The sequence below is a fragment of the Ailuropoda melanoleuca genome, chromosome 10 (genome assembly GCF_002007445.2).
Source record: "Ailuropoda melanoleuca isolate Jingjing chromosome 10, ASM200744v2, whole genome shotgun sequence".
In the NCBI taxonomy this organism is placed as follows: Eukaryota; Metazoa; Chordata; class Mammalia; order Carnivora; family Ursidae; genus Ailuropoda; species Ailuropoda melanoleuca.
In genome coordinates, this window is record NC_048227.1 from 60,992,462 (window position 1) to 61,064,276 (window position 71,815).

Consider the following 71,815-nt stretch of genomic DNA (forward strand, 5'->3'; position numbering starts at 1 on the left):
TATCCCTGTTAAGAAAATGTAATTTTATCTTCTGGACAGCATAATTATGAAAACTCAGTCATTCCTCAAGAGTATTTAGAACTTAGGTCCCAGACCTTAAACCACTTAGGGCCCCAGAGATACTTTTGTCCACATCATTTTAGAAGCGAGTCCTTGGGGGTTTCAGGCAAGTGAAAGGACCTGCTTAAGGTCACACAGCTGACTAGAGCACAAACCACTGTTCCAGCCCGCCTTCTACCACCGCTGTCGCTGCCTCCCGCACACGGATGTTCTTATGTGAAGAGCCAGGCCCTATTTAGAATCTATTTAGAATCATGGCTGTGTTGTACAGAGTGGTTTTGTTAAAAAGTTCTACTGCAAGAACAAAGCTCTGAAGATTATGTTAAAAGGGACTGTTTAACTATCTGGCTCTAATCCGTTCATACAGCCCAGTCTGTTACATTTATTTAATATTATATCTAAGGAGCTTTCCTGAAGCAACTGCCCCTATCATTAGGAATTAACACACATCTATCTCCTTAGAGATAAGTAAAATACAATCTTACAAAAGAGTAAACATTTTATTATTTGTACACGAATCGGAATGGTCTGAGGACACAGGAGCATCTGGCTAACTCATAAAAGTAGCTGGAAGCAACGGGAGGGTGTTTGTGGTGGTTACTGCAACGTCACCGATATTATCTACTTGCCAGGCAGGGAGAGGCCCAGAACAGACACGTCAGACTGTTATGAGCAACATGCTGGGGGCGTCAGAATTAGGGAATACAGAGCAGCCACAGCCGCTTTTTTGAAAGGCAGGGTCTGTGGAGGTGTCCGCAGGAAGAACGGTCTGCAGGACAGGTCCTCTGGGGTGGGGAGGAACCCTCTGAGAGGGACTGCGAACAGACAGCCTCTGCCAGAAGAGTCTTGTCGGGACAGTACCCTCCCCCCCACGCTACATGCGCGCGCACACGTGGCATGACCCCAGGGGTCTGGGGATGGAGGGTGTCACAGGGGCACCACCTGAAGCGTGGGCAGGGGCCCCCGGGGAGGGGCTATGTACTCTTCCTCCCTGAGCAGCCGCAGCAGGATGTTTTTCTTATTCTTGGGCCAGCTGTAGATGTGAGTGTTCTGAAGCCAGGTGGGCACGTGCTCCTATGGGAGACAGAAGGGGAGCAGTGGAGGCCTTTAGAGAGAAACCTGGATTCCAGACCCCCAGGCTCAGTTCCCAAACCTCTATGGCGTCCCTTCGTGGGCGTGCCCTACTGAAGTCTCCCGGGAGTTGTGCTGTTTGGCTTTTGGAAGGGGTTAGCATGCGAAACGCTCCTGGCTTCGGGTGTAAGCTGTAGATCTCATTATGGAAACCACATGTGTGCAGCGTTTTCTGTCAGCCTCCCAGGCTACCTGCCCTTTGCATTTCAACGTGCTTTTCACCACCCTCACATAAAAGGGGTAGGACGGAGGTCACGCAGAGTGATGTGAATTCCTTTGTGGCTTCAGAAGGAGTATGCCAAGGCTGTGGGCTTAATCTAATTCATTATCCTTTCATTCCAGCCACACAGATCTGGCCTACAGTGGAAGGAGCCCACCAGATCTATGATCAGGCAAAAAGCAGAAACTGTAAGCCAGGAATCGTGAGGGTACAGTTTCGGACTGCCCTCACGGAGTGGACATTCTGTTGGGGAGACAGACAATGAATAAGTAAAATATATGGTGTGTTTGATGCTGATACATAATGTGGAGAAAAATAAGAGAAAGGCGAGAGGGCGTGCTGGGCTGAAGGTTTGCAGCTTTGAGTGGAGTGTATTTAGGAAAGGTCTCACTAAGAAAATAAGCAAAGACCTAAGAGTAGAGGGGGCCAACTTTGTGGATGTCTGGGTCCAGGCAGTGCAAAGGCCCTGTGGTGGGTGCATGCCTGGCCTGTTCAAGGAGCAATAGGCTGGTTGGCCAGAGAAGAGTGAATGAGATAGTAGGAGAAGAGGTCTGGAAGTACAGGGGCCTGAGTCAGACAGGGCCTTGTAGGCTTTTCTCTGAGTGGACGGGATCCCTCGGAGATTGCAGAATAAGCTTAGAAGCAGCACCTGCTACATGTCAGGCATCATGCTGGGTGTGGATGACACCCAAATGAAAAGACACAGTTACTGCCTTGAGGAGTTCACGGCCTAATGATGGAATGTAAATGAAAATGTACAGAAACTATTTTCTAGGCAGTGGTGTACCAAAGGGGCAGGAGGTGGGAGCAGTCTACCTTGAGCACAGGCAAAAGGGGGTTGTCTGAAGAAGTTTTAGAAACATTAATAAAATCAACTAAAAGTCGGTTTCCTTTTCCGTCACCATGTTTCCGCCAGCCCTTCCACCCCCAACCATGTCCCATTGACTCAAGGCACTATAGCTAAGAGCACTCAAAAGAGGAACAAGTCAGCATACTGGCAAGGGGCACGAGAGGTCAGCGGAATCTAGAGCGATTGGGTGATAAAAGGCTAAGCAAGAGTAGACTACACAAAGTCAGGGAAGGGCAGGGGAACAGAAAGTGTGAAGGCCCAGAAACATGAAAGAACATGGCAGGTGTGAGGGCGTGCTGAGGTAGTCCAGTATGACCAGAGCATAGAGTCACTGTGCACACCGTGGGGAGATAAGACTGAGCAAGTGGCACAGCCCTCCTCTAAGGGGCCTCATCTGTCACGCAAAGAAAGGTGGATACGATCCTTTAGTCAGGTGGAGTCTACCACACAGTTTCTAAGCTGGAGAGCGACAGATCAAATCTACATTTTGGATGTTCCTCTTTGATGGCAGAGCAGAGGATGGCTAGTGGGGGGTCAAAGTAGACAGGGAGACCACTAAGGAGATCCTACAGCGGGAGCAACGAGAGCTTGGGCAAGGGATGGAAATGCACACTATTGCACGGGGTGTGAGCTTCGGAACCCTAGGTCGTCTCAGCGGGCCTCTGCCTCCCGCAGCTCAGAAGTCTCAGTGCAGTCCTGACATTTAGGGATCCTCGCGGGTGCCGCTGGGCCCGAGCTCAGGGGGCTGTGGTCTGACTCTCAAGACATTCATCACGCCTCTGCCTTCCCCTTGCCAAGCCTGGAACATGGCTTCAGATGGTTTTTGTCCCCATGCCCCCAAACCTGCTGGCATGTTCTTTTGGTGTAAAAACCCTCATATGAACCACAGCAAAGCTCACTTTGGTAACTGTGTAGATTTAATTCATGTCATCTACAGATTTGAGAGTTGAACTCTGTGCACCAAAATCCATCTGTGGACAGTCAGCAAAAAATGTACATATCTTGACTTTTATGTATGAGAGATAAGAAGTATCAGATGAACAATCTTTTTTTTCTCTCATGAGTTGAAACACAAACTACTTCTCTGTGTGTAATGGTTGTTTGAACAATTAGGACAGCGATGGTCCATCAGATAACACCTTAAAACCTTCCTGATTCATGCTGCTGGGCTGAGTGCTACAACTTGTGGATCTTTCTGCTAACGCTGTTATCTCTAAGGACTGATAAAGAGTTTGCAAGCTTTTCCACTTAAAATCCCAGATAGCAAGCACACCAAAGCTTGAATTGTAAGGTTTTTTGCCTGCTTATTTCTTTGTTTACCTTCTTAGCATTCGGGAAGAGCACAGGGATGAATCTGAAATTCATGCTTCCTTGTTTTATGAACTCAATCTGCATCTGGAACAGAAAGAATTTGAAGGTTTGATTTCAGGAATGAGGAGGAGTTAATGGCACCCACAACCATGCAAGCCCCCACAGTATTTTTATTCTGATTTCCTTGAGTGCCACACACCGAGACTTTTAAGATCTCCCTGTTACACATGCATGCCATTCACTCGTTCATTAATCATTTACTGAAGGCCTATTAAAAGTCACACTCTGTGCTAGACTTTGGGTTTCAAGGATTAGGAAGATACCTTCCAGGGTGTGCTGAGCTGCCTTGTATTGGCTCACGAAAGCCAGTTGTATGCATCCCTTCCTAATTCTGTGTTCAGTGATTTTACACTGGTAGCTTGAAATTGGCCATAATGAGAGTATTTATACCATGGAAATGGGGAAATGCTACAAATCTGGGTTTTTGCTTTTTGTTTTTGTTTTTTTGAGAACCAGTTTACCAGAACACGCTCACACGATTCCTATCCTCCCAAAGCCAGCAGATTGGTGAGCAGGAAGAAGGGTAAGCTGCCAACCACTATGAAAAGTAGAAACAAAATGGGGGCCATCCATTCTGCATCAGTGATTTGAAGGATAGTTACAAGGGAGGTGTCACTTAGATACTGAAAGACAAGAAGAATTTGGTCAGGCAGAGGAAGTAAGGGGAAGGACATTCTCAGTAGAGGAAACAGCATGAGCAAATGTATGGAGGTCCGAAAGAACACTGGTGGGGTTGGGACCAGCTAGCATGCTTTGTGGCCAGAGCATAGGATGGGCTAGGGAGGGAGTGAGAGATGAGGCTGGGGGTCCACTGTGAGGAGCTCTGCCTGCCACACTGTAGGTTCCCCACACAGTTCCAGTTTGCTCTGACACTGCGGTGGCCCCCAAAGACTTAGCTGCCAAGAACTCTATCAAACCCAGAATTTTCAAGGTGAGGGGAGCTGCAGTCTTCCCAATGCTGTGACCAGCACAATGCTCTCAGTCATCTGATGACAGGGAGATGAGGAATTACGTGTTCCCAAGTATTTCATCTTCCAATTGATTTTTATCACTGAGAAGTCTTCATTGTGCAGGGGAATAAAAACAGGACAGAGAAGAAAGTGACAGTGGTGACAGCTGGTTATTGAAGTCACCATAGAAACCCCCTCATAAACACATGCACACACTCACACACACACGCGAATGCTCCATGAGGTTTTTTTTTTTTTTCCCTCAGAACCACGTCTTTTAAAATTCAGAGGACCAAAAGCATATTTTTAAATGATCCATGTACTGTGCACCATGAAAACACCAATCACCAGGACAAACACGTGAAAAGAAGGGCACAGGGTTTCTAAGTTACAAGTGAAGAACTGGATTTAGTCTGACTTCCACCCAGGACACTGAACGCATACAGTTTTGCTCATCCACTAGGCTGCCCAATCTGCTGGCGGGCCAGACAGCAGCAGCCTCTGCTAATTTCCTCTCCTGTTTCCAGATACTGGCTTTTTGTGAAGTCGTTGGCCCTATGATGCAGTAACTCGTGGCTACCTCTTCATTCCCTCTGTCCTAGAGGCTTCTGCTGCCTGAAGGGGACCGGGAGGGAGGTCTTCTTATGTGGCCTCTTCAACCCCTCCAGTGATAAGGCAGGGCCCAAGGCATCATTGTCCCCAGAAGACTGAGTCTGGACTGTCCCCAGAACTGAGTTTGGTTCCTGGCGGGGCACCGTCAGCCAAGCTCTGAGGTTGAGCATTGCCACACACCAGCAGAGCCTGACAGGCTTCCTCAGGAACTGGCAGGGACCTGGAGCCCTTCCCACACACCAGCTGTCAGCTCCCAGGACTGGCAGGTTCCTAGAGATGCAGACAGGACATGGAGTGCTTTGGGGCTGTGCAGACATGCAGCAGCCAGCCGTGACCATTTGCTGGGCCCTGCCCATGGGCTGTCAGGCTGGGAGAGGATGGACTGAGGGGATGCTTAGGTTCTGATTCCTTGGCCTTACTCTCTGACCTCACCACCTTGCCTTGGCCTTTACTTTGGGTTGGTTCTAATCTCAAATAAGTGGTCAGCAATTGGTAGAAGAGGAGACAGATGGGGAAGCCCCCCCCCCCCTTTTTCCTGTGCTCCTGATCCACAGGACAGACCTGGACTTAAGTCAGCTTCCCCTGAGGTAAAGCTGCCGGTCTCATGCCTGCCTGTATCCTGCCTTGTGCCGCTCACTTATTCTGTCTGGGCCACTTCAGCGTCCCACCCCACATTCCTGTCTTAGTCTGTGATCCTTTCTGTCCATTCCAGCTGCCTGTGGAATGTTCCAGTTGGAATGGAGCTTACAAGTTCTAGTCCAGTGGATGTCAAGCCTTTTTAAATCTTAGAACCCCTGGTAAACAAACAAGCCTGAGAAAGGCAAACCAGCTCTGGCTGAGGTGGGGTGGGAGCCCCAGAGCCGCCCTGACCTCCAGCACTTATGGGCACCCAGTAGGGACTCCATAGGACATTTTGAAAGTCACAAGTCTAGTCCAGTGTCCTACTCAAGCAGGAATGGTCTCCACAGCATCTCTGTCATCCTGGAAAGCAGGAGATCGCTAGTTCACAAAACAGCCGATTTCAAAGCTGGGTGATAATTTCGGTCAGAATATCGTATCAGATGCTGAGCAAGCTTAGCTTCCTATAAATTTCTCCCACTGGCTTTAGCTTGGCCAGGCCCCATGGTTCACGTGTGGCAGTGGACTGTTGCTCATCTCTCACGAGCCCAGAACGATCCCTTCCCTTGATCTGAGCATGGCGATGTACCACACACTTCACAGACGTAATTTCATTGGATCTTCACCACACTGTCAGGCATTAGTGACCGGCTGTATGGTCAGGGACGCAGAGGTACAGAGGGGTCTAGGCAGCTGGCCTGTGGTCCCCCGGCTGTACACGGGGAGGCGGAACTTGAACCGCGTCTGACACAGCAGCACACGTCCTCTGCACGACGCTGCTCTGCGACTCTGGGTAAGTCAGGGGACAGAACAGGACACAGATGCAGGGGCCCCCTCTCCTCAGAGCCCTGTCCCAGGCCCTCTTGGGACTTCCCTTTGTTGGTAAACAACCAAGCCAGCAGAGCACTGTTTTCCAGAGCCCTGGAAGATCGAGGTCACAGAGGACTCTCCCCTGCTCCTGACAGGAACTGAGTCCCAGAAACGTGGTCACTTGACCACAGTCCCGAAGGTCGACGGGGCCAGAACCAACATCCCCCACTCCTGCCTGGGGCTCCTCACCCCTCACCGTGCCACCTTCAGTCGGTGTCTGGCGGAGGACAGGCCTTGGCACAAGCCACTCGGCCCCCCTCACCACTCACCATCCGATGAATGTACTTAGTATGTAAGCCGTGCTCGTCCTCGTCCAGCTGCGACTCAGCTCCTTCCACATCCTGTTTGTATTTGGGGCTGATTGCCACAATTATCATCACTGTCTTCTGTTAATGAGACAGAAAGCATGTTTGTGGAAGTGGGAAGTGTGGTCCACTCGGGGAAGGCAGGCTGGACCCCGGCCAGCGGGAGCGTCGGCGTTCTCACAGACCCCGACGCAGGGCCCGGCTCCCCTCGGGCGGACTCGCGTTGCCCCCTCTCCCCTCACACGCAGCGCAAACGGTGGTGGGCGGCGCGCTGCGGGAGGGAGGCGGCGGGGCCCACCGTCTCGCACGGTCCCTGACAGACGCCTCCCGCCAGCCCGCGCCAGCCCGCGCACGCCGCGGCTCCACCGTGACCCACGGCCCTGCGCCCGCGTGAGCCCCTCCCCCGCGGCTGGCTGGAAGCCGGTCACAGCGCTCCCGGGGCCCTGCGCGCGGCCGGGAGCAGCCCCTGCGGCACAAAGCAAGCGTCAGGCTGCAGACAAAAGGGAAAGCCACAAAACCCCGGCCCGCCGAGCCTCTGTCCCCCACCGCCCCCTCCGAAGGCAGCAGCTGAAGCCGCCAGCACGGACACACTGGCAGCAATCAATTTCTATCTTGTTAAAGCACAGAGTGTCCCGGTGGTCAGTATAGATTCTGTCAGTGGAAAACAAATCACAGGGCGGCGAGTGGGCGCCTGGGGGGCGGCGGTGCACGGCACGGGCAGCCCCCACCCCCCGCAGCTCTGCAGCCCAATCCTGCAAAACACTTGGGGTGGCCTCGGATTAAATTGAATTCTGCCGCTCCCTCCCCACTCCCTGCCTTCATTTCCTCTTTTCCTATTCTGGTCAAAAAATTGTTTGCTCTGATTGTTATCAACCACCTGTGTCTGGTTTGACCGTTATTTCCTGCCTGTGCGTGTCCACGAGGGTGACCCCATCCTTCCTTTCCAGGTCTTTGCACGGCTGCCAACAAGGGAGGCTTTGTTGGGACTTTCTCAGCTTTGGACTTGGTGGGTTTGCCAGCGCTTCTTTTATAAAATAACTCCACAAGCGAATTGTCTTTTTCACCAGAAAACGAGCTCAGAATTTGGGAATGTACTTACGTCTCTAAGGTAGCGTTCCATCCACTTAATGATATCAATGCCTCGGATTCTATCCTCAAATATGTCAATCTACAAGAAAAAGATGTGGGAGGTGGCTCTTAATGAGAAGCTTTCTTTAGATGCAGAGCAAGAGAAAACACAAGAGACTATATGCATTTAAGATGGGAAAAATTACAAATGCTTTTTGCAGGAAGGAACATGTAAGTCTAAAAAACAAAATACAATTTTCTTCAAGTGTTCCCTACTTCAACATTAGTAGGCATTTTAAGTATTTAATATCCATAATTAGGATATAGTGGTACACATCAAAATGTATCTTTGGCTACACGATAATTGTGTTTTAAAAATCTGAGAGACATAGTAGACCAAGCTGGATATAAGCCAGCAATATATAGACATCTGTAATTTGAAAGGCTAACATGATATCATCCGGGAACATTTTAATGAATGTGTCGGTGTGCAAGTACCGAGATACAATTCTGGTGCTTTTCTTGCATTAGCCAGGTCATTATTATGGTATTATGTCCAGTTTCGATCTATACGGTTAAAAAGGATTGTATGAAACTTGGAGCAAATCCACGGAACAGTCACAGAAACAATTACTGAGATGGTGGGAAAAGGTTTATGATGAAAGTCAAGAAGCAGAACTCTTGGGCCTTGAAAAGGCTGATATTAAATATCAAGTCTCTGAAGGAATATTTGAAGGGGAGAAAAACCAGTTATTTTCTATTTTTTTCAGAAGACCAAATAAGGCGGCCTTTCTGGGGCTCTGGCTTGTCCTGCAGCCAGAGTCATGTACGTGTGTACAAGGTGCTCTTGCTTAGAAGACAGATTATGTACTAGAATGGGTGAGTTGGGGAGAGTGTCCTCGAGGAGGGGTTACTTGATCCAGCCACACTGCTCCCAAATCAGTTGTCCTAAATGTCACTCTGCCATTTAAGAAGGTTCAAGTCCTTGCCATTCAGCAAGCTTGCCGTGCCATCTACGACCCAGTCTTACCTTTCTTCCTCATGTGCCCTGTCTACTTTACTCCCTGGCACCCTGAAAGCATAGCACAAGCCTCCCTGCTCTGTGAATCCTCCCCACATGCTGACTTCCTCGTCCTCTCCTCACCCGCCTCTGCTCCATTGTGACCAGTGGTACCGGACAGTTAACACATTATTGTAACATCCTTTCGTTTACTAAGTGTCTCGTTTATGTCTGCCTTATCTCTTCAACCTGCCTCTACTCTTCCTGTGGAACCAGAAAGTGCCTGGAGTACACCAAACTGTCAGACACTACAGTACATAATGCAAGTTCAGAATATGTTCCTTTACTGATGGAACATCAAAGATGGAATGCCTTTCCTTTTGGGTTGGATGATTCCTGCTTTAAAATGTTGGATGGCCAATGACCACATGAGGTAATCTTGAGAAAGCTTGTGTAGCTTTCTGTGACTGGATCAGTACCCACTTCTATTATATGAGACGGAAGCAATATAATGTCGGGGTTGAGACGAAATGGACAGCTTGTCTCTACTCTTGGCTTCTGCACTTCCCAATTATATAACTTTAAAAACATCACTGAAATTCTCTAAGTCTTATTATCTTTATTTGTAGTATGTGGTTAATAAACCTACTTCCCAGGATGGTTGTGAGGATTAAAACAATTGGACATGGGAAAGGTATATCTAAATGCCAGGCTTGAAGTAAGTACTCAGTAAATGGTTATTTTAATTGTTAGCCCAGTACCTAAATCATTCCTTGCTACTGAGGTGGGCTTTCTGGGAGGCACAGTGTGCTGGATTGTCTCTCCAGATCTCCACCAAAGTCCACAGCTTCTGTCAGGCGAACTTCTCCACACAGCCACTGTTACAGGCCAAATTGTGTCTCCCCTAAATTCATTATTTGAAGTCTTAACCACCCAGTGCCTCAATGTGACTGTATTTTGAGACAGAACCTTTAAAGAGGTAATTAAGGTGAAACGGGGTCCTCTGGGTGGGCCCTGATCCAACATGGCTGGTGTCTTAGAAGAGGAGATTAAGACACACAGAGCAAAGACCCCATGAAGACACAGGAAGAAGACAGCCATCTACAAGCCAAGGAAGAGGCCCAGAATGAAACCAATCCTGCCGACACCTTAATCTTGGACATGTCCAGCCTCCAGAACTATAAGAAAATAAATTTCTATGGTCTTTATAGCAGCGCTAGCAAACTAATACAGCCTCTATCTTCAGGTTGTTGTAACTACTGTTCTCTTGTCTCTTTAGACCTTGGGGTGGTAGCAACTCCCTGCTTTTGCTAGTCCCAGGATATCACTCTGTTCCCTGTGGATTTCTTAAAATTTACCTAGAGCTTTGAAAATAGTCCTTTCATTAAACTTCCCTTAGATTACCCATTAAGTGGGTTTTTTCCCCCACTTACGGGCTCTTGATGTATCAATATAGTAACTTAGCTGTCCAGGGTGGGGCTCTGTGATTCTACTACAAGGCTTCATAGTGATCAGGATCAAGGACAGACTTAAATTCTAAGTAGCCCCTGATTGGTAGGTCATAAAAACCTGTCCTCTTTCCCAAGGGCAATCAGTATGCTTATTTGAAAATGACCAAAAGTAAGATCTTTTCTGAAATGTTGGCCTTATGACCCGTAATTTGATTTTATGTTGTGGTTGCCACAGTGCTTTCTTAATTCAGAAATGACAAATTGAAATGTTGGTTTCTATATAGTCACTAAGTTGGAATGTATAAATTGTATGCATCTTAAACTTGCGGACACTCCCATTAAAAAAAATTATAAAGAAAAAATTCAATAAAAACTGTTAAATAATGCTAAGCAATCATTAAAATGGACATTCAGTTACTAAGTGTTTCCTTTTTATCCTTCAACATTGCTATTCATAGATATTTTCCTCAATTTTTCACCACTCTCTAGAATTCACTGTCACTAAATACCTCAAGGGGGCCTCTGGGAAGGAAAAGACGTGATCTCAGTGTTTTAGGAAAGCCAGCCCTTTCAGGGGCCTCCTGTGGTATTTTATTTATCCTACAGAAGAACGTACATGACTTTAAGCTGTGCTGCTGGAAAGCACTGCAGGGAAACTTGGAGAGTGTGTGCTTCCTGAAAGTCCTTGAGCCAAGATCACAGTGCCCTGCAGGGCTGGGCTGTCACCTCCCCTAGAACTAGACTAGACCAGCTGAGAACCTGGCCATGGATTTCTCGCCCAGAGCGTCATGGCCACATAAAGGTGTGTGGAAGGCAGCTGGGCACAGTGAGCCTTGTGCTTCAGGCCTCACAGCCCAGTGCCCAGCAGAAAGACCTGGTACAATAAGCAGGTGGCCTGGGGAAGCCTGCAGCCTCCTTCACCACGCGAATCACAGCCAAAGCAGGCGTGCTCAGTGAAAAAGGGCAAAGGTCCAAAGTGCAGCAAGAGCCCGGCATTTCCTTCAGGCCAGGGGCCAGGCTGCATTTGCGGTCAGCATTAACTCACACCGTTCTAGCAGCTCCGAGGTACTCAGGGTCCCTCAAAAAGCATGCAAGAAATAAGTGCGGAGACTCTGGATAGCTTAACAGCTAGAAAATAATTACCTACCTCCATAGCATTTAGTTCATCATCACATAACTCAAATAATATAGTTTAAAACCTCAACAGTTATTTATATATTTTTTCTCCCTTTGTTTTTCTTCTCACTGTACTCACTTTAATTGTTCAGCTTTCTCTTGGGATAAAATACTTACTGCAGTTTGGAAGCCATTTACCAACAAGAAGTTCACGAATTTCACCACCTCCATGGCTGTGTCCATAGAATAAGTGATAAAGACTTTGCCTAAAAGAGATTTTTCACATTTATTAGAAACTAGTCAGATTATTCTATTCCGAACACTTCTAAATTGCGTGCAATGTCTTTTGTCTTTCTAGAATAATAAAGTGAAACTTTGGGATGGAAGTGGTCGGAGGGCTTAGGCCTGCAGCTGTGTGAACTGCTGTCCTCAGGACATAGATGCACAGGCCCCAAGAGGCCAAGAGGCAGGGGGTCTGTCTGAGGGGGCGCAAACTGCCGTGTGTGCAGGGAAAGAAGAATGCTGGCAGCCTGAGACAAACCAAGGAGGTCTGCTGAAAAACCACGTGATGCATTAACAAAATCCATCACCCAGAACGCGCAGGTCCTTGAGATCAGACCACCTCCTGGTTTCTTAGAGACACTTGGCACAGTGCCTAAGGAATACTCTCACAGCAGACCAAGAAGCCGAACCTTGCTAAAGGGCTGCCCAGCAGTGTCCTCTTTTGATCTCATGATGCTCTCTGCTGCCCTGAACTCTTGCTTGACAAGAGCAATTAGGGGAGAGGGAGGAAGGGGTTCCTTACCTCCTCCTGCCCCTTATCCACTCACTGGTGGGAGAAAGGCCAGGAAGTTGGGGTCCACTAAAGCAGAAATGTTAGTAGGAACATCAGCGGCAAGAAGGACAGATGTCATCTCTGGGCATCCCGCGTCACTGCCTCCCTGCCTCCTCCCTAGGTCAGCCTGTAGCCACAGATGGCATTGTGCCCACAAGCCTGACCGAGTCAGGACGCAAACCAATGTTTTCTCAGGCTAAAACCTTGTGGGAAATTATCTGGCCAGCATGTTAATGTGACAGATGAATAATCTCTGCGTGTTGGCTTTTAGTCTGGAACGGACGGGCTCAATCTCAGGAAGTCCCTGGGGCAGAGAGTGGAGAAGAAAGGAAGGCTAGAGAGAAAATAGAAGTGTGCCTGTATTCATCAATGCTTGGGCTCTGGTCTTTTGGAACAAATATCTCAAAAAGAAGTGTGTACAATGGTCATATTGACTCATTTAAGCAGCCAGGCATATTGATAGCACCCAATGTATCCTTAACACCTGATATTCAACCAACTCCTATGTAAGAATTTTAGGGCTCCTTTATAGACTATAGTAAGATGAATATGATCTATAGACTGACATTGGGGTTATATCCTATGCAAGGCAGCATCCATTCTCCAGAAATACTCAGGATTAAAATGTGTAAGATTTTAAGATTAAAAAATTTTTTTGAATGATAAACAACAGTGGATCTTTGGCATAAAAATCTTCTGGAGTTCTGAATGACTAGTGAGCACAGATTTCCCAGATGGGAGTTAGCAAATGCAAAAGGCTTAATTTTCATGTTTGGTTCAAAGAGGCACCCAGATTTGTAAAGGGTTTCTTAGAGTTACCTGAACTTCTCTAGCAAGCACAACAGAATGTAACAATTTTACAAGTAGCGGCTGTTTTCATAAGATTTCTGGAACTTACTGTCCTGTCTGACCTTAATATGAAAGTGTTTTGGTGATATTTCAACATTTCTGGTTCTGGCTGCAAAATATGGAAAAAGAATCATCACCTGACACTTAGTCGAATGTTTCTTTAAATAAAAGGCTTAGTTTGCATTTGGTTGTAAAGCAGTATGGAGAATGTGAGACCGCTTTTTCCAAACAAGATTGCTCATTCCTACAGGAAATGACCTCGTTCTTGATGGCTGCTGCTAATTTATGGCGAAATGCTAGGTCCCTGGCCAATACCACATGGACACCCAATCAATTTACCCAGGGACAAGTCCACTCATGAGCATCATTTAGAAGAAAGAAGCATTGGGGTTACTTGTCATTGGAGTATATGTTTAAGAAAATCTTGTGGTAAGCATTTTGTAAGTATTGCTGGTAGTATCAGAATCACTAAAAACATTCACACAAGATGCCAGTTATTTTTTTTTAGCGAAGAGTAAAGAAGTAAAATTATTTCACTGTGTATATGAGAAATATCCAAGATTATGGGTGAATAATCATCAAGTACTCTGAAAATATAAGACCTGACAAAAAGAAGGAAAAACAACATTGCAAACAACTTACGTAATTCTTCTGGCAAATTGCTTGTTTTCAGAGTTCCTCTGGCTGGAAGGTTACTAAGGGGTCTAGGGACAGCGGCTGGGGATGGAGCCTGGGGACCTAGTGGTCTCAGCTCTGCAGGACACTCCAAGGACTCCTCGGGAACTCCAGCTCGATGAGGTGGCTGGTTATACAGTTGGTCCCTGGAAAAGAATACGTTTAGAGTAAAATTTTTGTTTTTTACAAAGACAAACCCAGAGGGACAGAAAGCCTTTAAGATACCAGTGAGCTAGCTCTCCCCTCTGCCTCCGTTTCTTTTCTGAGCCAGAGGGACGAGGGTTGCTTCATTGAATTTGAGTCAATAAGTAATTCAGCTGGCTGCCACATGGAAGGACCCGTGTTAGGGGTTGAAAGAGGGAGCTTGATTTGATTTGTCCATTCAAGGACTGTCTAATTGGGAAGATAAGTGGTATATACAAGGCAGACATGGTCACCAATAAAAGAAAGTAGTATAATGGGTGATATACAAGGTTGGTGATATAGGCATTCAGATAAAAAGACAGGACTTTTAACTCACAATAGATAATATTTAATTATGTATCAAAAGGTAGAAAAGGCCTTGCAGGTTTAAAGTATTTATGTTGTTGCTAAAATATGGATGAAAAATCTGATTTTGAAGACTCTTTAGAGAAGTTTCTACCACACTGTTATATGGCATCTTTATTATTGTTTTGGTTGCCAGTATTTCCCTGCATGTCGTGTTGAGAACCACCAGATATACTCATGGAGATCTGGAAAGCGGAAGGAAATGGAAGCCATGCTTCGCCACTTCTGAGGTTCCTGTGGGGAAGTGCTGCCGTGAGGTGCGGAGTTCCTCAGGAAGCATCCCAGTGCCCTATTACCAGCCTCCTGTCAGTGTGAGGGCACCGGCGTCCATTTTGGGCCAGTGCAGATCTAGCAGGCACAGAATGGATCCAATCGTTGCAGCGGTGGCGGCTTCCTGATTCTGGATTGTACTCTGGAGGCAGCATGGCCTCCAACGGAGAGTTCTCTGGTGGCTTTCTATCTTAGGCCTCTCTCCCTGTGACGGAGGAAGCAGCTTCTTCGGCACCCTCTTCTGTGGTGCTGCTCTGGGATCTTTCCTGGAAGCCTGGCCGAAAGCTTGCTCCTCCAACCTCCAACAATTCTGTAAGCGCCCGCTTCTCTATGTTAAATCCCTTCTGCTGAAGATAACTAGAGTTGTTTCTGGGTTTCTGTCACTGAATTCTGACTGACAGGGGGACTAAAACTGCATCTGTAATGTTTCATTTCCTTAAAAAAAGTCTGAAGGTCATGTGGCAATATGTTAACATTTTAAAAATCTAGGGAGTTGGGAACATGGATGTTTGTTATTTGTTGTGGGTTTGAGATTGTTTTAGAGTCTAAATTTTAGAAATGGTTTTGATTTCAAAATCGATGTGTATCTGCCCAGTTTTTATAGATTGTTGCATATGCTTATATTTTTATCCAAAAGAGTAATAAAAATTTTGAAAGTCTTATGCAACGGGATTTAAAATAAAATTACACAGAATCTCAAGTGTACTATATTTCTGAAGTGTGAATGTTTGAGGAAATTAATTTTATTTTAGATTTTTACTAATATATATATTTTAAAAATCCCTATACGATAGGCCTTCATCTAATGGGGATCCAGTTCCATATCCTTTTTGCATTAAGTTCCTTTATACTGAAAGCTGCTTGGTTGTTATAGAAGACAATTATTCATTTGTTAAATATTAAATTTAAAGCTTTGGTCATGTTTAAAAACTTCCATGTAAAAACATGGATATTAATGACAGAATAAAGTTTCTGTGTCAAGGTTCCCTTTCAAATTTATCACTAAGAGGAGGACTGGCTTCATTACCTGAACTTATTTTTCATTATCCTAAAATGATAAAATAAATCCAAGGAGACCATAGCAGGCTTAAATTGAAGTTACAAAAGCAATTACTCTGTGCTAACTTCCCAATTCTTCTGGTAAATCTAAAAATATTTCAAAATAAATGTTTGTTTAAAAAATTACTATCGCCTCCCTATTCCATGCCGGTGGACGTGTTTCATAAAGATGCTTAAGTTTTGTTTGTTTTCTTGGACTTGCACACATGTCTTATGCAAGAGTACTTATCTGGTTGTAAAACCACATTTTCTTAATTTCATTATTTAAACTCCATGCAATTTTTAAAAGTTTACTTATTTAAGTAATCTCTACACCCAACATGGGGCTTGAAGTCCCAACCCTGAAATCAAGAGTTGCATGATTCTCTGACAGAGCCGGCCACGTACCCCAAACTCCGTGCAATTTTGTTCTTAAGAAATAAGGGGTCTGGAAAGAAAATGTGAGAATGTACGGGCTTTTGAGGAAGAGGGAAAGCAGGCATGTGCCTTGTCTGCCATTGTAAATAGAATGGGCTTTTCTTCTTTTAATAAACTTCCTGAGCTAATTACCAACTTCTGCATTTCTGAAAAATCTGCTTTAAAAGGACCTTTGTATCTCATTCTGTTCTAAAACAGAATATAAGTTTACTTTGAGTGGTATGTAAAAATCGTGCTTGAGCAAGAGCACACGTTTCATCTACTCTTCAATTTTGTCTTAAATTAAGAAGTTCCATTTCTAGGAGTTCTTCCCCTGTATTTTAGATCTATAAATTAAGAGAAGAGGAAAATGTGAAGAAGAGCCAAAGGAGAACAATGAGGAGAGACATGACTGAAGGTTACACAACTGGTCTGGTCAAGCAAAACCAGAAATGGTTTTCTGGAAGAAGTATCGGAAAGACCTAATAATGGCACTCCATATGTGTGGGTGCTTATATTACAAAAGAAAACAACGGGCTTTTTAAAATTGCTACTGAGAGCTAACTGAATTTAAAATTTCAAAGACATGGGTTTAAACAGGTATAGAAACTAGGGATATAAGCAAGAATTTCCAAATGGTGGAAGTCAGTCGCAGTAAAAATAAAAATCTATTTCTGGGCTAAAAGGGCAGGTGACTTGACAGTAAAAAGAGGGGGTGTCACTTGGCATCTTAAGGGCATTTCCTTTAAGAGAATTTTGACAAGTCACCAGTGGCTTTAATATGTCTGGTGAAGAGATTCTTGTCTACCAGCTGCCATTTCGTCCAGACTGGAAGAGTCTATTCCCCGTGGGGCTCGGTTACTAGCCTGGGTGGCACACCAACGGAGAGTTTTGATTCATCTTGATCCCATTGGCGTCATTTTTTTCCCACTAAAAAATGTCTGAAAGTTGGCCCTGTCATAGTGATACCTTGGGAGCCCTGGGGAGGAGTGGTCTCTTTGTGCGGGCCTCTGGTCTTGGTCCCAGGGGCCGGGGTAGTTCAGGACAACCTTCTGCACAGGATGCGGGCCCCTCACGCTGGCTCCAGGGACGGGCTGCCCGCACACAGCCGGCTGGACCACTTGCTGGTAGGCTGCTCGAGGGTGGTCGTGGCCACCTGTAGGTGAAGACAGCAAAGTGAACAGGACAGAATGACTCTAGCACCTTCGTGTGGAAGAGGCTCAGTGCCAATTTTCGTCTCAATACCGTGGGTTCCAGATATCAGTTACCACCTCTGTAATGCTTGCCATATTTCTGTACTATTATTTACTTGATCGTTTTCATTAAATTGAGTCATTTTTTTCCCTAAATAAAAACATCTGTGAAATCACGAGTTTGGTGTTCTAACTGGAAGGCACAGAGTGCCACACAGGCCTCTGTTCTAATAAGATATTAGGATAATCCAACCACGAAAAACTCACACCACCATTCCGACCATAATTTTCCAAGTTTCTAGAACCCAAGTCTAGGAGAAATTATCTCCATGAGAGATACAGAATTGATACTCTCTTCTTTCCTTCCCCCAAGGGGATATAACACACACACATACACACACACACACACACATGCTCACACACACATATACCGTTCCCTTAGGAAGCAGTAAATGAATGATGAAAACTTGGCTCATACCTCTGGGAAGTAGCTGACTGGCTGGCAACACCTCTCAACTTTCTTGGTCTTCTCTCATTAAAGCCTACAAGCACTTGGGGCCACGGTAGTTAGAAAAGGGCAGGCCCCGGGGCACAGCCAGGGCTGGCGGTGACTTACGTGCATGTGTAACCTAGGAGAAAGTAGGTCCCAGCCAGGCCCAGGAGCAGCAGGGTCCCCAGAGAAGAGGGGCAGTCTGCCTGAAAGAAGAGAGCTGAAGGCCAGAGGAGGGATGCAGGGAAAGCAGGCAGTCAGAGAGGAAGCCCCTGAGGGAACTAACTGCCCAGGCTCTAAGGGGCTCAAGTGGGAAATCTAAGCCGTAAGGGTGGGGGTGCCCCTTAGGGATGGGTCTAGTCTACAGCGGGGTTGGAGAGGACCGAGTGGATAACCCTGCGAAATAAACCACGAGTACCTCCTCGTGATCCACGCCCCGCCACCTCTGCCCAAGAAGCTGGGTGATCCGGGAGGCAGAGCTGCTTACAAGAAGGAACACTGTTTTTCAAAACAACATTTATTGGTCTTTATTCTTTCCTTGATAATAATAATAATAATAATAATAATAATAGTAATAATAATAATGTTTGCTAGCTATGAAGGTAGGATACATGCAGGAAGGTAAAGTGAAATAAAACTAGCAAGCAAGCAAGTCACAGACAAGGTAGGCTGCAACCAGAATGTCGGGGGTGAGAACATGGCTGGGAATTTTATTCTTGGTTTGGCAGTCAGCAGCCATGGACGTTTTCAGGGGAACAGTCAGGGGAACGATAGCCTCCAGTATAGACAGAGAACAAATAATGTGCATGTTCACTGACTCCAGGTCTCTACTGTCTGAGTCAGGCAACTTGGCTGGGTGACCCTGGAAATGTGGCCAAGCCAGTCTCTCAAGCATGGTCAGGTTCCCTGGGTTCAATCTATTGTCTGCTTTGACACAGGACACCAGCCAGGTCCTTCCTGTCACCTCTCCAACCCAGGCTGTCTCCGGGCCCTGCCCCTGATGCCTCCCTGCAATTGCTTAGGGCTGGTCTTGATGTCGGGGGCTTAAGGAAGGGGAGAGGGATGAAGGGATGTTCCTGGATCCATCTCAGTTCCCTGGCTGTAAAAGGAGACCAGGACTTGGAGAGCACCTCCAAGAGTGGGGACACGGGACCGCACGACAAGCTATACCCCACAGATTTTGCTCTTACAACCATTCTGGGGCAGGTCACATACATTCCAATGGGTCCAGATGGCCAGGTGGAATTTCAGGGCAATAGGGCAGGTTGCTACTGCTGCTCCTCTTCCCTAGAAAAGGGAAAAAAGTGCCACAGCCATCAGGTCCCCAGGTGGGGGCCAGCCCTGCTTTTAGATAAGGCTTGTATGAGTGGACCATTTATAAAACAAGCTGGAGCTACAACCCTCCGGAGATCTCCCCTTGCGCTTAAAATCCTCCCTGCACGATCGCATCCCTGTCCTTGACCTTAGCCCCTCCTATGCTCTCCCAAGCTCACCAAGCCCCAGCTACCCTAGTCATCTTTCTTCTTGAACACCCCAAGCGTGTTCCTACCTCTGAGTAGGCCATGAGATGGCCATCCTCTCTGCCTAGCGTGCTGTTGCACTCTATCTTTACAGACCAACTTCTTGTCGTTCTGGGCTCAGCTCCCATACTGCCTGTTCAGAGGGGCCCACCTTCTCACCCAGTTGGCTTCATCCTATCCCCCCTATTTTGTTTTCTTCACAGCGCTTATCCTGCGTTCGAGTAAGCATGACTCTTGTCAACTTTTTGCCTGCCCTCCCTATTAGCATCTAAGGTCCATGAGAACACAGACTGTGTCTATTGGCTGCCATGCCTCCAAGCACAGTGCTGACATGCTGGGACGCTCAACACACGAACGAACGGAGACTTGCGCGCTTACAAAACCAGCTTCCCACACACAGAAGCCACCAGACTTGCTACGTATCTGCAGTCCACTTCGGTATTTTTTCCCCACTGTCTCCCTCTGCAAGTAGGAAGGAGAAAGACAAGGTAAAAGAGGAGAAACTTTGCCAGTGACCTTGAAAGTTTTTAATGTTTGCAGCCATTTTTTGCTTCCCATATCCATTAATAAGTGGCTAATAAGGTTTTATTTGCTTTGAAAGGACTACCAGGCTCTAATCATAGGGTTTGTTTCTTTTCCAGAGAGCGGATGTTAGTGCTCTTAATCAAAAGCCTTTGAATCAAGGTCATATGATTTCTAACAGATTATTTCCCGCACAACATGTTTTTGTCTCATAGCAACAAATCGTGTCATTAAAATCACTAAGGCATGTGGGCTAAGGTTTGATCAGCTGTAACTTTCATTTCTGAAATGGCCACCTGCAGTAAAAACTTATACCAGTTTATGCGAGCAGATGAAAATGATCCACCTTACCAATTTTTAAAAATTGACAATAGAATCCTCTATGCTGTGGTTTGATTGGTTAAAACAAAGAAACATTGAACGCCATAGGGTCAATCAAAAACAAGCTTTCCCTTTTGTGAGTGAAACTTGGTTGTGTGGAGAAATGGCCAAATGAAAATATTTATCAGGTAAGCGAGTTATCTTTTCATTGCTCACATTTTAATCATCTGTTCCACGATTTTGACCAAACTTTGTTTAGTTGGGTGCTCTCTATAGAATCGTGGCTAGCATTTATTGAACACTCGCTACATGCCAGATACTGTACTAAGTTCCTTATTTGGGATTATAGAGTTCAATTTTCTATTTTCCTAAAGAAGTTTAACTTAGAATAAAATCCAATTCCCGACCCTGGTCCTTGCAGCCTCCACCTTCTGGCGTAGTTCACCTTGCTCTAGCCCCACTGGCTTGCTTTTGGTGCCTTCACTACACCAAGCCCCTTGCTTCCTTCGCTTTCTTATCCTTCAGATTTCAGCTCAAGTGTGTCCTCTTAAAGAGGACATCCTATTAATGCTAACACCGTTTTTTCCTGCATAGCACTTAGACTTTGTTGTTGTTGTTGTTTTTAAAAGATTTTATTTATTGGACAGAGAGACAGCCAGCAAGAGAGGGAACACAAGCAGGGGGAGTGGGAGAGGAAGAAGCAGGCTCATAGCGGAGGAGCCTAATGTGGGGCTCAATACCATAACGCCGGGATCACGCCCTGAGCTGAAGGCAGACGCTTAACCGCTGTGCCACCCAGGCGCCCCTAGACTTTGTTGTTTTGTTTGCTGATTTCTACTATCTGGCTCTCTAGGAGACTGTAAATGCCATGAGGACAGGACCACATGTGTTTTGTTGCTGTATACCCAGTGCCTACCACAGGACTGGGGAAACATTTGTTGAATAAATTGATAAACGAATGGACAAGTTCCATTGCCAAGTCCCATTGACCTCCCTCCTTTCCTCCCCTCCCCTCTTCCATAAGACCATTAAAGATGGCCTTTCCAAGGCTTGCTATCACAAAGGCTGTACTCATGATGAGGGATGACTCCTTTCCCCCAGAGGCGGGGAACAGAACTTCTTTTTATTCATTCAACAAGTATTTGTTGAACCTCTATTGCTAGCCATGCAGTGAACGTAGATAAATAGGATACAGTTTCTTTGAGTAGCTCAAAATAGAGACAGAGAAAAATCTGTGTGGCTGTGGGTGTCTGTTTTGAAACACAAACCCACACTCGTTAGTATGTGAGAAGGGGAGGCGTGCAAGTCGGCAGCCACCTACTTGGTAGACTTAAGAGTTACTGCCCAAAAATATCTCCCCCACTGACTCGTCCTCAGTGCCTAAAATTCCATCAAGAGAATTTATTCTGCAGGAGCTGGAGGATAGAAGGTGGTGGATGATGGGACAGACAAGTGATTTGTGAACACGGTAACTCCTCAATTCTGAGGCAGGGTTACTCACAGAACAAAAATACAAACCTTGCACACTCATAAATGGGTGCCCAGGACTGTACGTTATTTATCAATCTTATGATCCTCTTGGCCTGGGTACACCCGGTCTTCATGTGACTAGCCTTTTACCACTTGGAATTTGTAAACCAAATCCTAAACGAGGTTTTCCACTTATCAGTCAAAACATTCAACATTTTTCTTCCTTATTAAGCATGGTATTACAAGAGTATGAGAGAGGAAATAAAATCTGATTTTCAAGTTGTCAAAAAGCATGATGATATAACGCAATCAGTTTGGCCAGGAAACAAAATGGCCAACATAAACTGTTACTGGAACCCCCACAGCTGTAAGCAGCTGTGGTTCCTGAAAGGCAGCTCCTTTCTTTATCATTTCTTCCATCTGGGTTATTCTTGCCTTACTTTTAATTGTGCATGCACTCCAGCATACAAATAATCACTTTTTCAGGTTCCTATAAGCAATAGTAGGCATATGCCCACAGTTTTCTTTTATTTGGTCTTCTTGGTAGAGAAAGCAATCATTTTTATGGTAAAATAAAGGCTTTTTAGACTTCATACATTTTTTTTCCCAAGTGATTTGCATCATGGGTTTTATTTGATTGCACAGGCATGATCTCCATTCTGGTGACCTTCAGCGGAAGGATCTGGAGACAGTAAGAGGCCGGCTTCTCTGGGGGACTGGTCGGGGGTTGGGGAGAAAACTGGGCTTATTCGACTTCTATTTACTCTCATTTTCACCTGCTTTGCACTTTTTTTTTTTTTTACATAAAAGGGGTGACCAGTAACCATTTCTCCTTTAACTTGCGAAGACAAAGGTACACCATTTGCATGGCGATCATTATTTATTTATATTTTCATTAACGGATGAGGAAGTAATGCTCTTGTAAAGCCAAGGAGAACCACGTAGCCATGGTTTCCAAGTGCGCGAGGATCCCTTAGGTGAACAGCTCTTTTGAAGTGGTTTTGTTGGCAATTAAGTGCAGTTATAGTCCTGACATGAAACTAAGCATTAGTACACCTGCTCTGAATGCTTAAAATCTGTACCAGCAGGAGGGATTTGGAAGGGGAGGGACGCTCTACAGGACACGGCTGCAGGATCCATGGAAGTAATAACAATAATAACTAAGAACTGCTAGTTGGGGAGGGCTTCCGTTCCTGGTGCCTTCTGTATATTATCTCATTCAATCTTCAGAGTGACCTTCCTGGGAGCCATTGGTGCCAGAGGCCTCATAAAGCTTCCAGGCTTGCAGTGCCCTGAGAGAAGACTTCAGCCCTGGGCTCCCCGGACCAAGCCAGCCCAATCCGGACCCTCTCCCCGGTGATTAGATGCTTAGGGAGTCAAGGCCAGGGCCAAGAGAGGTGTGGGAAGGAGGCTGCTGTACGCTCTCATTTCTCTGTATTCTTCTTTCTTCAATGTTTATTTATTTTTAATTATAAAAATAATGTTTGCTGTCACAAATTCAAGTGTATTACGTTAGAAGGAAAAGTCTCTCTCTTCTGAATTCCCTGCCCCCTCTGCCCCCCCATGTCATGATCACTGGGAACAGTTCAGGCAATCCCTATAGACTTTTCGATGTTTGGTTTTTAAACACATAGCTTTTAAAACTAACACATACGGAATCAGCACTGCATCTTACTTATCCACTTAATCTTTTTTTAATGTCAAAATGTGTATTCTATTCTACGTAACAACATCCTTGTTCATGTGTTTTTATAGGCTTGTTTAGTGTTTCTATTGGATAGATCCTAAAAGTGTGACTGCTGGGCCAAGGAAGCACATTTAAAATTTTGATAAATAGTGAGATTGCCTTCCATAAGATTGTACCAATTGCCACTCCTGCCAAGGGCAGAGGGGAGCGTTCATTTTCCTGTAACCCTATAACAATGGATGGTGGCTGAGGGTTTTTTCCTTTTTGCACACCTAATGAGGAAAAGGGTAGCTTAAACAATTTTGCATATATACATTTTTCTTAAATTTAGTAACATTAAGGTTGGTTTCAAATGCGTACTGTTTGAATGTCTTCTGTGAGCTAGCCCCTTCTCTTGTCCAAATTCTCTCCTGTCTTTCATCACCTCTCTCCCTCCCAGGACCCCCAGTGGCCTTCTCCTTTGCTTCAGGGGAAGGAAACAGTGTACTGAGGGAGGGCAAGACAGCTGAGGAGAGAAATCTCATCAGCAGGTATTAGAGACTAAAAGAGTCCCCAGTCAGAGGTGTTTGCATTTTAAAAGAGTCTGTCCAGAGGGGGCAATTTGCACTCCTCTCCAAAGACTGGACTGATTGTGGTGTCATTGCAGGCTTCAACACAAAAAAATATTTGCAAGTGGGAAGATCTTTCTGAGATCCTCAAATCATACTGAGTTAATGCTTTCTTTGTCTATCACAATGAGGCTTTCTCCAGTTAGTTGATAAAGGCAACTGCCTGGGACTTAGGATCACAAAGCCCTTACTAAGTATTCACACTTTTACACATTAATCTAAGGAATTAATCAGAAATGCAGATAAAAACTTACCTACGTGATGTTTATCCTAGCATTGCTTATTGGATCAGAAACTGGAAACTCTTTACATTGCCCAGTAACAGAGACGAGCATAAAAACAGTTTGGTAGATCCATCTGATTAAATACTATGCAGCATTTTTAAATGATGCTGGAAGAAGAGTTACACTGAATGTAACTGGGAATTCTTTTAACTTTACATTAAATATATATGTAAATATAAATATATATATTATAAGTCAAAACCCCAATAAGGAATGATATTTAGGAGATGGAAATATGAATGGGACTTTTAGGCATATTTCAATTTTGTAAGCAAACATATATTGCTGTTATGATCAGAAAAATTATCTTTAAATGCAGATAGTAGAATGTTAAAAAGTAGTTGATCCTCACAGAATCATTCCCTTTTAACCTGGAAATCATCGAGAAATAAATGCAACCCCAAGGCTGCCAACGTTCACTCCTCAGTGATTCATACTTAAGGAACTCTGCCACCACACCCGTCCTATTGCTAGGCGGTTAGAGCGGGCAGCAGTCCACAACTCCAATCAGTGACTTCCCAACCTCCAAAACTCAAGGTCCCAGGTTCAGGCCTCAGAGGCTCCTTCTGCCCGAGCCCTGCTGCTTCCATAGCTCCTGGCCTCACTCTTAACCTCACATTCATTCCTGTTTTTCTTCCAAACATCTTCCAAGCTCCTCTACGACTTAGCTCAAGTGTCCTTCTGGAAACCTCCCCAGATCAATGCGTCCTTCAGGCTCTGTTTCCTTGTGCTCTGCCTGTCAGAACACTTAATGTCAGTATGGCATCAACGCATGGACTCCTCGTGTCTACCTCTCCCTCCAGAATGTAAGCTTCCCTACATCGGGACAAAAATTTCTCTCCCTCCTTTTTTTAAAAAAAAATTAGAAATTACTCTTGCTCCATTCACTTTAGGAAGCTTTATACGAGGTGCACATGTACAAATACATAAATTGTGATTGGTTACAACATTTTGGTTATTTCTAGAATTTATTTTGAAGCTAGGCATCAGGCCTTTGGTCAGACTCTGGTCTGACCATTTGAACTGCTTTTTGTTCCAGCATTTATTTGCTAAGAGAAATATTGTATCTCACAGCCCTGTTATTTCCCAGCCGCCTCAGCTGAGACTTAACATCAAGAATTGTAATGGACCTTTTATCTCAATCTAAGACTTTAACACTTTCAGAAATGCTTACTGCACAGATACACAGTGTTCACCTAGCCACTCCTTCAGAAATAATTACTGGGAGTCTAGTACATGCTGGTCACTGTGCTAAATGCTGGAGAATTATGGATTATATTTTGATACATTTTTATGGATTATATTTATATATATATATATTTATAATCCACCCCCTTTGCTGGGGCACCTGGGTGGCTCAGTCAGTTAAGCGCCTGAGTCTTGATATTGGCTCAGAGTCATGAGTTCGAGCCCTGTGTCGGGCTCTGCACTAGGTGTGGATCCTGCTTAGATTCTCTCTCTTCCTCTGCCTCTGCCCCTCTCCCACCTTCGTGCACAGGCACACGTACTCTCTCTCTCTCTCTCTCTCTCTAAAAAAACCAAAATAAAATAAAAATGATATGCTTTTGCTGATGTGCTGGAGGAAGAGGTAGACAAGTCCATGAGTAAATGCCATACTGATATTTGGTGCTCCGACAGGCAGAGCACAAGGAAACTGAGAGCGTGAAGGAAGGACTGATCTGAGGAGCTCTCCAGAGGGACCCTTGAGCTAAGTCTTACAAGGTGTATACGGTGATGATTACATAAGTCTGCAAACACTACGATTCATTGAATTGTACACCTAAATGGGTAAAAGGCGAACTTCACAGTATGTAAATTAGATCGCAATAAAGCTGTTAAAAAAAGAGATATAGAGCTTGGTTAAACGTGCAAGGAGGGGAAGAACATCCTGGAGAGAGAAGAGCAGGGCAGGCACTTGCAGGTGTGAAGCAGTTAGCCAGGTTTGGGGGACTGCAGTCCTGGGGGGTGGCTCAAGTCTCCAAAGGGGTTTAAGCAACAGCATCACTGGAGCAACTCAATCTTCAGGTAATGGCCTGAACCCAGAGTTTTAAGAACATTCCAGGATTTCTGACTGAAGGCCCCCTTTCTTTGCCAAATCTAAGATGGGGAAGAAGCATGCAGAGAAGGAAGAACCCAGATGCCCAAGAATTAAGACAAAAAATATACCCTAGAAGTCATCTGGGTCATCTCCCTGCCTGTAGGCAGGTTTCAGTTAAACTAACCGAGACAGAAGAATCTGTTTTCTCTTAAAGTTTTATAGAGAAGAAGGTTCCAAGTGGGACTGGCTTTGGGCTAAGAAGCGGCACTCTTCTAGAGCTCCTGAGAAACCCAACCACACACGGAAAGCCCCTGTACTGGGAAGCAGAATGCCCTCCCTGCATTCTGACCAGTCTGTGCTGGTCTAGTGATGCCTGACACGAGGCCCTTGTTTACTTAGTTACCCAGCCCAGAAGTTCACTTACATGGTACCTGGTGATAGGGACCTCCAGGACAATGGTAATGACAGTTCCACTGAGCATGTGGGGGCGGGTTGGGAGGCGGCATCTGTGCGCACACTGGGTACCTCTGAGGTTCAAACTGAGGGAACTCCCTGGACCTGAGCGGTCTGGGGAGGTCCTGGGGGTAACACACAGAGGTGAGGGGCAGGGGCCTTTCCAGCTGCCTGATGCCCAGGACGTCCTGGGGCTGGGAATCATAGCCCGTGTCTATTGTAGGCAGATCTGGAGCTGCTCGGTTCCTGTGGGGCCGGGGCTGTTGCACCGTCTCTTGGCTACTGCCCGAGGAGTCTGCTGAGGCATTAGGTAAACTTTGGTCTGATTTGTCTGAGTCATGGCCAGTGTCAGGAGAAGCTGCTGAAAGCTGAGATCCTAGCCATTGATTCCGTTTTTCCATAAACGAAAACCGATGCTCCGGAGGGAGGCCTCCAACCACAGACTCGGGCTCATGCTCGCTGGCTGTGGAGGACCCCGAGGGAAAATCTTTGCCCGGGTCTGGGTGTCTCCTCCAGAAGCTGTCTTCACTCTCCTCCAGGATTTTAGTGCGCAGGCAGGTGACCTGCTGGGACACGGGCCGTAGGTGATGTGAAAGTTTCAGGGGTGGCTGAGCCTGAGAGAATTCTCCTGAGGAACAGTGAGGGGTTCTGGGCGCAGACAAGCTGTTGGGTGCCATGTTCCCTAGATTTGGAGCAGGTGGTTCCGATTCCTCCTCCAGGGAATAGTCTGGGACTGGTTTCAGCAACTGACTTGGGTATGGTTCTGATTCATCAACCTCCACAGGAATGCTTCGGTTCATTCTAGTTTCTGGAACAAGAGAAAACATGCCACAGCCTGAGAAGGCAGATCATTTCTTGGAGTCCCTGCTTTATGACCTTAAGGGACCTCGTTCAAGATGTGGTTTCAATTAACAGCAGTGTGACACCAACGTGCTTCAAAGCACCAGTCCCATAAAGTTGTTCACTTATTCTCTAGGCAAAGGCTCTAATGCATATTAAGGTATTTTTATATGGAAGGCGATTCAAAGGATGTGACTGGACGGTCATGTGGTAGACGGCACAACGGGAGAGCAGACGAAAACCAACAGCTAAGTACTGAGGAAAGAGAAACTATCACGTGGGCCGCTTCGTGTGTGCGTGCAAATGTGTAAGACACGTGTTCAGGATGCACAAGACTTCGGCATATTGGCTGCCTTTGAGGATGGTTTTAAGTAGGGAGAGAGTTTTCACCTTTTAAACTTTAAAAACTTTGCTGTGTGGCTATTGCCTAATCTCACACACACACGCACACACACGTAAGATTTTTAAAAAAAGAAAAAGAAGAAATCCTGAGTTTTTAAAAAGCACTGAAAAAAGGTCATAGTGACATTTCCCACTTAACAGCTATAGATTGTTTGCAGGACTGAATTCCGTCTGGCACTATGCCTGCAGTTAAGGTAGCCCTGACCAGCTGGTTTGTGACGTACTAGCGAACTAGAAAGGCTGGCGAAAGTCGCCTTTAGCCCACAGTCCGGGTGATCCTGGTTCTACCTATAAAAACAGAACTCTTAATCAACAGGACAAACTGAGAGAGAAAATAGCCTCCCCTTACCATGAGTTTGGTTGAGATGATCCCCCAGGATACCTAAGCTCCAGGGGAAGTCAGGAGGCAGGCAGGGAGCAAAGAGCAGAGGAGTGACTGAAGGCCTGTGGAAAGCCCCAGAGCAGGTGGAGCGGGAGGGAGACAGTGAACATGACACCCCGGAGGTCTGTTCCATGCGGGCCTTGTCCATAAATACCAGAGAACACAGGTGGAGCTGCTGGTGGGGGATTTTTAAATGCATATTCTGGGTCCATGTAGAATTTCAACCATAAACCTTTACCGAGGGCTTGCTGCGCCTAAAATCCTGATGTACATCCATTATTGCTTTAGGACAAGTTTTGAAAAATAGGAACTCATCTTCTCTTGAGCCCTTCACCCAACCCAATGGCAACCTGACAGCATGCATTTTAAGATGCTCCCCTCTGAGCAGAGGTGAGACCAGCAATTTCCTACCAAATTTATTTTCATGGCCTATAGACAGAGACCTCCAACAGCCGCCCCCCCCCCCAATTGAACACTAACCGCTTCTCTCCCCCTCGCTTGGTGACAAGCTTATCCATCTGCTGCAAACAACCTTTGTACTTTTTTCTGGCACAAAAGATAACTCTTTTAGTTTCTAATTCCTGGCTGGCCCTCCCTCCCTGCCTCAGGCTCCCCCCTCTCCTGGCTGTCTCCCTTCTAAGCAGCTGTCTAGGTGGTGGGTGCCCCTGGCTCCTGGACTCTGCAAAAAAGAGACCTCATCACCTACATTGATCAGACTTTGTAAAAATGAACAGGAACCTACTGCAAACACAAATATTTCAGCAAATAGCTGAAATAATAAATAATTATTTTTGAATGCTTACCATTGTTTTCCTCCCTTTTTTACAATGTGTCTATAGCTATGAAACTGGACATGCCATACAACATGCTCTTCAGCTGGTCAGGAAACAGAAGTATTTTCTGGAAGGGCTGGCCGAGTGTTGTGTAATCTCCTGTGAGCATCTGCGGGCCCACAGCTGAACGGGAGAGCAAAGAGATGGACCAAGCGAGTCACCCAGCGAAAGGACTGAATCCTGTTGACTATTTCTTGTTCTGTGACTCATGTTCATTGCCCACAACTCAGGTGCCCCTGTTAACATTCTCCCCGGGGTTTTAAATACCTCACAAGTATTTCCCTAAAAACTTGCAAATTCTCTTCTAGCTGAGGAGCCTTCAGGGGCTTGGTGTAAGCTCAAGTGGGGTCATCTCACATTACTGAAAACCTAAGGTCCATCTTGCAGCGGGAATTCTACAGTGAAAACTGCAGTGAAAACGAACAAATGGCCCCTGGGATAGTAGGAAGGATGCCGTGGTAATGAACAGCCACTAAGGAAAGCTGTGGGATTAGTAATCCGTAAAAGACAAAACAGACCCCGATGTTTTATACGTGTCACTATCAAATATTCAAACAGCAAATAACTACTGAACCCTACTATGTGTCCAACTCTGTGCTGTGTATCCTCCTTCTGAGGCATGAGCTGAATCAACATTTTTTTAATAACAGGTAATACCTACAAGTGATAGAAAATTCAGGTGTTCAAAAAGATATACAGGAAAGGTAATCAAAAGTATTTCTAAAGACTTAAAAAGCATTATTCCTACCCATATGTTGCTTGTGGTCCAAATCAAGAGAGAAAACTAACGTAGGAAATCAAAGGCCCTACCTCAGGGCCTTTGCACTTGTTGTTCCTTCTCTGAACACTCTTCCCCCCATATCTGCATGGCTTGCTTCCTTTCTCCTTTAGGTCTTTACTCAGCTGCCACCTTCTCAGTGAGGTTGCCCCGGTCGTCCTCTCTAAAATGGTTACATGCCCTTCTCACTCCCTGTCTCTCTTCCCTGCTTTACCATCCTCTCCAGCAATTATCACCATCTTATATACTACAAAATATATATTATAAATACAAATATCTAATACATCCTTTATTTGTTTATTGTTTCTCTCTTCCCCCAGAATTTAAACTTCATGAGGGTCTGATTTTTGTCTGTTGGTCTCATGGCTATATTCTCATCACCTAGAGCTGTACCTGGCACATAAATATTGTTGAATAAATAAATGATCGATGCCTGTTTTGGAGAGGGTACAGATCTGTGTAGCTGGAAGGATCACTGACAGTTAGAATGTCAAGCTCCAAGGTGGGTAGCAAGGAGCATTTGGTGGGCCCAAGTACTCAGAGTTCTTAAAATTATACCACATGGAGGGGTGCCCAGATGGCTCAGTCAGTTAAGCATCTGACTCTTGATTTTAGCTCAGTTCATGAGATCGAGCTCCATATAGGGCTCCACACTGCATGTGGAGCCTGCTTAGGATTCTCTCTTCATTTCCCTCTGCACCCCTCCACACCTCTCTATCTCTTAAAACAAAACAAAACAAAACTAGGGGTGCCTGGGTGGCTCAGTCAGTTAACCATCTGCCTTCAGCTCAGGTCACAATCCCAGGGTCCTGGGATCAAGCCCCTTGTTGTCCCGCTCCTTGCTCAGCAGGGAGTCTGATTCTCCCTCTCCCTCTGCCCCTCCACCTGTTCATGCTCTCTCTCTCTCTCCCAGATAAATAAATAAAATCTTTAAAAAAAATTATATGGGGACCCTTCCCCCTTCCTTCCTTGCTTCTTCTCAAATATTTATTAAATGCTCACTGAGTGTCAGGTGCCAAGGTGAGCCTGGGCCATGCCTTAGAAGTCCCGGCCATGGGCAGAGTTGACCACGACCCTCACTTGCAGAATAAAGGTGATTCTACCATGCAGTGTAATAGGAACATCTGCTATTCTGTTCCAGACAGGGATCTGGTCTGTTCATGCGTCCTGAGGGCTTCACCCAAAACAGTACAGGGTAGGCATGCCTATGCTACCATGTGAGCCCCTCTGAGTCCTAGACCCTTACTGGAACTGGCAGAACAAACCCTGCCTTCCTCCCCCAACCCCACGGTGTCACAGAGAACAACTACACACAAATGACACATCAGAGGGCCATGGGCAGATGAGTGGGTTGTGTTGGAAATGGCACTTTTATTTTTGGTCTTTAATGTCAATATTGTAAAAATATTACACATTTTAAAAAAATCACTCAATATCTCACCACTCCTAATATTTCCATTTTTCCCTGTTTTATTGCAGGGCTTCTCCACATGATGCCCACATGGTCATAATGCTGGCATGGCCTGGGCTCTAGTCCCTAACAGGGGGTGGCACCTGCATCGAAGTGGAAAAACCCTGTTTCCTACTGTTGCCCTAGAGGAGAAGGCTCTGGGTCCACAGGGGGCCAGAAGGGCTGCCATCCGGGACCCCGTGAGGCCCAGTGCTGGCAGTGTCCTGGACAGTCTGTGGCTCCCCAGCAGCATCCTGCCCCGCTCAGGAAGCCGGGGGGAAGCTGGGGCCTGTCAGGCCTGACAGGCAGCGGCCCTGTCTACCTCATCTCAGGGTGAATTCCTGGGGGAAGGGAGAGGAGGAGACTGAGGGAACTCACCTCAAGGGAGTCTCTGGCTCAGAATCTCTTTTTGGGGCTCACGATACAGGTGCTCAGGCCCCCCTACCTAGAGATTCTGAGGTGAGGTCAGGGCTTCTCTGTACCTTTGTTTAAGTCCCACAGGCAGAAAGGTTCTCTCATTCTTTACCAAGAGAATGTAATCTGTGCAATTTGGCAGGAACTGTCAGAATTGTTAAAGCTCATGCCCTTTGACCTGGTCGTTCCACTTCCAAGAATCTCCTCTACAGGGGTATGTGCCTACCGTGTGGAACGAAGAGGCTCTGAAGATGGGCAGTGAAGCCTTGTTCGTATGGCAAAGACCAGAAACAGCCCACATGTCCAGAAAGTTCTGATTTTTAAAACTGTAGTCCAGCCACACGATGCCTTTTCTGTGACTTTTTAGAAACGACTGAGGAAGTGCTGTGTGAACTGATGAGAAACTACCTCCAAGACTTATCTGTGAAGTTAGAAAAAGGGAAGAGCAGACAGCGAGCGGAGTATGCCACCCCTTGTACAACCTAAGATTGCGTATGCGCGTGCCGTCTCGGCGGAAACCTGGAAGAGTGGTCACCTCTGGAAAGGAAACCGGATGGCTGAGAGAAGAGCGGCAGGAGGGAGACTTGCTTTTTGGAGCATTTTATACCTTCTCTATCTACTTAATTCTAAAAAAAAGAAAAGGAACAGCTCCAGAGTGCTTCTGCTGTTCACCAAGATTAAGAACCAATGCGAAGGAAGGAGGCATTCCTGAAACCACTCCAGGGAAAGAACATGTCCCTTAAAATACAAAAGGACATTCAGCAGAGGGTGAGAACATTTGCCTGGGGTGGGAATGCGTTGGCACAAGCCGAAGCAGAGGGCTAGTCTGGAGCTATCATGACTAGGCTGAAGCCGTTGTGCGTGCTGGGGAGTCTGGTTCTTACTCACTCTGAGTTGACCCAAGAGACACTAACTTTCCTTCTCTTGAATCTCATTGCCCTTTGGACGGTGAGCAGTGGTTCTAGCTCTTGGATTCTGACCACACCTTGCTTCAAATCTGTTGGTGTTTCTCTGTCCCAGTTTCTTGTTTGGGGCTGCCTTTCTGTCTCCTCCAGCCTGAAATGTTTCTCTGAGTATATCCACTCTACCTTGAGCAGCCTGATTTGGTAGATCAGATCTTACCCAGACGGCAGGAGTTCTGACATCCTATGTGACGATGCTCCCTGGTGTCCCATTCACAGAATTCCCCAGCCCCTCCCCCATCTTCCTGGACACAGCTCTCAGTCAATCCCCCTGAGCCGCCTCCAACTCTTTGCTCATATCTGTTCCCAGCAACCTTTTTCTCCCCCAGCACATCCTGCCTTGAATTCTTTGTTTTCTTGAAACAGAGCTATGAAGCCTTCCCGACACTATCTTTCTGATCTCATAGTTCCTCAAAAAGCTTCTTTTCCTTCCATCGTTCCCACCTCCCTTTCTGCATGTCCTTTACACCCCGCCCTGACCTGTGTGGCAAACAAGTCTCTGTCAGGGCACACATGAAGAGATCTAATGTCCACATTCACAGTGAACTACGGCTTCTGCTTTCCAGATGGGCTTCCCCTGAATCAACACACAGTTCTAGGATGTAGGAAAATATGCAGTATTTAAATGCACCAGCTCTAGGTTCAAACTCCCTACATTTTAATTCTTTCTCTGCCAGCTACATGATTAATGTGTGACCTTGAGAAAATTACTTTACTTCTCGGGTGCTCATTTTTCTAATACGTAAAATGGGGGAAATAACATTTGCTTTACAGGTATATTGTGGGGATAAAAGAAGATATAAATAAAATGCTGATTGTAGGGGTGCCTGGGTGGCTCAGTCAGTTGAGCATCCAACTCTTGGTTTTGGCTCCAGTCATGATCTTGGGGTCATGAGATTGAGCCCCGCAACGGGCTCCGTGCTTGGAGGGGAGTCAGCTTGAGAGTCTCTCCCTCTGTCCCTCCCCCCACTCATGCTTGCTCTCTCTCTTTCATAAATAAATAAATAAATCTTTTAAAAAAATGTTGACTATAGGGCCTGGCCCATATCAAGCTCTCAAAAAACAAAACCCATCTTGTTGTTATTAGTTTTTTAAAGATTTAATTTATTTATTTGAGAGAGAGAGAGAGCATGAGTGGAGGGGAGGGAAGGGAGAGGGAGAAGCGGACTCCCAGCTGAGCAAGGAGCCCAACATGGGGCTTGATCCCAGGACCCTGAGATCATGACCTGAGCTGAAGGCAGACACTTAACTGACTGAGCCACCCAGACACCCCATCATCTTGTTATTATTTTTACAGTGACTTGGCTTTAGAACTTTCTTCTACTCTATGTTCACTGGTTTTATACCTGAATGTTAATGCTATTATATGAACCTAATGAACGGAGACTATATCTTCTTAACCAACATGTGTGTTTCTGGACACACTGTCTCTTGTCTTAAAACAAGCTGGGCCACAGACTGGTATGTGCTCTCACTTTCCCATTCCTCTTTCACAGAGGCTTGGATACATTAAGTAGCTTTTCCAAAGTCACAGCCGAGTCTAGCCTATAGATCTTCCATTAAACCACAAAGATCAGAGGCTTGGCAAACTTTCTCTGTAAAGGTCCAGATAGTAAATAGTTCATGTGTTATGGACCACATATGGTCTCTGTCTCACACTGTTTTTTAAAATGTTTTTAAACAACACTTTAAAAATATAAGAACCATTCTTAGCAGTATGCTGTAGTAAAACCAGACCATGGGCCACATTTGGTCCAAGGATTATACTTTACCAACCGCTGATACAGGCCATACTGACAAATCGAAATATAAAGGAACCTTCCCCTTAGGGCGCCTGGGTGGCTCAGTCGGTTAAACGTCTGACTCTTGGCTCAGGTCATGATCTCAGGGTCGTGAGATTGAGCCCCACATTTGGGCTCAGCGCTGGCATGGAGCCTGCTTAAGATTCTCTTCCTCAGCTCCCCCCCCCCCCCTTGCATGTTCTCTTTCTGTCTCTAAAAAAAAAAAAAAAAAAAGAAAGAAAAGAAAACTTCCCCTTTATTAGTAATTGTTAATGTTTATTGAATGTTTCATATGTGTCAAATATTGCTCCAAGTGCTTTACATAGATTAACTTATTTCATCCTCACGGCTACCCTATTTGGTAAATACTATTGTCAATCTCATCTAAGAGATTGGGAAACTGAGGCACAGGGAGGTTAAGGAACTTTCCCAAGATCACATGGTCAGTAAGTAGCATAGACAGGATTCAAATCCAAGCAGTTCAGCACCAGAACCTGCTCACTTAACAATCTGTTTGTTGGCTGGGAGCCCTGACTTGTACAGCTACTTGAAGGGAGGAGGGAGGAAGGGACCTGGAGGAGCTGAGTAACCCCTAGAAGCTTCTGGAATGAATATGTTTCGGAACCATTCACCTTGAAGCTAAGGAGGCGTGGATACAGGCCACCTGTGTTTTATAAAGGATTACCAGGCGGGAAAACTGGTGGCTTTCCCTCATGCCGTTACAACAGAGGACACGGAGGAGACTGCAGAGGCATCTTGATTTGAGAAAAGCACTTGATTGGATCTCATTAAATTTTAATCGTAAACTGAATTCAAAATAAATTGAAAACTGGTTGACAGAGCACAAACAAAGGGTGATGATAAATGGTGATGCATCTAGAGAGGGGATATCTTCCAGGGGACGCCTCTGAGGCAAGAACGGATGGGATTTAATGAAGGTGTTATGTCCCTGGAAGAAGACAAATAGCATAGCAAGAAACACAGGAAGGGCAGAAGTGAGCAGCCTGAGTAATTAACAAACCACATTACCAGCTCCTAAATAATCAAGGCTTGTTCTTCACCAACTGCTTGGATTTTTTTTTAAAAGAATTCTTTGGGGGCGCCTGGGTGGCACAGCGGTTAAGCGTCTGCCTTCGGCTCAGGGCGTGATCCCGGCGTTATGGGATCGAGCCCCACATCAGGCTCTTCTGCTATGAGCCTGCTTCTTCCTCTCCCACTCCCCCTGCTTGTGTTCCCTCTCTCGCTGGCTGTCTCTATCTCTGTCGAATAAATAAATAAAATCTTTAAAAAAATAAAAATAAAAAAAAATAAAAGAATTCTTTGGGTCAACAATAGGGTTGAAGAGGCCTAGAGACACACAACATGAGTATTTCAGGTGGACATAATAAATAAATATATACATTTACAGCTAGAAAGATCCTCAGATCCAATGTGGATCAGATACTTTCAGTTACAGATTCTCAAGGTCTTACTTCATTCCTCAGGGAGTAATTTTTTTTTTAAATAAATTAAAAGTCTAAAAGTCACGTATTAAAAAAAAAAATCTTTACTCATTAATGTCCTTTGTTTACTGCCCAAATGCATGCAAACTTTCACAATGTTGGTTTGCTCAGTGGAAGCAAACAGTGGAAGTGAACTGTTTGGCTCCAGTTCAAATTCTAGTGAATAAATACTTCCAAGTTTACTTGCAGAATTTCCCAGACAGAGAAGTTCTTCCATTTGGTTTGCCAGAGGACTGGAAGCAGTGGTGAGCCCAGGAGACAAGGGAGCATTTACAGGCCCTTACTCATTCCCTGCACAGTACGACTCACTTCAGGCTGAAGGCAGCACAGCATGGCCTGACCTGATTTGAAGTTCTCTCTGGAACTCCTCTGAGCTGCTAAACAAGGAGACCACGGGCTAATGGGAACGGACCAGTTCTGCTCTGTAGTTAGCTGGGGATAAATATTTGGAGAACAACCTCAAACCAGCCCAGGTTTCTGTTCGCTTCGTTTCAGATAAGGTTTCTCTGAGCACATATCTGTGATTCTTAATTTCAGTCCAAGCCCCAGGGTGAAGGAGAAGGGGCAGAAAGGAAAAATAGGAGAGAAAGAGGAAGGGATATTAAACAAGAAAGGAGAATGGAACAGGAGAGACACAAAGAAAGTGCGGAAACCTTGAAGGACATTTAAAAAAATGTGCCTTTTATTGGTGTAGGAGAGAGATTTATTTAAATTGTGATTTTTATGTATTACTGGGTATGAGAAGGGGCAGCTGGAAGGAAAGGAAAAGAATGAATACAGGTGAAGGCAATAGTGTTGTAGGTCAGCTGGTGAGCCAGGAAGACCCTAGACAGACCGCACAGAGCAGGAAGGCAGATCAGAGATGGGAGGGAGGCCCAGTGACCCTGGGAGGGGAAGAAGGAAAAACACTGGAACCCCCCAGAGCAGGAAAACAATGAGGCAGAAAAGAGCCAAGTTTCCCTCATCACTGAGGGACCTGCCAAGACCCCAGCCAGCCCTGGTCTTCAGGGTGGAAGGAAGGGGGACACGCGGGCTGGGGGAGGCCCTGGCAGTTCCACCACCCCCAAACGGCTCCACTTTAGCTGCCTCATCAGGGAACCAAGCCAAACTGGCACACCTCCACGGGGTTACCCGACAGACGAAAGCCCCCCACCTCCTCAGCCAGTTTACAAATAGCAGCCCCGCCTGGGTTGCGTCTATACACGCGTGGACGGGCGCTCACACACGCGCATGCCCCCCCCCCGCCCCCGCGCCCACGCCCACGCCCACGCAGAGCCACCCTTGCTACCAGGCATCGAAGCACATGTGGGCTAGTAAGGGCCTGCTGGTGACGGGATCCAAAGAATGTCGGGGGAGAAGGGACAGCTGGGGTTTCATGAACTAAAAATATCTTGGTGACAAGGCACTGAGAAGAAACCGGAGAGGCCCAGGGGGAGAGCTTCTTGATTCCAGTCCTCAGATGCTTTCTCACGGAAGGACGGCAGGATTGTTTTGATAAGGAAATGTGATCAAACATTAGGGGTCATTTCACTGGATCTGAAAGGAATTTAAAGTTTAATGTGCCTCATCTGTGCCCCTTCCCCTCCCCCCAAACAGTCGCCTGCAATTCTTACAAGTTTTTATGGTCTAATCTAAAATTGCCTGCCGTAGAAAAATGGTTGAATTCAGGGTATTTCTGAGCTTTTGATTCTGTGCTGTGTAAAACAGATTTCATTTAGACAAATTACCCACATAATCTGCCTTTTTGAATGCCTGGTGAAGAATGCCTTCAAATATGACTGCTTTCTCCTCCTGTTTTCAGAGCATTTGAAAGTCACTAACTTCTTAATCCTGGGAGAAGCAGGCTTAAACGTTTTCTGTCTTTGCACCCTCCAAAAGTGAGTATCCCCGAGTTAGGAATCTTCTCCCCGACATGTTGGTTCATTGGCCTGACTTCACTCCTAGTCAGCTCACCCCACACAGCGAGCAGAGCAGTCACCGCACCATTTCATGACCTCCATCATGAAATGACTTGGAGCTTGCAACACCAGATTAAGAATGACTGTGGGTGGTCTTTCTGGGTAAAAGCTAGGCTGGCAGCCGGGCAGCAGAGAGCCTCATTTCAGATAATGGTGCTTCGTTATTTGAAAATAGAATGGGTAACTCATCACAGTTGAAACATCTTGAAATTTCTGTCCTCTCATCCCCGGGTGGGGGATGGGGGGAGCCATCTAAGAATGTGACAGTGACTATACTAGGGCCTTTCCACAGAAACAATTTAGCAATACTTAAAGCCCTGAGTCAGCCCATCCCAGTCAGCCAGGTCCTGCTGGAACTGAACTGACAAAAAATTATTGCCCAAAAGAAATAATAATAATAATAATAGTAATAAAGTAGTGGTTTGGAAAAGGTTAAGGATTCTGTGTCTGCCATCTAACGCGTCCAATCATAGTCATCACCCTTCTTACATGGTATCAGGATGTGCTGCAGGGCTGCCTTCCACCTCCCATTAAAGGTCCCCCTGCCACACACACACCCGCACAGTGATTGGTCTAGCCCAGGAGTGGTTTTCAGCTCCAGCTAAGTCAGTAACACGGCCTTCTGGAGCCAGGCTGGTCTGCCAGTTCTCTGGCCTGCCTTGACTCTGTGGGCAAGTTCACAAGACAGTTCTTCCTGGGGAACCCAAATGGGACATGAACTAATTCAAGAAACCCCCTGTTTAATGTAGCAAGAGCCAATAAAAATGCCTAAATTCCGGGCAGCCCTCACACAGAGCCACGTGGCCTCCCAGCCAACCCCAATCTTTGGCCCTGAAAGCTGCTTTTACCTTGTGCATTGAGAGCAGGTGAGCGAAACAGAAATCAAAGCTGCTCTTGTGGAAAGAGCTTGAGCACCTATGAAGCGTTTGATACTATACGGGGTGCTAGGGGGTAGAAAAGGATTAAGAAACAAAATCCTTTTCCTCAAGGAGCTAACTATCTAGTAGTAGGAGGTAAAATTAATATATTTGAATAGTCAGTAAACAAAACAAATCTTCCAAGACCACCCAGTATGGCTACCCCTCTGGGACTCCCATTGTTTTGTTAGAAGGGAATTTAGACAAAATCATGTTAGTTCATCCCCCACACACATTTTATTGATGAAGAAATCCAGGCCTAGGGAAACCAAAGGGAATTGCCTAAGTCACAGAACCAGCAAGGAGTGGAGTCAGGACTTGAAACCAAGTTTCTTGTCCTCTTTTTAATTATTTATTTGGTCTCCCCGCCCCTCCCCGCTGCCCCCCCCCCCCGTCCATTAAAAAAAAAAATTCCCCTCTCCTAAGAGATCATCTTGATCTTGAAAGTCACATGAAGCTTGATTAGCTGCTGAGATCAAGTAATAGCATTTCTCCCACTGTTTTCAGTGCCAGTAAGTGTCCGGGCTGCTTGGGAGGGGCAGAGGGCTATGTGGGGGCCCGGCACAGAGTGGAGCTGAACTTCCTGGCCCAAGGATGTGGGGTTGATCTTTTCCCTGCGTGAGAGAAGGATCAAGAAAACTGAGAATTTTCCTTCCATCTTTGCCACTGACGTGTCCCGGGGCTAGAAGCCAATTACTTAATTTTTGCCATCCCCGGCTCCCACCTCGGAGAAGTGGGGCTGGATTCTTAACCAAAACTTGTGGGGACACTAAGTACTCAAACAAATGGTTCCCAGGCAGCTCCGGAAAAAACACACCCGTGTGCGCACCCTCCGTTCCTCAAAGAGTTAATCTCACTCAGCTCGCCTGTCTGAAATACTAAACCACCAGCACTTTCTCACCGCCAGAAACTTAAGTGTCATTTTCTCAGCCCAAGCCGGTACACGAACAAGTTAAAGGTGGGGAGTGGAAGGTGGGGGGAGGGGGAAGGAAAGCAGAACTCCTTCAGTAAAGGAGAAAACAGTGTTTTGGAAAATGGGTCAGCGGCTAGAAAGTAAGGCGAGGCAGGCGACAGCTCCGAGCAACTTACCTTAGCACCACCAAGGACAGACAGACCGGCCGACAGGGTGGTCGTGCTCTCTCCTTCTCACACTCCACCTTGGGTGGCTCCCGCCTCCCTCCTCCTTCTCCAGGCCCAGGTAAGCAGTAGAACAGGCTCTGAAGCAGGAAGTGGAAGTTGTATGCAAATTTCTACAGAGGCTAGGAAGCCTCCGCTGAAAAATCTCCCTGTGGGCAGTGAATCAACAGCCGAGAAGTCACTTTATTTCTTAAAACAGAAACCTCCTTCATTCCCTAGAAAAGGCCACTGACTGACCAATTAGGGTGCATTTTTGTTTCCACCACCCAGCTAAGTAACTGTGGAGGAATGTCCACACAGCCCCGGATCTCAGTGCTACCGCAGCTCCCTAGCCTTAGCTCGAGAGGGTGCCTGGGGAGGGGACTGAACTTGGGTGTTAAGATTGGTTATTCATTAGCAGCTCCCACGGAGGAGATTGGGGGCAGATAGTGGGGTGGAGTATGAAGCAGGAGCTTCTTACTATCTCTAGAGGCTTAAAACATCAGCATTTGCTGCCTTTCACCGTGAGGGAGGGCTCACTGCCCACTCCACTTGTGTGCACGTGCGTGCGCACACACACCCTGCCCATCAACAGGCATGAAAAAGTAACTCGTTTTAAGAAAACGCACACACCCACACGCACACACCTTGCCCATTAACAGGCATGAAAAAGTAACTTGTTTTAAGAAACACACACACATACACACACCCTGCCCATCAACAGGCATGAAAAAGTGGCTCGTTTTAGGAAACACACACACACACACATATGCACGCACACACATGGGTGCACGCTCGAACACACATGCTCATACTCACTGTCTTCCTCTGGCTGCATTTTTCACAACCTCAAATTTATTTCTTCTCCTTTCTTCTCCTTGTTTAATCAGCAGCCTACATAAGTTATAGTCAAAGTAGACACTGGAGACAGGATGACCAGGGCAGCAGAGTGTGATGGGAGCTGTGACTGCTACAGCTCTGGAGTCAGAGGGATGTGGGTGTGAACTCAGTGATGGCACTGGCCGGCGGGGCACCACAGCTAGGTGCCTGGGCAGGCACATGTGCTCCACGTGCTGGCCTTGCCCACCCGTTGAAGAGGCCCAAGGGTCAGCCTGCGCAGCTAGCCATCTGTCTCCACCCTTTGCCGGGGACAGACCCTGGAGCGTCCCCGCCCAGACTGCCAGGTTCTGCTCAAGTAGGTCACATGAAGTGGGTTGCTCTGCATTCTGCAAGCAGGGGAAACACAGCTTGTTTTGAAAATAACATCTACAGGTTGTAGAAGTTTGGTATATCCTTGTCATGGAATACTATGCAGCTGTGAAAAATCATAACTATGCATGTATGCATTTCTACATTCTAACGTGGAAAAGTGGCTCTGGGATATTATTTATTGAGAAACGTGATCTCATTTGACAATATATATGCCAGATAAACACAATTACATACATATATAGATTTCTGTTTGCTCACTGCTGGTTGGCGCCTGAGACGCTGCTCAGAACATAGAAGGCAATCGCTCTTTATCTGTGAAATGAAGAAATCATAAATGTCTGGGAAAATGCGTGCAACTGTTAAGTCGTTGTCACCTCCAGGGGATGAGATTGAGGGGAATGAGTGAGAATGGAGGACTTTTATGCCACTTCCACATATGGGCTGTTCAAGTCTTTTTTCCACAAGCATTTTTTTTTTTTTAAAGATTTTATTTATTTATTCGACAGAGAGACAGAGACAGCCAGCGAGAGAAGGAACACAAGCAGGGGGAGTGGGAGAGGAAGAAGCAGGCTCATAGCAGAAGACAACGCCGGGATCACGCCCTGAGCCGAACGCAGACGCTTAACCGCTGTGCCACCCAGGCGCCCCCCACAAGCATATTTTTTAAAAGTAGTATTTATTACCTTGGCCTTGAACTTTCTGCCTCGAAATTATTATAATAATAATCTTGTTTAGTTTAGGGAAACGGAGTATTCTCTGTGCGGCAGCTAGTTCCAAGATACCTGGAGAACAGAGAAGAAAAGAATATCAAGGGGAGGAAACAAGAAGGAGAGCCAAGAAAAGGGGCGGGGTGAAAATCGTTTTCATTTCTCTTGGATCCCTTAAATGGATTGGGAAAACCCTGGAAGATGCTTCTGTCAAGTACTATCTTTGGAATACAACCCATCAAGAAGAACAGGGAGAGTTTTCTTTTCCATTTCTCCTCCCAACTGTTTCCCCAGATGGGAGGCCTGAGGGCCCTGTAGGAAGATAACCAGGTGCTTTTCATTGCTGTTAGCTGGGCCTTCCTCTGTCTCCATTTATCCTGAACAGAAGGGCAGGCACCTAGAGGAATAAGTTAATTGTTCCTACCTAGGGCCTTTGCTGGGGCCCTTACTGAAAAGCAGCCTGAGGAAGTAAACTGTTTAGAGAGGGTGTTCTGAACAGGAGAGAGTCCTGTCTGAATGTGCTGTAGGCAGCTACAGGGAAATGTGGATGCATGGGAAGTGTCAGGGAGTCTGGGAAATGAGCACCTCTGTCCCCTAGGAGTCCCCACTGGTGTTTTCAAACTAACGTGTACACCCTCACAGGAGAGGGACGCTTCACCAAGAACTACCATACTCTACCTTTCAGCACATTTAACCCTCCAGCAGTCCCAAGAAAGCCATTTACTGTCATTCCCACTTGGCCTCTGGGGAATCCAAGGTTCAGAAACATTGAGTAACTTCTCCATGCTTACACAGCTAGTCTGTGGAAGAGGATTCCAGGACTGTCTCACCTCTAGGTGGATATTACTTCTTGTCCCTTCTTGCCCTGTTGTGCTCTGTTCTTCCTACATGCTTGGGTGCGCACAGGTAACTTGCTTCCTTTGCACAACTCTTGGCAGCACTCAAGAAGGAAAAAAGGTGTAGACAGTAAAGGGGTGGCATTGAGACTGCCAGTCATATGGTGCTGTGTGTGTGTATACGGTGCTGGCTGCTGGGGACATAATAGGCAGAGTAGCCAAGATGCGGGTCAGCCCTCTCCCCTCCAGCTGAAGGTCTAGGAGGGGAGGATTCATGTTTGCCAGCTTTTAGAGTTGCTCAGTATTCTCGCAAAAGACATCATTAGGTGAAAGTCAGCTCTCCCTACCTCTGTAAACCAAACCAAACAAAGCCATTTGGACCTGATGTTCAGAAACTCTCCATTCTACGGTATTAATCCATGAAAAGAAAGGAAAAATGGAAAGACTTACTCCTTGGACAAGCCTTGATTTTCCATTTTTAAATGGTATGATTGCAAATGCTGAAAGGGCAGAGTGAAATTATGGCACAACAGAAGGAATTTCCCTGAGAATGGCCCTTGTTCAGAGGGTCCCCTGTGCTCACACACAGCTGGCTAACAGCTCTGCGGCTTGGCTGTTGAGACAATGGCAGGACGAAAAGAAACACCCAGGCTCCCAGGGTCTAGTCCTGCTCTTCTGGGTATTCCAGTCCCCAAACCTTTAGTAAGTGTTCACCTTATTCCAGACATACACTAGGTGCCAGGCATGCAAACTGAAAGATTCTCTACATGTTCTTGTGTGTCTTTCAGAAGCAGAGACTGTGTAAGTTACATTTAATAATTAGAATGGTTACAAGAAGAAGGATGAGGAGGAGGAGGAAGGAGGAGGAGAGAAATTAAGTGTTGGCGAGGATATGGAGCAAAGGGAATTCTCGCACACTTTTCGTGGGAATGTTAAGCGTGCATCCACTCTGGAAAACAATATGGTGGTTCCTCAAAAAAAAAAAAAAAAACAATTGCCATATGATCTAGCAATTTCATTTCTGGGTATATACCCAAAAGAATTTTTTTTAATACCCAAAAGAATTAAAAACAGAGTCTTGAAGAGATATTTGTCATCCACATTCATAAAAGCATTATTCACAATTGCCAAAAGGTGGAAACAACACAACGGTCCATCAGTGGATGAGTGGATAAGCAAAGTGTGATCTATCCGTACAATATAATACTATTCAGCCTTACAAGGAAGGAAATTCTGACATGTGCTACAACACAGCTGTACCTGGGAGACATTATGTTGAGTGACATAAGCCAGTCATAAAAGGACAAATACTCTGTAATTCCCCGTATATAGGCTACCTAGAATAGTCAGATCCATAGGGATAGAAATTGGAATGGTGGTTGCTAGGGGCTGAGAAGAGGGAGGAATGGGGAGTCATTCTTTCACGCATATAGGCTTTCAGTTTTGTAAGATGAAAAGAGTTCTAGAGATGGATGGTGGAGATGGTTGCGCCAAAATGTGAATGTACTCAATGCCACTGAACTGTACACTTAAAAATGGCTATGATGGTAAATGGTATCTTATGTGCATTTCACCATGGTAAAATAGAAAATAAAATAAAAATCCCCAAAGCAGTCCTGCACAATAGGTTTTATTCACCTCATTTTCCAGGTGAGGAAAGGAAGGTGCAGAGAAGTTAAGTAGCTTGCGAGGGCTACACAGCTGGGTTTCAAAGCAAACCGGACTCTTGAAGAAGGCCATGCTGCCCCCCGGCACCACGCTGCCTGGTACCTGCTGGGGGGCCAAGGATGCCACACATATGCAGAAGCCACATGGATCCATCTCTTCTCTGTGCCCTTTTCTTTCTCTAGACTACCCTTCTTCTAACACTGCCTTTCCTAGTGTCCTTATTCTTTCCGCTGCCTTCCCCTCATCAAAAGGTGCTCTCAGGAAAAAAACCTGAGCGCTCATTTATACCTAAGTTACATGGTGTGAATTTAAATCAGTATGCCACCTCTCTGAGGGGTGCTTGCATTTTAAGCCTCATCACCCTCTATGAAATGAAAGCCTTTGTTCCATATTAAAGGAATTTCAGGCATCAGGGAGCAGGCGGGAGGATCTGGAGGGAGGTGGTGGCAGGCAGGGCAACCCGAACCCAAAGAAATAAAGTAAACGGTGGAAACTTCAGGCACACGGTTAGAAGGGAGATCTCTTTTATGGACAGACTGATCTTTCAGGGCTCAACAGAGATGTGAGGTGTGGATGTGAGGGAGGTAGGTGGACACTCCTTGTTAAACCCTTCCCTTCGAGCAAACTTGGTTGCCTGAGTGCCAGACCCTAGTCTGGTTTGGCCTCAGAACTGGGCACATTCACAAGAGAATCTAGAGGGTTGATTTCCTCAGGGCATCATTTGCCCGACAGTTCTCAATGCCTCTTCTCTTCTTGTTCTATCATGAAATTCTAGTCTCAAGCAGTCAGGTGCAATAGTTGGAGATCTCTGTCCAAAGAATCTGAGCATTCGCTCCTTCAGTGTAGAGAATGCACTTTATGCACACGCTAACATGGCATGTTGTACAGAATCGAAGGCATATCACGTGGATGCCAATGCCCGTCTTCCAGGCGCTCACAACCTAAGACTAGCAATTCTCAGGGAGTGGGACAGACATTATTACCAATAGCGTCCAGGTTAAGAGCCTGGGCTCTGAGTCAGGTTTCTGATTTGGGTCCCTCTTCCTCTGCCTGCCAGTTGTGTGACCTTAGGAAAATTTCGTCACTTCTTTGTACCTTACTTTCTTAATCTCTGTAATGGGAATAGTAAGGCCTCTCTCTCACAGGTGAAGCCTCCAAATACAGCAGTTCTGGCTGCTGTCTTTGTGTGAAGAACACATTTTTGCTCCAAGGGGGTGCAGCCTCTCCCTCAGCACAGCACTTGGGGAGTGAGGGCCAGGGTAGGCTTAGCCCCACTTGCCTCCTCAAGCAGGCACAAACGGCACAGCTGTACTCTGTAGCCCGGTGGGATGGGTATGAAGAGCAGACCGAATGATCTGTGTGCAGTGTCTGGCATTGTGCTCAATAAATATTAGCTGCTATTATAATAATAAATATTAACTATCAATCAAATGCATAACTCAACTAGAATCAGTTATCAGTCGATAGTGTAAGGGGAAAAACAACAAAATAGTAGATAATACAAATATTCATATGTAGCAGTACGGTGTACTTTTATGCTACCAATTGACTAAGGGAATATTATATGTCAGAGAATTTACTACAGATCAGAGCATCCAACCACATGAGGACCCACTTGAGGAAAAACCAAAGGTTGAACCACATACCTGGCGAGGGCTTTTGCCTGCCCCGCTCTGCACTCTGGTCTGGGGACAGATGGACTACACCTCTAGGCCACCTGAAAGCACAGTTGTCTTCTCTCTCCAAGCTTGCTGCCTTGGTGATCACACCTTCCTGGCAGAGAAAAAAATATGGATTCTTTCCATTGCAGAACGCATATAGAAGTAAGAGTAAACAGAAGTAGTGATGCTATCTGTAAGAAAGATGTTCTTAGAATTGCATCTTAAAAACAAAAATGGTCAGGAAATTTTACTCGCATGTGTGTGTGTGGGGGGGGGGGTAGAGATATTTCATTAGTAGATTAAGCCAAAACACGAAACCAAAATCCTGCAACCCTTTTTTTCTAGGATTTAGTCTGTCCTCATGAGCTCCCATCCCACTACAGAGTCAGGAAAACACCTTATGCTTCCAGTTAGAGTAATTCAGTCTCAAGTCACTCTCTCCCTGGCAATTATTCAGTCTTTTGGCATTCTCCTTCTTTCTCTTCAAGATCGGGTCTAGCAGTAGATGAAAGCCCGTGTGTCTTCATAGGAGTGGCGCAGGGTCTCAGGCCCATGCTGGGCTTTCCTGTTCTCTGTGGAAGTAGTCTGTGTCTCACTGAACACCTTGCTTTTATCTGAAGATGATGACAATGCATGACAAGCAAGTCCCCTTTTAATGCTCACCTTGGCTTTCCTGGTGGGGTAGCTGACTTGTTCTTCCCTTTCTCTAGGAGACTCTCTTAAGGAAATGGACCCAATTTCAGCTCAACTCAATTTGGGTTGTTGATGTTTGCAGCAATGGCTGGGAGTGAACCCCAAAATCCAGTCTCTTCTTCTGGCACAGTAATAGAATCTTTAGTTGGGCAAATGGCTGCCCAGAATAAAGAAGACACTACCCAGCCTTCCCTGCGGATAGGTATGGCCATGTGGACTAAGTTCTGATCAAGAAGACATGAAAGTGTCATGCCCTTTAAGGGAAAAGTCACGCTTTCCTCTTTCTTCCCCTTATCATTGGCTAGACAGTGGATTTAGCTGTGGGTGTAAGCTTTTGGGGACCATGGGGTTGACCATAACACCCCAAGAATGGTAGAGCAGCAAGATGGAAGTAGTCTGGGTCTCTGATGACACCAGAACCTATGTTCTAGGTTTGAAAAAATATAGGACTCATATTTGACTTTGATTTGCCTTATTGTAATTTTCCTCATTTTCTCACCCGCCATCCCCCCCAACAACCTCAAATAGGAGATAGATTTTCCTTGAGAATTGTAGGCATTTCCATTATTAATAATCTCAAGAAGAGTTCAACCATGGAAAGGATTTGAGGACTAAGATTGGTCTTGGACCAGAATGGGAGAATTGGCTCTTCCTCTCTTGGGGCCCCTTGAATAGGGCCAGGACCCTGGATAGAGGGATGTCTTCTGTGGGGAGGTAAGCTAGTCTATGGGAGGAAGTCACAGACTTGGACTCTCTGAATATGGGTCGTTCTAAGTTGGAAACAGACAAGCAAAGGGAATCCTGCTGCTGACTGGCACCTGAAGCTGACAAGGTAGCTGGAACCACAAGACCCTGACAACCCATGAGACAATCTCTCCCTCTCTCTCTTGCTCTCTCTGTGTCACACACACACACACACATGCACACACACGTGGTAGAAATGTCAGGATTCTGGGGAGCTCATAGGCCCTTTTGAAGAAGCTTAATTTCTAGCAATTGATGTGGCTCAAGCTGTCACACTTTGAATCTTTTAAAGCAGTCTTACCGGGGCACCTGGCTGGCTCAGTCAGTGAGTATGCAACTCTTGATCACAGGGTTGTAAGTCTGAGCCCCACACTGGCTGTAGGAATTACTTAAAAATAAAATCTTAAAAAAAATAAAATAAAAGAAGTATTACTGACATTTGGGTGAGAGGTGGAAGGCTGGTGCTAATAACAGCTGGGAAGGAGGTGATGTTTGTCTTCAACCTCTTTTCATTAATCAATTCCCTTCACTGGTTCCTAGTGCCCTTCTTTCAGAGCGCCATCTTCCCAAAAAACTCGTTTCACAGAGAGGCCTGCTGCCTGTTCTGTCCCACTTCCTCCAGCCTCCCAGTGTTATCGCCACCCTTTGCTCTCCTTTGACCCTTTCCTGCCCCAGATCTGGCCAACCCCTGCCTTCCGGTGCACCCCAGGTTCATGAGGCAGATGTAGAGTAGGGAATGGAAGGAAGCTTAAGCCACTTGCCCAAGGCCACAAGGCTAGTGAGTGGTGGGGCTGGCATTTGAATTCATACAGTCTAATTTCAGGCTCTGAGCTCTCTGCCATAAGTCCTCCAGACTTTCGAGATCATCTTTCCTTCAACAAACAAATACAGTGACATAAATCTATCTCCCACATCCTATGGGAAGTCCAGCACCTCCCCACCATTTCCAAGGCTTCCTGGGCAGTTGGAGTTGAGTTATATTCTCCTGCTTATTCCCACTTAAACTCCCGATCCCTTCAAGTCCTTGCCACCATCTGCTGGCCTCTCTCCCTGTCCCTTGCCCAGTGCAAGAGTGCTGTCTCTCTCCCTTCTTCCTTGAAACACACCTAAGCCCAAAACTGGCAAGTTAAACCCGCTCTTAAGGACTGGGGAATGTTTGGGTTGCCATACCACAGCAGAGCTCCGCAAAGAGCTGCAAATCAAAATGGGGCATGACTGTCTGCAGGTTCATTCCTGCACTTAACAGGGATGGGGTGGGAGCCCTGCTCTCAACTCCCTCTCACACTCTTCCTAACTTCAGCTCCTCTGAGGGGCCTCATGTGTGGACACCCTGGCCCTGCTTAAACTCTGTACCACCCCCTTGGAGCAGAGGCCTGCATGGGATCAGGGAATTCTGTGGTCCCAGAGGAGGACAGAGGCTCGGTGTGGACACACCCCATTGGCCCCCGAGGCAGGGTGCTGGCTGGTACAGGTGCCTGAGAGCTGAATCATCTCTCCCTACCTCTGCCCTCCTGCTACCGCACTAGTAGCCTGGAATCAGCTGTGGTGTGGCAGGAATATGTACACAAGAAGAACTGGCAAACTTGCAACTTTCAAACTTTACACGTCCTAGCACAATGCAGTGCGCATATAAACTGCCTGGGCATCTTTTAAGTGACAGACTGCGGTTCAGCAGGTCCATGGTGAGGCCTGGGATTAGGATTTCTAACAAGCTCTCCGGTGCTACTGATACTGCTATTCTGTGGACCACAATCGGAATGGCAAGGGTCTCAAGCACAGGGCCCAAGGACTGCTATTCTGAGGACCCTTCGTTTTGCCTGCCATGGAGAATTTCTCACTGGAGTTACCTTTCTCTGTAAGCCTTGACCATAGCCATTTTGGGGAGCCTATTCTGACCCCTTTCAACATATTCTGGGTCATGGGGCCACGGTCTCCCTTGGTGCCTGGGGAAAATCCCCAAATTCCTGCCATTTCATTACGTGGGTCAAGGTTCTGATATCCATGGTGGCCTTATCGAGGCTGATGGTACTTTACAAGGTCCTGTCACAGTGCAGGGTGGGTTCTGTCTGAGCAAGTTCACATGTCAAGGCCAGTCCCTGCAACGACTTGTTTGGGGATGTTCCTCATATAGATGGGAAGTGAGATCTCCTCTAAGCTGCCCCAATGTCTCCACAGAGTTCTGTTTAACAGGCTGTGCATTTTGACAAAACTTGTCACAGAGAGGGTGAGTCTCAGTTTCCGGCCTGGACAGAACATTCACTGAGCAGGACTTTCTTGTCTGCATCTGACACTGTGGCTTTACCTACGGTGGCTCTGGTTTTCCTGCTCGGAGGCATGGTATTCTCAGGACAACCTGGAAAGCCCCAAGTCTTCTATTGTCTGCAACTGCCTTTTCCTTCAATATCTACTCTAAGTGGTAGTGAATCCCTACCTCATCTCCTGTAGGGTTTCTGAAGTGCCTGACAGGCAACTCTGATTTCCTGCTCGCACTGAATACCGGTAAAGTTCAACCACCTCCATGGTGAGAGCTCTTCGCCCTCTTCCCTGTCCCTCCCATGCTCCTGATCTGCTCACAGGGCCACTATCACCACTTCGTGACACATTTTAGCTGAAGGTTTAGGGACAATGGAGGGGAATGGCAGCCCAGGGCAGACCAAATCAGCAATCTAAAACAGACTCTGAGTCCTTCTAACTTCATGGGCCATCCTTCACCTTAGGATCCCTGACCTTGGTGTGGCTCCCTCTCTCCAGACACCTCTTCTTTCCCTCCTTCCAGGGCCCTTGTCTCAGTGCCACCCAGGGATGACAATAGTTTTGCATCTTTATCAAGGCTGTACCAACTACTTCTTTTTCTTGGTGGCAACTTTCTCCTTCTGGACCACTGTAAAGGATCTCACTTTTTACAGCCAAACATGTCCCATCGGTGTCATTCCATAAACAGCCATCTCCCACTGAGATCAATACCAAATGCCAAAAGAAACCATTATTCTATATTTTTGTAATGATTTTTTTCTTTCCATTGTATCAGAAATTCTAGGAACATTACAAACAAATTAGGAAACGGTTTGGTGATTCCTCAAAAAGAAACGTACCCAAAAGAATCGAAAGCAGGGACTTGAACAGATATCTGTACACACGTGTTCACAGCAGCATTATTATAGGAGTCAAAGAGTGGAAACAACTCAAATGTCCATCAACAGATAAATGGATAGAGGCATGTGGGTGGCTCAGTCGGTTAAGTGTCCAACTGCTCATCTCAGCTCAGGTCTTGATCTCAGGGTTGTGAGTTGAAGTCCCACGTTGGGCTCCACGTTGGACATGGAGTCTACTTAAATAAAAAAACCCCAAAACCAAAGAGATGAATGGATAAACGAAATGTGATATATCCATAAAATGGGGTATTATTCAGCCCTAAAAAGGAGTGACGTACTGATGCATGTTACAACATGGATGAACCTTGAAAACATTATGCTAAGTGAAATAAGGCAGACATATAAGAACAAATATTTGATTTCACTTATATGAGATCCCTAAAGTAGTCATGTTCATAGAGACAGAAGATGGAAGAAAGGTTACTAGAAAAGGGGAGAATGAGGAGCTGTGTTTAATGGGTACAGAGTTTCTGTCTGGGATGATGAAAAAATTCTGGAAATTGGGAGTGGTGATGGTTGCATGACATTGTGAATGTACTCAGTGCTGCTGAATTGCACGCTTGGAAACGGTTAAATGGTAAATTTTGTTATGTATATTTTACCACAATAAAAAAAAGCGCAATTAGAGTCTTGGCTCCTTCATCTTTCACACCCTCCGTACACACCCCTGGAGAGCACCAGAGGGAACAGGTGAGGGCTGAGGGCAGGGTGAGCTGACTCCCGCAGCACAGCTGTGCTTGTAGAGCAGAAGGGGCTGTTTGTCAGATTCTCCTTCTCATTGGGACTCAGCATCCATGCTTGGCTCATAGGTAAGCCTTCCCTCTAAAGATCCCAAATGTTTTGCTGTTTTCAGTTTTCACCTGTCTTTTGATTGGGTTGAAGCCAGCTCCCTCCCTGGGATTAATATTCACAACAAGCAGCGAGCGATTAATTTAACCAGTTGAAATTTATTGTGCACTCGCCTTAACTCAAAGCCAGCTTCTGCTGGGTGTTTATTTTTCACCGTTGATGCATGGCACATGACAGCCCCTAAGCACCTGAATTTAAAGCACACCATTGTACAGAACTCCTGCTGCCCCCCCTTCTTCTTGCCTGAGCCCCTGAAATCTACAGAGCTCTGATTTCCACACTGTGTCTCAGAGAAGGTAATTCTCATCGCTGGCCTAGGGGAACAGTTGGGAGCCTTGAAGCAGTTTAAGATTTGGATTTCATGCCTGGTGCATCGAGCTGGTGACTCGTTTCATTTCAGGGGACTTCAGTCAATAAATTCTGACTCGCACTTTCAAACACATCCTCTCCCTCCTCCCCCAGGGCCATGGCAGAAACAGCTAGTTTGGGCTTGTCTCTCAGAGCATGAAACCCTATCTACTGGGCCCATCCTCACTCAGTGCTGCACACATTGGGCACCACGCAGCTCATCCAGCCCCAAACCCCTCTCCTCCTGCCTCCCTTGCTTCGCCTCAGCCCACTGGCCCTCCCTGCAAAGTGCCTGTCCGGAGAGGACTCTAACTGCCGGTGCCTAACAAGGCAGAACAAAGGCCCGCGTGCTCACAGAGTTCCATTTGGAGTGCACGACAATTTCAGAGCACAAATGGAAAAAGAAAAAAAGAAGGTTTGAAATCTATAGCTGGCTTTTATCAAACCAGGACTTGTAGCTCTCAGCTGACAATCAGCCAGCAGCTAAAACCCACGAGGAATGGTTCTTCCTCGTGGCTTCTGGCTGGCTATTAGCTACCAGCGGCCTTCTGACCCTTTTTCCAGGGAAGTAACAGCTGGCAGCCGACAAGGGCGCTGGCAGAGTGGGCAACTTTTGCCTCTCTGGAAGCGAATATAAGATTGGCAGGAAATAAGGCATTTAAAAAATGACGATTATAGGCATTTTCACTTGCTTTTCTTTATTCTGCTTTTGGGTTCTGGCTCTAATTGCTAAAACGTATTAGGTGCTAAGGAGCTTTGATGGTTTTTTGTTTTTTGTTTTTTTTGCCAAGTAGATGTCTTTTCTTTTTCCCGGTCACGAATGCTAACCCAGATAAAGGTGCATTCTGTGAGTGTTGTCTACCTAGCCCTCTGCAAAGCAGCTGTTAATAAACAAGGATGATAGACAAATGGCCATGAGATAGGAGCTTAAGTGTGGTGCTGCTGCCTAATTAAAATGTGGCTTTGGTTTAGTTGGTCCTTTCAGGCAGGACCCTCTGCGGTGTGTAGCACCTGGGGAGAAGTGAAATTGGGATGAAGTAAAGTATAGATGGATTAACTGGCAGTGGTGTAGGATAGAGATGAATTGAATCTAATTTTTCTCTTCTATGCTCAGGCCGGCTCTCCATTTTGCTGTCAGGAAGGGCAGAAGTGGTAGGAATGGCAGGGGGAGCCAGCTGAGGGGCGAGTCATGGGATGGACAACTGTCCCTGGGAGAGTGGAAGGCCATGGTGTGAGGATCCCACCCTTCAGCCACTTGGGTTCTAGAGGCTTTGCCACTCACCGTGTCTCCCGTCCTAGGGCACAGCACTTTGGGACTGAAGCTAATCTGTTATTTGCAACATTGCTGTTTTTATTCTGATAATCATATTACAATCTGCTGTTGTAACTGTTGACTTATATAGAAAGTTTTTTTTTTTAAGATTTTATTTATTTATTTGACAGAGAGAGAGACAGCCAGCGAGAGAGGGAACACAAGCAGGGGGAGTAGGAGAGGAAGAAGGAGGCTTCCTGCGGAAGAGCCTGACGTGGGGCTCGATCCCAGAACTCCGGGATCACGCCCTGGGCCGAAGGCAGATGTTTAACGACTGAGCCACCCAGGCGCCCCATTATATAGAAAGTTTTAATTAAAATGTAGATGTTCAAGGTAGCATTTGTCCAAAGAGCACCAGATGGATGAGGGCAAAAAGCCTGGATCCTGAACCCATGTGGGCGACAGGATAGAGAAATATCTAGAAGGTCAAAAGGACAAGACTAGATGGAAGAAGTATGTTTCCATCACAAGCTTAAATGACACACATGTGTATGCATTTTGACTTAGTAAGCAGAGAATTTTCAAGACAATGGATTGTGCTTTTTATATTCTTGCCCAAGGGAAAAAAATTAGTCAATGTTGAGGAGAAGACTTATTTTTCAAGATGGGCACAAGGGTTTCTATATGCTCCCTTCCAAGGACCCATTAAAATGATAATGAAGAAATATGAAAAAGGTCTAACCCCACAACATGAAGAAAATTGAGAAGCAGGAATCTGTGGACAGTGGGAGAAGGAAGGCAGGAGAGAAGACAGTTGATTTGTTAGAGAAGTCTTCTCTACCATTTGTTTTTTAAATTGTGTAGCTACATTACTCTGGTAAAAAAAAATACATTTTTTTTAAGTTAGAAGGGATCTTTGTTGTCTTGTTCCTACTCCAGTTTTTTTTAATTGAAGTATAATTGATATACAACTAGTTTCAGGTGTAGATCTTAGTGATTTGATATATTATACATCATGAAATGATCCCCATGCTAAGTCTAGTTACCATCCGTCACCAAAGTTATTACAATATTACTGACTAGATTCCCTATGCTTTAAATTACAATGCCGTGACTTGTTTATTTTATAACTGCAAGTTTGTACCCCTTAACACCCTTCACCTATTTTGTCCACCCCAACCCCTCCCCCTCTGGTAACCAACAGTTCATTTCTTGTATCTATGAGTCTGTTTCTATTTTGTTTTTTTAGAGTTTACATATAAGTGAAATCATATGATATTTGTCTTTCTGTTTCTGACTTATTTCACTGACCATAATACCTTCTAGTTCTGTTTACGTTGTTACAAATGGCAACATTTCATTCTTTCTTATGGCTGAATAATATTTCAACGTGTGTGTGTGTGTGTGTGTATACACATGTATACATACATCCATACACACCACATCTTCTTTATCCATTCGTCTACCAATGGACACTAATTTTTCTTCCATATCTTGGCTACTGTAAATAATGGTGCAATAAACATGGGGTGCACGTATATTTTCAAGTTGTGTTTTCATTTTCTTCAAGTAAATATCTAGAAGTGCAATTGCTGGATCACATGGTAGTTGTATTCTTAATTTTTTGAGAAAACTCCATACTGTTTTTCATAGTGTCTGTACCAATTTATGTTCCCACAACAGTGTGCAAATGTTCCAATTTCTCCACACCCTCACCAATACTTGTTACTTTTTGTCTTTTGGATAATAGCCACTCTGACAGCTATGAGGTGATATCTCATTGTGGTTTTGATTTGCATTTCCCTGATGATTAGTGCTGTTGAGCATCTTTTCATGTTCCTCTTGGCCACCTGTACATCTTTTTTGGAAAAATGTCTATTTAAAATCTTCTATTTTTAAATAGGCTTGTTTTATTGATATTAAATTGTGTAAGTTCTTTATATATTTTGGATATTAACCTCTTATTGTATGTATCGTTTGCAAATATCTTCTCCCATTTAGTAGGTTGCCTTTTCATTTTGATGGTTTCCTTTGTTGTGCAGATGCTTTTCAGTTTAATGTAATCCCATTTGTTTATTTTAGCTTTTGCTGCCCTTGCCTGAGGAGATTGGTCCAAAAAAATATTGTTAAAAATGGTGTTAAAGAGTTTACTGCTTGGGTTTCTTCTAGGAGTTTTATGGTTTCAAGTCTTACATTCAAGCCTTTAATCCATTTTGAATTTATTTTTGTGTATGGTATAAGATGGTGATCCCGTTTTATTCTATTGCATGTACTTGTCTAGCTTTCCCAACACTAGTTATTGAAGAGACTCTTCTCCCCATTGTATATTCTTGCCTCCTTGGTCATAGATTAATTGATGGTATATGCATGGATTTATGTCTGGACTTTCTATTCTGTTCTATTGATCTAGGTGTCTGTTTTCCTGCCAGTACGATACATTTTGATTACTATGGATTTGTAGTATAGTTTGAAATCAGGGAGTGTAACACCTTCACTTTGTTCTTCTTTCTCAAGATTGCTTTGTTTTTTTGGTTATTTGGTTATTTCTTTTGTGGTTCCATATACATTTTAGGATTTTTTTTTCTAGTTCTGTGGAAAATGCCATTAGTATACTTTTTTTTTAAATCATGTATTTTATTTTAATTAATTAATTAATTGATTAATTAATTTCAAGTAAGCTCTATGCTCAATGTGGGGCCTAAACTCATGACCCTGAGATCAAGAGTTGCATGCTCCATGGACTGAGCCAGCCAGGCGCTTCACCATTAGTATTTTGATGGGGATTGCATTGAATCTGTAGATTGCTTTGGTTAGTATGAGCATTTTAAAATGTTAATTCTTCCAATCCATGAGCATGGTATTTCTTCCCATTTATTCATGTTGTCTTCAATTTCTTTTATTAACGTCTTATGGTTTTCAGTGTACAGGTCTTTCATCTCCTTGGTTAAATAGATTCCTAGGTATTTTATTTTTTGATGTGGTTATAAATGGGATTTTACAAAAAATTTCTGATAGCTTTTTATTAGTATATAGAAATGCGACCAATTTCTGTATGTTAATGTTGTATTCTACGATTTTACTGAATTCCTTTATTAGTTCTAGTAGTTTTTTGGTGGAATCTTGAGGGTTTTCTATATATTGTATCATGTCATCTGCAAATAGAGTTTTCTTCTTCCTTTCCAATTTGGATGCCTTTTATTTCTTTTTCTTGCCTAATTGCTGTGGCTAGGACTTGCAATATTATGTTGAATAAAAATAGTCAGCATGGGCATCCTTGTCTTTTTCTGATCTTAGAGAAAAAGCTTTCAGCTTTTCAGGATTGAGTATGGTGTTAGCTGTGGATTTGTCATGTATGGCCTTTATTATGTTGAGGTACTTTCCTTCTATACCCACTTTGTTGAGAGTTTTTTTCATGAATAGATGTTGAATTTTGTCAATGCTTTTCTGCATCTATTGAGATAATTATATGACTTTTATCCTTCATTTTGTGTGGTATATCATGTTGCTTGGTTTGTTTTTGAATCATCCTTGCATCCCTAGAATAAATTCCACTTGATTGTGGTATATGATCCTTTTAATGTATTGTTGAATTTGGTTTGTTAATATTTTATTGAGAAATTTGCATCTATGTTCATCAGGGACATTGGCCTGTAATTTCCTTTCTTTTTTTTTTTTTTTAAAGATTTTATTTATTTATTCGACAGAGATAGAGACAGCCAGCGAGAGAGGGAACACAAGCAGGGGGAGTGGGAGAGGAAGAAGCAGGCTCATAGTGGAGGAGCCTGACGTGGGGCTCGATCCCATAACGCTGGGATCACGCCCTGAGCCGAAGGCAGATGCTTAACCGCTGCGCCACCCAGGTGCCCCTGTAATTTTCTTTTTTGTGTCATGTCTTTTTCTGATTTTGATAACAGGGTAACTGCCTTGTAAAATGAGTTTGGAAGTGTTCTTTCCTCTTCAATTTTTTTGGAATAATTTGAGATAGATAGGCTCTAACTTTTCTTTAAATGTTTGGTAGAATCCACCTATGAAGATGTTTGGTTTTGGAATTTGGGTTTTTTGGAAATTTCTAAATTACTGATTCAATTTCATCACTTATAATTTGTCTATCCTGATCTTCCATTGCTTTTTGACTCAGTCTTGGAAAGTTGTGTCTTTCTAGGAATTTAGTCATTTCTTCTAGGTTTTCTAATTTATTGGTATGCAGTTGTTTGCAGTAGTCTCCAATGATCCTTAGTATTTCTGTGGTGTCAGTTGTCACTTCTCTTTCATTTCTGATTTTATTTAATTGGATCCTCTTTTGTTATTGATGAGTCTAGCTAGAGGTTTATCAGTTCAAGTTTATTTATCTTTCAAAGAACCAGTGTTTAGTTTTAGTCATCTTTTGTCTTGTTTTGTTTTGTTTTGTTTTTAAAGATTTTATTTATTTATTTGACAGAGATAGAGAGCCAGCGAGACAGGGAACACAAGCGGGGGAGTGGGAGAGGAAGAAGCAGGCTCAGAGCAGAGGAGCCTGATGTGGGGCTCGATCCCAGATCGCCGGGATCACGCCCTGAGCTGAAGGCAGACGCTTAACCGCTGTGCCACCCAGGCGCCCCATTGTTTTGTTTTTTTTTAAGCTCTATTTTATTTATTTCTGCTCTGATCTTTATTGTTTCCTTACTTCTACTAACTTGGGGACTTTGTTCTCCTTTTTCTAGTTCTTTTAGTTATAAAGTTGTTTATCTAGGAGTCTCCTTGTTTCTTGAGGTAGGTTGTATTGCTATGAACTTCCCTCTTACTCTGCTTTTGCTGTGTCCCATAGATTTTGGAAAGTTGTGTTTTCTTTTTTTTTTTTCTTTTTTTTTTAATTTTATTTTATTATATTGTGTTAATCACCATACAGTACATCCCCAGATTCCGATGTAAAGTGATGCTTCATTAGTTGCGTATAACACCCAGTGCACCATGCAATACGTGCCCTCCTTACTACCCATCACCAGTCTATCCCATTCCCCCACCCCCTCCCCTCTGAAGTCTTCAGTTTGTTTCTCATAGTCCATAGTCTCTCATGTTTCATTCCCCCTTCTGATTACCCCCCTTTTCTTTATCCCTTTCTTCCCCTACCGATCCTCCTAGTTCTTATGTTCCATAGATGAGAGAAATCATATGATAATTGTCTTTCTCTGCTTGACTTATTTCACTTAGCATTATCTCCTCCAGTGCCGTCCATGTTGCAGCAAATGTTGAGAATTCGTTCTTTCTGATAGCTGAGTAATATTCCATTGTATATATGGACCACAGCTTCTTAATCCAGTCATCTGTTGAAGGGCATCTCGGCTCCTTCCATGATTTGGCTATTGTGGACAATGCAGCTATGAACATTGGGGTGCATATGGCCCTTCTCTTTACTACGTCTGTATCTTTGGGGTAAACACCCAGTAGTGCAATGGCTGGGTCATAGGGTAGTTCAATTTTTAACTTTTTAAGGGACCTCCACACTGTTTTCCAGAGTGGCTGTACCAACTTGCATTCCCACCAACAATGTAGGAGGGATCCCCTTTCTCCACATCCTCTCCAACAATTGTTGTTTCTTGCCTTGTCTATCTTTGCCATTCTAACTGGCGTAAGGTGGTATCTCAGTGTGGTTTTGATTTGAATGGAAAGTTGTGTTTTCATCTTTACTTGTGTCGAGATTTTTGATTTCCTCTTTGACTTCTTCATTCACCCATTGGTTCTTTAGTGGCATGTTGTTGAGTCTCCATGTGTTTGTATTTTTCCAGTTTTCTTTTTAGAATTGATTTCTAGTTTCATACCATTGTGGTCAGAAAAGATTCTTGATATGATTTCAATCGTCTCGCATTTACTGAGACTTGTTTTGTGGACTAACATGTGATCTATACTGGACAATGTTCCATGTGCACCCGAAAAAGAATGTGTACTCTGCAGTTTTCTGATGAAATGTTTTCCATATATCTATTAAGTCATCTGGTCTAATGTGTCATTTAAGGCCAACATTTCCTTATTGATTTTCTGCCTGGATGATCTATCCATTGATGTAAGTGGGGTATTAAAATACCCTACTATAATTGTATTACTGTCAATTTCTCTCTTTATGTCTGCTAATATTTGCTTCGTATATTTAGGTACTCCTATGTTGGGTGTATAAATATTTACAAATGTTATATCTTCTTCCTAGATTGACATGTTTATCATTATTTAATGTCCTTCTTTGTCTTTTGTGTTACAGTCTTTGTTTTAAAGTCTATTTTGTCCGATATGAGTATTGCTACCCTGGCCTTCTTTTCATTTGCTTTTGCATGGAATATCTTTTTCCATCCCTTCACTTGCAGTTTATGTGTGTCTTCAGATCTGAAGTGAGTCTCTTAAAGGCAGCATACAGGTGGGTCTTGTTGTTGTTTTTAATCCATTCAGCCACTCTGTATCTTTTGAATGGAGCATTTACTCCATTTACATTTAAAGTAATTCTTGATAGATAGGTACTGATTGCCATTTTGTTAATTGTTTTCTGGGTTGTTTTGTAGTTCCCTGTTCTCTACTTCAGTTTTTAATCAAGACCACACTTATCCCATCTGAAAGACACAAGGTGCCACCCTCTTTTAAATAGTCCCTGGAGGAAGGCAACACAAGCCTCTCCTTAAGGAAGCCACTTCATTGTCTGACAATCTTCCTGGTTTTGATTCATATTTTCCTTGCAGCCTGAAGGTGATAATGTCCTGTCTGAAGGAGCTAATGTACATGCAGGGAGTAGCCCAGCTCCGTTCAATGAAGTAAAATATTCAGAGCTGTTCTCTTTATGTTTTATATAGCAACACATTTTTGTATGTGATTAAGAAACAAAACAATAAAGGGAAGAATATACTAAGCTTATCAAAGTACAATAGTTGCCGCTTCACCAGAAAAACTAGTTTTCATTCTATTTCTGATGCTGTTAGGCTGACCTTGGGGAAGCAAAGATGTTTTGCACTGAAATGAAGATTAACACTTAACAGCTCTAGTCAGCCCATGGCAAAACTGTCAAATAGGCAAAGTTTGTCATTAGGATTTTTCCATCAGCCCTTGCTGGGTCTCTCTTCTGTCCCCTCTCTTAGCTCCAAGGCACCTACTGCTCTCTAGGTGTCGGGAAAACAGAACAAACTATTTTACACTAAAGTGTCATTGACTTTTTGTGAATTTTACCCTAAGGACATTTGCATTTTACATCATTCTGGATCCAATAAAGAGAGAGAATCTACACAGTCATTTGAACAGGTTAAGTATAATACAAAGAATTATTAACTATAACAGGGGATTAAAGTAACAAAGAGTAAGAAGTAAAGAGAACTCTAGAAAATATAAGAATGGCAGACAAGGAGCAACGACTACCCTGAGGGCTGAGATAGAGTGCTCCAGCAAGGCCAGCCGAGGCAGGCTTCCAGCCTTATTGACGAGGTCACAGCTGTGGCTCCCAGGAAGGCAGAGAAGACTCTGGGAGGCTGTACTGGTAGAACTTGCTGGAAATCTGCTTTCTAAAGTGTTAGGAGAAGATGATCATAGGGAGATATCTCACTGGAGGTACTCTCCTGCAAAACCACCCAAGGCAGGGGAAGCCAGTGCAAGCTGCTGGCTACTGGGGGCTGGGGGCCACTGGGCGTCAGAGGAGCTGGAGAAGCTGCCCTTGCTACAGGGCCTGGTAAGCTGCCGGCATCTGCCAAACAAGCACAAGGGAGCTCGGACAGAAAACCCCTTCCTCCTGCGGTGTGTTTCCACGCATCCTTATTGACAAAGCTTAACCTTGTGCCCGCTGCAAAGGAAAACTATTTAAAGGGTGCATGCCTGTTTCTGAATAGCAGGCAATGATGGATGAATTTCGAGTTAAGAAGCAATAAATTGATCACTGGCACACATTTTAGAAGAGAAAGAAAAGATCAGGGTAGTGTTGAACCCCGTGGGATTCTGTAGTGTTACCTTTCCAGAAGGGGCAGGCTAGAGAAGGTGTGTGGGAGTAGGAGAGCCTTCTGACAGCCCAGAAATTACATCAGGTAGTTGATAGAACTATATATCCACATGAGATGGGATTATTAAATGTTGCTTCTAGGTGGACAGGGAGGCTGTCAGAACTTGAACTCTTGGTTAGTCTCCATTCCTAGATGTAGATGAAACTGGCTGCATGCCCACTAATTTCACTTCTTCTTGCAAGTACACGAGGAGACAACATTCCTCAGACTCCTGGCTTCTAGGTGAAGCTTCTGACAAGTTCTGCTAAAGAGAATGTGAGAAGCAATAATAAATGCTACTTCCAGATGGGGCCCCTAAAATGTCCCTTTAGAATATCTGTTCTTTATCCCTTCACTGATGACAGATGAAGGTGGAAGATTGAGCCTTAGGCTCCAGAGAAGCTTCATAGGTTTGGCGGTATCATGAGATAGAGAGAGCCTGACTCATAGCTCCTAGGAGAGATACGCAGGAGAGCTGTTCAACTCACATTAAACTAGAGTCTGACTATATTGTAAGTCTCTGAGACTTTGGGGATTTTTGTTATTGCAAGTAGCATTAATTTCCCTGACTGATACACCAGGTAAATTAAGACCCCCACGCCCAGGACAGCTGGTCTGAAACTGGAGTAGTAGAGAGACAGTGCCCATTATTCACCCCCCCTTTCTTTGAGCTTGTCAAAATGAAGAAGCTAGATCGTGTATAGTTAGTTGTTGATACAAATAGGTTTGACGTGCAGAACCACACTTGGCCTCTGTGCACAGAGCACTTGTGCTGGGGAGTGCTTTCTGCCAAAGCTCCACCCCAGCTGCGTCAGGGAGCCCCACTCCCAGCCCTACTCCAGGTGCCCCAGGAAGAGGCCCAAGGTTTGGGCTCTATTCTCCCCATTATTCACCGAAGAGCAGAGGCAGATTTGGTGCTCTCTATAAATATTAGAAAATGTATTGTCTTCCATATTTAAATATACATATATAATTCCATACATAATATGTGAATATACTTTTTCCCCTTTCAATACGTTCAGACTCTCTTTGGGTGCATATCGGTAAGAAAGGAAAGATATAACGCATGGGTTTTCTGCCATCCACAAAAATGAGGCCTCCTCTGTTTTACAGCTGTCAGGCTTTCAAGCCAAACGGGCGACCCCTCTGCCATCTCAGCCTGGGAAAAGCTTCAGTCCAGACCTCTGTGACTCAAGGCCCTGCCGAGAATCACTCTGCCTCGTCAGTGGTGTCTTGACGTGACATCAGCGGGGTTAGCACAGATCTCCTGAAGAGCTGTCCCCCATGATCCAACACCTCGTGAGTAAATCACTTTTAGCAGCAGCAAGGCGCTGAACAAACTTTATGTAGGATGGACATAAATTTGGGTCTGGAAAGAACAGCTTCCTGTGGTGATAGGCAGCCAGGCTGGGGTGCTCTAACACCACTCACCCCTTTTATTGGATTGGAAATTGTATCAGCTGGAGGCCTTTGGAGCAGAACAGAACACAAACCTAGGTCTGAGGCGGGCCAGCCAGTCAAATGCTGGCACTCAGCTTCCATCCCAATCCAAACTCATGACAGCCTTTTATGCCGTGAGTTGTGTTCGGTGTAGGAGATCTGTGACCCTGAAGATAACACTCTTGAACCCCTAGAGGAGGTGGCTGTGCAGAGATTAGGACAGTGGAGCCCATCACCAGGCAGTGTGCACTTGGTTCCTGGCTTCCCCTACTTAGTAGCTGTGTGACCTTGGACAAGTCACTTAGTCACTCTGTTTTCCAGTTCTCTCAATGATGAAATCGGGATAATAGCCTTACTACATGCAATTGAAAGAGAACACGGCAACTCAGGGGCTAATTGAGTAGTAGGAATCAGTCTAAGCATGTAGAGGGGAAGAAAAGGAGATGCGAGCCCCTCCCCACCTCCATGCTGGGGGCCAACACTGTTCTTCACGAACACAGAAACTTTCTGGCAGACACAGAGGGCCAGGCACATAAAAACCAATGCAGAATTAATACTTCCCTGGTTGTTCTCTCTCTCTCTCTTTTTTTTCCAGGCAGGTGGTGGAAAGACCCTGGCAGGGAGTCAAGGGACCTGCTTTTCCATCTCAGCCCTGTCACAGGAAGCATGGACCATATACCCAATCTTCCTGGCTTTCATTTATCAATAGATGGATGCTTACAGCAGCTGACCGGGGCGTTGAAGTTAATCTGGTCCATATTCATAATATCGACAATAGCGATAATAACTGCTACTCTCTCGATATTGAAAGCTTCCTGTGTCATTGTTCTTTTATTTTTTTTTAATTTTAATTTTAAGTAATCTGTACACCCAACGTGGGGCTTGAAGTCACAAACCTGAGATCAAAAGTCACATGCTCTACTGACTGAGCCAGCCAGGTGCCCCGTTTCACTGTTCTTAGTGCTTTATGTGAATTGGCTCAGAATTACCTTCTGATAGGAGGTAGTTACTATTTTTATACCTATTTTACAGATGGGAAAACTATGGAAGAGTGGTTAAATGACATACTTTATGTACATTACCTCATCAGATTAATATATCTGGAGTAGGTGTTATCTTTATTATAGAGGACAAACTGAGGCTCAGAGAAGGTAAACATTCCACCTGTCCCCCAAAGAGAGAGTAGACTTAAAATTAAGTCCTTATAACATCTCTTTTAATCTGAGCAGTCTTTCTCAATTATTTTATTTTTTATTGAGGAACAATTCACATTCAGTAATGTTCACTAGTATGAAGTGAGCAGCTCCGTGGATTTTGACTTATGTATAGACTAATGTAACCACCAACCTGATCAAGATTCAGAACATTTCCTTCACTCCAGAAGGTTCCTCTGTGCCTTCTCCCAGTTAATGCCCCTCAACCCCTAGAAAATCACAAGGCCAACTTCTATTACCATTGATTAGTTCTGTTTGTTTTTGAACCTCATATAAATGGAATCATGTGGAATGTACTCTTTGTGTATGGTTTCTTCCCTCAGTATTATAATTTTGAGATCTTATCCATATTGTGGCTTGTATCAATGGATTCTTTTTTATTTCTGTGTAGTATGCTCCACTGTATGAATTTACCCACAATTCACTGATCCCTGCTTGTGCTGATGAACATGTGGATTGTTTCCAGTTTGCGGCTATGGTGAATGAAGTTGCTGTGAATATTCACATACCAGTCTTTTTGTACACGTATGCACAGATTTCTCTTGGATACATAGCTAAGGGTGAGACTGCTTGCATAGTAGGCACATGCTTAACCTTACTGCCAGTTTTCCAAAGTGGTGGAACGAATTTATATTCTTACCAGCAATGAATGACCTTTTAGTTGTTCCTCACCCAACTTTGGGATTGCCAGTGTGCTATCCCACTGTGATTTTAATCTGCACTTCCTTGATGAGTAATGTTGAATACCTTTTCCTATGCTTATTGGCAATCTAGATATCCTCATTTATGAGGGGCCTGTTCAAGTCTTGTGCCCATTTTAAAAATGAATTGTCTTTTTCTTGTAGATTTATAATTCTTAATATATTCTGGGTCTGAGTACTTTGTAAAAAATACATGTTGGGGGTGCCTGGGTGGCTCAGTCGGTTAAACATCCAACTCTTGGTTTTGGCTCCGGTCATGATCTCAGGGTCATGAGGTTGAGCTCAGAGTCGAGTTGAGTACCCCTCAGTCTCCCTCCACACCTCCCTTTCTTGTGCCTTGCTCACACGTGCCAGTTCTTTCTCTCTCTAAAATAAAGTAAGTAAATCTTTAAAAAAATAGATGTTGTAAATATCTATTCCAAGACTGGGAACTCACATATTCACTTACATAATGTTGTTTCCGACGAATGTAAGTTCTTATATTTAATATGACCCACATTTATCATGTTTTACTTTAAATAGTTTAAATCTTTCATTTATTTATTATTTTTTTTAAAGTTGAAATCTTTTAGAGAAATCTCTGCCTACTCCAAGATCATGAAGATATTCTGCTATGTTTTCTTCTAAAGGACTATTATTTTACCTTTCATATTCAGGAATATGACCCACCCTCAAATTAATTTTTATATATGGTGTAAAAATTACACCATTTGAGGTGTGAAAGTTCATTGTTCCCCACATGGATACGCAAATGATTTGGTACTATTATATTGAAAAGACCATCTTTTTCCTATTAGATTACAATTGTGCCTTCGTTGCAAATTAAATGACTATATATACGTATGAGTCTATTTCTGGAGTCTCTATTCTGTTCCATTGGTCTATTTGTTTATCCTTCCCAATACCAATACCAACACTCTGTCTTGTAGTTTTATAGTAAGTCTTCACATCTGGTAGTATAAGTGCTGCAACTTTGTTATTCTTATCAGAGTGGTTTTAGCTGTTCTAAGTCCTTTGCATTTCTTATAAATTTCAGAATTTTGTTAATTTCCATAAAATTGTTTTGTTGGAATTTTGACTGGGATAGCCTTGACTTGATAGATCAATGTAGAGAAAACTGACATCTTAATAGTAGTAAATGTTTTAATCCATGAAGTTGGAATATCTCTTCTCAATTATCTAGTTTGAGTAAGAATAATTTGAGTAAAACTTAGTATTTTCAAATGGTTAAGGATAAAGCTACCATATGGTCTAGTACTTCCACTCCTAGATATATACCCAAGAGAATTGAAAACATATGTGTAGGGGCACCTGGATGGCTCATTCAGTTAAGTGTCTGACTGGCTCGGGTTGTGATCTAGGGGTCCAGGGTCGAGCCCTGAGCCCCGCCTGGAGACCCAGGTAGAGCCCCAGGTCCCCTTCGCGCTCAGAGGAGTCTGCTTCTCCCTCTCCTTTTACCCCTTCCACCGCTTGTGCTCTCTCTGTCTCTCTCTCTCAAACAAACAAATAATAAATAAATAAAATCTTAAAGAAAACATGTGTGTACACAGAAACTTGTACATAAGTATTCATAGCGGAATTACTCACAATAGACAAAAAAGTAGAAACTACTCACATGTCTATCAACTGATGAATGGGTAAATAAAATGTGGTATATTCATACAATGGGATATTATTTGGCAAAAAATAAAGTACCAATAGAGGTGACTGGCTGGCTCAGTCAGAATATGCGACTCTTGATCTCAGGGTTGTGGGATTGAGCCCCATGTTGGGTGTAGAGATTACTTAAATAAATAAGCTTAAAAAAAAAGTACCAATAAATGCTACAACATGGATGAACCCAGAAAGCATTATGCCAAGTGAAAGAAGCCAGTCACAAATGACGACATACTGTATGATTACATTTAAATACAATGTCCAGAATAGGTTAATCTATAGAAATAGAAAGTAGATTAGTGGTTGTCTAGGACTAGGGGAATGGGAAGGGATGGTGGGAGTGCTGGCTAAGGGGTGTGGTTTCTTTTGGGGTAATGAAAATGTTCTAAAATTGATTGTGGTCATGGTTACAAAACTGTGTGAATACACAAAAAGCCATTAAATTGGGCACTTTAAATGAGTGAATTGTATGGTATATGAATTATGTCTCAGTAAAGCTGTTTAAAATTTTTTAAAAAGTTATTTTGCCCATAATCTATTGTTATGGGTTTAGACACGTTCTAATACAATATTATGTTTGACCCATGGCAGTCACATTCTGAGGTACTGGGGATTGGGGCTTCAACATATGAATTTATGAGATTAAAAAGAAAAATTTTATGTATTTAAAAACGTATATTTCTGGGTCTTGCCATCTTGCCCCCGGATTGGATTGGTAGAGTGCAGCAATCTGCATTTAACTAAAATCTCAGACCCTGTTTGTTCCCTTAGCTGCCTGAGTGGCAGTGAGCTCGCAAGGGGGTAGCCAGCCAGGGTAAGAGCTTGAGTAGCCAGGGCCAAAGACAGGCTACAGGATCTCCCCCGTGAGTGGGAGGTAGAGGCAACTTTGCCTGAGGGTGTTCCAGTTTTAAGAAAGCCAAATGGGGTGTGAAAGCCCGAGCGTCATTCAGCTTCTGAAGAAAGTTCCTGTTAAAGGCCACAGTCCCCTCTCCTTGGTGGTGCTTCTCCAGCCCACTCAGGTTCCATCCTCTGGGGGTGGGGGTGGGGCGCATATCTGCATCTCTGAAGGGTAAGGGGAGGCTCTTGAGATAGTTACATTTATCAAAAGTGGGCCTACGGAGTGAGGTAGGGCATCCCTTAAATAGGCCAGCCCAGGCCTCTCCACATGGAGACATTCTCGGTGTGCAAAGGACGAGGTACGGGACAGGACTAAAGCCGACAGGAGATTCCAATGTGTTTTGTTTGTTTGTTTGTTTTTACCAGTTTCATCTATAAATCCAAGGCCATTCCCTGAAAAACAGGTCTCTGTGCCCTCTAAGTTTGTGATGTTCTGCGCCTCTATACCGGAGGCCAGGTTCATCACATCCAATAGCATAGCCCTGCCTTGAAGTGCTGGTCTAAAAGGCCAAGTGGGGGAAGAGCTGTGAGCTGGCAGCTCACACTGCTGTGCTGGGAGTCTGGCTCCCCTGCTCCCCAGATCTCTGTCTGACTTCACCACTGCTCTCAGGGCACTGACCACAGGTCACAAGGCCTTGCCGCAGCAAGGACTTGCTTTCTGAGGGATCGAGTCAGGCCAAGCCCAGCTGGCCTGACCCTGTGGACTTCTCTAAAACCGATGGCCCCATGGCTGGCACTGTCCCGCTGCCCTGCCTGGAAATGAGCACTCACAGCTGCACCCTTGGGTGCCCCGGTCACCAGCCTTTGGTGTCCCTCCTTGCCAGCAGGGGCAGAGCATGACGCAGTTGCCAGGGCTGCCCAGACCAGAGCTGAGGCAAGTGGGACTTAAAAGGAGAAGTGTGTCATGAATCATCTGCTGCTGTGACTGGCCAGCAGGGGGTGAGTGGGGGCTTTGCGGGGGAGGGTGTGGGGGGTGCAGTTGAGAGGAGAAAGGGGCACTTTCCCGGGTCCCCTGCTGAGAAAACTTGATTCAGCGAGTCTGGGGAGGGGCCCAGAAACCTGCATTTTACCATTAAAAATGGGCCTGCACAGGCAGATTTGGGAAGTGTGGTTTTAGATAACCCTGGTGGGGCTTTGTGCAGTAAGCTTGAGGTTAAGCGTCAGAGGTCAGCATCTGAAAGTGGACTTCAGGTGTTGGGAGCCTCCCTCCAGCTGGCTGAGCAGCAAGGGCTTGGCTCATCCCATAACCTAGAACCCAAACCCACCCCCCTTCATACAGGGGGAGCCTGGGGCAGGCAGGTCAGGCGGGGAGAAGCCTCGGGATGAGAGGATAGCAGGAGAGCGAGGCTGGGCTGCGCCAGGCTGAGGGCCCAGAAGGAGCCGGTGGGCTCACAGCTGCAGGAAAGGTGGCCATCGGGAAAATCTCACACGTTGGCAAAAGGCAGCTATTGCGTCAAGCACCGTCTGCAGGAGCAGCTGCTTTCTATTCTCAACATGGGTCCGCGGGGCCTCGAACCTGAGTGGACGTTGTTCCCCACCCCCCTGCTGCTCACAGGAAGCTGCGTGTGCCTGTGACTCCAGCCAGGGCAGGGCCCGCAGGTTCCCCGCCTACACGGAACGCTTCCTCTAAGGCAGGCTCCCAGGCTACCAGCCAGTTTCAGCTCTGGGCATGGGCACCCAAATTTTAGACAAGAGCAATCCTAACGCTCACAGTCAAGAGGCGACCGACTTTCTGCCAGGCTCAAAGTTTCAGAAAGTTTTATATTACAGCACCAAATCCAGTGTTATGGTTCTAAACAATTCAGGAAATAAAATGTCTACAATTTATTTGGGTCTCTAAGACTCAGAACTCCTGGCCAAGAATGTGCCCTTTGATCTTCATCCCCTTCATCTGAAGCATTCCCTAAATGCATTTCCATTTTAAGGAACAATGTCTTATATTGGCATAGTACTCTTGATTGAAGAAGCTCAGATTGTGTTTTAGGATTCCAGCCCTTGGATTAAATTCAGTGCAACATCCGAGTGCCTGATATGTGCCAAGTTCCTACCCTCAGTGAGCAGAGGCAAGAGGGAAAAGGTGGGGGAAGTGTTCTGTGGGTGCCACGGAGACATGGGAAGCCAGTGCAGCAAGTTCTTAGGACAGAGCCATCATGTGTGACTGGGGCATCAGAGAAGGCTGCCTGGGGGGGCTTGGTTGAGTTTGGCCTCAAAGGATGGAGAGGCTGCTAAGACGAGGAGAGAAGGCAAAAGAACATTCCAGGCCAGGGGAAAAGACTGGAGCAGGGGAGGGCATGCTTGGGGAATGGTAGGCAGGTCAGTGTAGCCAGGAGCTAGGGTGGGGGTGATGGAGAGGGAAAGGGAGAGACTAGGCTGGCAAAACGGCGGAACTGGACTGCAGGGGCCCAACCCAAAAGCCCTTGAGTTGGCTCAAGTGACAAGATGGGGCGCTGCACAGGTTTGAGGAATCTCACGGAGACGGTGCTCAGGAAATGCAGCTGGACCTCCAGATACAGGAGTGTGGAAAGCAGCTTCTCCCAGTCACTCTGTCTCTGGTGGCCCAGGAGCTCCAGCCACCACTTCACCCTGCAGAGTGTGGCCTCTGCTCCCTGACGGGCCTAACCCGACCTGTAGGCCAAGTGTCTGTCACCACAGCCCCTTGATTCTTGGTTCCTTCTCCAAGGCAACCATTCCATTAGCTAGTGGCCACTCAATGGATTGGTTCCTCCTGGTCAGGCATCTGCCTCTGGTATCAGCAAGCTATTCTGGTGGGGGGAGCAGATGCAGCCATCAACAAGAAACAAAGCAGCCAATACCATGGACGGGTATGGTGGACCTAAGTATAAGCCAAGTCCGCCTCTCCACTGCATCCCGAACATTCAGATTGAGCAGCTTTCTATCTCTGAGGTTTCCTAAAAATCTACCCAGTGTGGTTTCGGCTTTATCTACCCATCAGTACCACTGCCTGCGGCTCTTCATATCTTCCAGAAACTGCCCCTCAGCCATCTGTGATCATGACTGAAAGGCTTAGATTTTGAAATTGCAACCTGTCATAAAAAGACAAGACTGACCTATTGGGCCTCTGATTTTTAGACAGGCTTCCAGGACAGCTCAGGCTATTTCCAACGCTGGGGTCGTCACATACAGCTGAGCCAGTTGTGTACTACATAGTCTTTTTGGGGGGGGGGCACCATTCCCATGATCTCTTGGCGTATTTGCTACGATAGTTTCCTGGCAGATGGCAGCAGTGTCTGGATGTAGGGTAGCTTTTTCTAATTTGCAAAAGGTAACTTATAGCTAGTGGCAGGAGGCATAAGAATCAAACTAGTGTCCAATAAATCTTGGGCCACCAGCAGGGGTTGGTGGGAGAGAAGGAAGGACTGGGGAGGAGTACTGGGGAAGGTCCCTTTCGCTAACCAAAATGGGCCCCAAAGGGCTAAGAAATGTGTATTTGTGGGGTTCAAGGTTCAGCCCTGTGGGGCCATCAGGGTTATTGAGGAGGCAAGAGAGGCTAACAAGGTGAAGGTGAAGCATCCAGATTAGCCCTGACAGGTGGGAAGCTAAGGGCTGCGTCTAGTAAACAAATAACGGCCCTTAGTGGAGAGATGGGGTTGAAGCGAGTGTGGAGTGTCTAAATAAAAATTCTATGGTTCTAGTGGGGAGGGGAGCAGGGTGGGAGGATGGGAGCGGCAGGGAAGGAGGGAAAAGGCACAGGGGCTGCTGTGGGAGTGCACCGCTGAGTTCAGGGCATCCACCCCAGCTCTGAGTGCTCTGTTTCTGCAAACCTCCCTCAGTCGTGCCCAGATATCAGCATTCATAGCCCCAGCAGTGCTCCTGAGTGGCTAGGGGGATTACACAAGGACTTTTAATTTCAAATACTGTAGACTGCAAAATCTTTCTAGCTGGAACACTGCTCTCCATTTTTGCATTTGACTCCGAAGCAGACTCCCAGCCAAGCACAGCTTTTGGTTTGATCTGTTTATCTTCCAAGGTCTCCTCTGGCTGCGTGCACATTGCTTTTGTTCTTGGCTTGCTGTTTTAAAGTATAGCTTTGCTACATTTCCATTTTCTCTACTATTAAAACCCAAGTGCTTACTTGAATTAGAGCAGAAAAACACTGAATAGAGAGAAACACTGCTTCCCCTCTGAAACATGGTGAGGCCGTGGGTTAGTGACCGCTATGACGATGATTAATGCCCCGCGCTCTCACTTCCAGACCTTCAGGAACATATAAACAAACATTTTCTGGAATTTGCAGGTGAAAGGAGGGAGGTGAAGTGGCTCACGCAGGATTGCACTGATTACAGTCTGATTCCTCTCCCCTTCCCAATTACCTCACAAATTATGCTCTGGTGAACAGTGCGGGAGCTGTTCATATTTTAAATCAAACTAAAGCCCACTGAAGTAGGAAAATTATGCATTTTCCATAAATGATGTGGGCAAATTATTATTCAATTTTTTAACAGGGTTTTTCCATCACTTTACTGTGCACAATGTAATATGGTTAATTTACCAGAAAGCATTGTTATTCATTCCCTAATTCTCAAGGCACCTGCTGCCATTTCCTCACCATTTCCTCACTGTTCTCTGGGAACTGGCAGACCTTCCCGGCTCCGGGCTCTGTTGGGATGGTTTG

At 45.1% G+C, this 71,815-nt stretch overlaps 1 protein-coding gene across 1 annotated transcript; it reads right to left on the bottom strand.

Annotated features, from left to right (window-relative positions):
• Positions 1-541: 541 nt before the first annotated feature.
• TRAF3IP2 (TRAF3 interacting protein 2) lies at positions 542-40,524 on the bottom strand. Its single transcript, XM_034668996.1, has 9 exons — positions 40,150-40,524; positions 26,813-27,649; positions 17,225-17,411; positions 13,949-14,127; positions 11,800-11,888; positions 8,087-8,155; positions 6,952-7,068; positions 3,582-3,656; positions 542-1,134 (listed from the first exon to the last, which is right to left on the bottom strand). The coding sequence occupies exons 2-9, from the start codon at positions 27,639-27,641 to the stop codon at positions 988-990; spliced, it is 1,692 nt and encodes a 563-aa protein (XP_034524887.1). The 5' UTR covers positions 27,642-27,649; positions 40,150-40,524; the 3' UTR covers positions 542-987.
• Positions 40,525-71,815: the final 31,291 nt, after the last annotated feature.

Excerpts from the sequence above, each read along its gene's own strand:
- TRAF3IP2 (XM_034668996.1), bottom strand. The coding sequence starts at position 27,641 with ATGAACCGAAGCATTCCTGTGGAGGTTGATGAATCAGAACCATACCCA. Across the intron at positions 11,889-13,948 it reads CAATTTGCCAGAAGAATTAC|GCAAAGTCTTTATCACTTAT; the intron begins GTAAGTTGTTTG and ends AATCTCTTTTAG. Across the intron at positions 1,135-3,581 it reads TCTTCCCGAATGCTAAGAAG|GAGCACGTGCCCACCTGGCT; the intron begins GTAAACAAAGAA and ends TGTCTCCCATAG.